The sequence below is a fragment of the Lactuca sativa genome, chromosome 2 (assembly GCF_002870075.4).
Source record: "Lactuca sativa cultivar Salinas chromosome 2, Lsat_Salinas_v11, whole genome shotgun sequence".
Classification (NCBI taxonomy): domain Eukaryota; kingdom Viridiplantae; phylum Streptophyta; class Magnoliopsida; order Asterales; family Asteraceae; genus Lactuca; species Lactuca sativa.
This window is the reverse complement of record NC_056624.2, coordinates 213,283,368-213,355,456: the sequence shown is the minus strand read 5'-3', so window position 1 is coordinate 213,355,456 and position 72,089 is coordinate 213,283,368. Positions and strand designations below refer to the sequence as shown.

Genomic DNA, 72,089 nt, shown 5'->3' with positions numbered 1-72,089 from the left:
CGCAAGTCATGATGAACCATTCCCCACCCGTCTACCCGACGGTTGGAGCATGGACTGGACTGACTATTCCCCCAAACAACAGCTTACAATAGCCGATAATGATCAACCTTGTTACATCCATGTACCCTTTCTCCACTAGCTATCCCCACCAGTTACGATTCCAGCCATATCCCTTTTATGGACCAAGTTCAGGCTACCTTACACCCCTACAACATGGAATGAGTTCTCAATACCAGCAAGGAACGTCGACTGCTCCAAACCAGGATGGTTTTTCCCGGAGCATAACATCTCCGTTTGTTAAAGAGCTGTTGGATTACGAAATACCAAAAACTGCAAAGCTCCCGACACTTAAAATGTACAATGGGACTACTGACCCAGATAGCCACATTGATACATATGAATGGACAATGACGTCGCTAAAGCTTAACGAGAAGTTTTGATGCACATATTTCCCGACGACGCTCGATGGCAACGCCGGCACATGGTTCAAAACGCTACAACCGGACAGCATTTCAAACTTCGCTCAGCTCAAGTACCTTTTCCTCACCAACTTCATGCAGCTACAAAAATACAAAGGCGATTCTCATTCAATTATAGGCTGTAAACAAAGGGAGGGGGAGACTATTCGAGAATACTTTACAACATTCATAAACGCTACGCTGGATGTACCGGGGCATGACGAATGGCTCCTTGCTGGTGCTTTCACATGGGGACTCCTTCCTGGGCCCCTCTCGCAAAAACTCATGGGAAAGAAGCCCCTAACACGAGCTGAGTTGAAAGAAAGAGTGGAGCGATACCTGCGGCAGGAAGATGGTGAAGCAGCTAATCAGTCCTACTTAAATGATATGGCGGCTAGGCGTCACCACCCGACCCACACGGATTTCCGAGGGGGAGGAAGACACTATGGCCAAGCAAGAAGACCACCGCCACGTTCCCGACCATTTATTAAAGACGACAGACGGGGTCGCCACCCAGAAGTATATGCAGTGTCTGAGAAACAGCAGCCAGCCAAGTCGCCTAAGAGTCGGTACTGTGAGTACCACAAAAGCAAAACACATGATACAGCTAGTTGTTCGGTACTAAAGAAGGAGATAGAGGAGAAACAACTTAAGGGAGATCTGTTGGAGGTAGCACGAAGCCTACGTGCCAAATTCGATGCTGAGAACGCCAAGGGTCCACCCTGCGAAGGAGTTCAGCCCAAGGAGATATTCATGATACGCAGCAAAAGAAGTAGGGAGGAACAACGAGGCGAACAAGTCATTGTTAAACCATCAGCACGCGCGCTCACTTTCTCCATACAGGATCCCCGGCCGGACGGCTGGAAAGGTGACAACCCTCTGATAATACAGGCATCCATCAAAGATGTGACTATCCTTAGGGTCTATGTCGACACCGGGAGTTCAGCAGACATCATCTATGAGCATTGTTTCCGGCTCCTCGCGGATCGCTGGAAAGATAATTTGCGACCTACGACGGGTAGGCTGGTGGGATTCACCGGCCACAGCCTGTGGCCGTTGGGCACGATCCACCTCCCCTTAACAATCACTAGCCACGACAAGCAGCGGAAGAAGACCGCCCTGATAAACTTTGTGGTCATTCGACACTCGGCGGAGCACAACATTATTTTAGGAAGGACTGCGCTCTTGAAGCTAGGGGTTGTACCCTCAACCATGCATGGGATAATGAAATTCGACACACCAAAAGGCGAAGCCACGATTTTGGCCACTCCGCCCAGAGAATTGCGATGCTATACAGTTATGAAGCCAGCGGAAATAACCAAAGGGCCCAAGAGGCCTAGGGGCAATCCTGCAAAGAGGAAGGAGGTAATCAATGAAGGATACCCCGACCAGCCGGTCAATGTTGGAAGCGACCTCCCAAGCCACACAAGAAGAGCACTGGTCGATCTACTCAAACGCTACAAACATGTATTTGCTTGGACCCCCACGGATATGGTGGGGGTAGAAAGGGAGGTCATTGAACATAAGCTAATGATCAAACCGGGGGTAAAAGAGGTTAAGCAGAAGAAGCGGGTACAAGGAGGAGACCGTAACAGGGCAATCAATGCATAAGTGTCTAAGCTGACGGAGGCTGGAATAGTAAGGGAGGCGATGTTCCCAACGTGGATTGCAAACCCAGTTATGGTCCGCACGCAGGATGGGCCGTGGCGCATGTGCATCGACTTTTCTGATCTAAACAAGGTAAGCCCTAAGGATTGCTACCCACTCCCGGAAATCGATCAAAAGGTAGAGTCGCTACAGGGATTTAAGCTAAAATGCTTCTTGGATGCATACAAAGGGTATCACCAGATATTGATGAGCAAAGAAGACGAAGAGAAAACAGCTTTCTATACAGACCATGGCACGTTCTGCTACACCAAGATGCCTTTCGGGTTAAAGAATGCAGGGGCGACATACCAGCGGCTAGTCGACTCGATATTCGCCAAGCAAATTGGAAGGAATATTAAGCTGTATGTAGATGATATGGTGATTAAGAGTCCAAATGAAGAGAAGATGCTGCAAGACATCGAAGAGACTTTCAAAACATTAGAGGTGGCCAAGATGAAACTAAACCCAGCCAAATGCACGTTTGGAGTAGAAGAGGGGCAATTCTTGGGCTACTATGTTACTAGACAAGGCGTCCAGCCCAGCCCGACCAAGGTCGATGAGTTCATTGAGACGCCAACCCCAAACTCTCTTAGAAATGCACAAGGTCTGAACGGGAAGCTCACAGCTCTAAGCAGGTTCATCTCGAAATCTGCCGACAAGGCTATGCCACTGTTCCACACCTTAAAGGGATGCATCGAGAAAAACAATTTCCAATGGACGAATGAAGCCGAGAAGGCGCTCCAGAGAATCAAGGAAGCACTGCACAAGTTGCCGACTCTGGCAACCCCTATCCCTGGAGAAACATTACAAGTGTATCTCTCAACATCAGGCGAAGCGATATCATCGGTATTGGCTATGGAAAGGGAAGGGGAGCAGAGACCGGTATACTTTGTTAGCAAAGCGCTGCAGGGACCAGAACTCAATTATCCCACGTTGGAAAGATTGGTGCCGGCACTCATCTACACTGCGAGACAATTAAGGCGATACTTCCAGGCACATCAAATCGAGGTACTCACAAGCTACCCCATTAAACAGATCTTGCTTAAGCCGGAGACATCGGGTCGGCTGGCCAAGTGGGCAATTGAACTAGGAGAGCACGATATAAACTACCGCCCAAGAACAAGTATCAAAGGGCAGGCGCTGGCTGATTTCTTACTAGAAATTCCTGACGGAGGGAACCCGACGAAAGAAAAGGTGTGGGTAGTTGAAGAGGCCCCTACCGGCGATGGTTCATGGACCCTGTACACGGACAGAGCGTCCAGCAGGGAAGGCTCAGGGGCAGGGCTGATCCTGACTAGCCCAGAAGGAGAAGAGGTAACCTACACCCTCTGTTTCGACTTCCATACATCGAACAACGAGGCGGAGTACGAGGCGCTGCTTGCAGGGTTGCGACTTACCAAACAGATGGGTGCGAAAGCTGTAATAGCACTAACCGACTCAAGGTTAGCAGCGAACCAGGTCAATAGGAGTTTCGAGGTAAGAGACCAAAGAATGGGAAAGTATGTAAAGATGGTAAAGCAACTGATAGGATCATTCGGCCAATTTACAATCAAGCAGATACCCAGAAGTGAGAACAAGAGGGCAGACGCTTTGAGCAAGCTAGCGTCCACTTGTTTTGACCACCTGTCAAAGAAAGTTTTAGTGGAGGTACTCCGGGAGAGAAGCATTGATGAACAGAAGGTGAACACCTTGACCCCCGCTGGACCCACATGGATGACACCGTTTCGGGAATACCTCCTCAGAGGAGTGTTGCCGGACGACCATGACGAGGCCAGAAAAATACGTATAAAGGCGCCCTCATATGAAATGGTGAACGGGGAATTGTACAAGAAAGGATTCATGTCTCCATGGCTAAAATGTGTAGATCAAGCCAGGGGGAGAGATATTGCAGGAAGCACACTCAGGGCAGGTAGGCGCACACGAAGGGGCGAGGGCGTTGACAGGAAAGGTGCTACGAATGGGGGTATACTGGCCGACGATACATCAAGACGTGGTAGAAGTAACCAAGAAATGTTGGGAGTGTCAGTCTTACGCCCCAGTCCAGGCGAAACCCCCGGCGCCGCTAAGCAACATATCTAACCCATGGCCTTTCTACCAGTGAGGCATAGACATAGTGGGTCCATTCCCAGAAGCACCGGGGAAGCTGAAGTATATGGTGGTAGTCGTGGATTACTTCACAAAGTGGATTGAAGCTGAGCCACTGGCATGCATATCTGGGAGGCACATGATAAAATTTGTGTGGAAAAACATCATGACAAGATTTGGAACACCTAAGGTTCTCATCAGCGACAATGGTTTGCAATTCACTAAGAACCCATTCAGAGAATGGTGCACTGCCAAAGGGATAAGCCAACGCTTCACATCGGTGGTACACCCTCAAGCGAACGGTCAAACGGAGGTGTCCAACCGAACCATTGTCAATGGGATCAAAAAGAGGTTGGGCAAAGCAAAAGGGAATTGGGCAGAGGAGATACCAATGGTGCTATGGTCATACAAGACTACACCACGGAAGAGCACAAAGGAAACCCCTTTCAGCTTGACATATGGGACCGAAGCCATGCTCCCCATGGAAGTGGCAGTAAATACGCTAAGGGTGGCCAACCAAGATGAGGAAAGCAACACACAAAACCTGAGGATAAACTTAGATATCCTAGAGGAGAAACGTGAAGAGTCGGAAGTACGCCAAGCTGCGTATAAACTTGCAACAGAAAGGTATTACAACCAAAGGGTAAAGGAGAAGGCCTTTAAAGTGGGCGAGTATGTCTTGAGGAAAAATGAGGCCAATCGGGCACAACCCCAGGGAAAGCTGGGCCCAACATGGGGGAAGGCCCATACAAGGTCACAGAGGCAAACAGGAACAGGGCATACATGTTAGAGACGATGGAAGGAAGGCCCATTCCAAGAACATGGAATGCTAAGAACCTAAAGAAATATTTTTTCTAAGGAAGAGGAAAGATGTAACCCTAGTTGGTTGATGTTCCATTGAGTATGTTGCACCCTAGAGTACTTAGAGTACGTCTATCCATGCTAAGTGACATGAGAATTGATACTCAGTGTATTTTTATGTTTAAAGACATGAGTTTAGTACTCGACATATATAGAATTTCATGCACAAGTGACATGAGCTTAATACTTAGTGTATTTAAAAACCCGCGGTTAAATAATAATGCAATTGCTGATCTCTCATACTTAGTGTAATAATCTCCAATGATTGAATGATGAGTGCTAAGTGCATTCAATGTGAACACTTAGTGTGTCAATGGTAACAAAAACAAAGCAAAATGTTTGGCACATCTTGAGCAATATGCAATAAGCAAATAAGTCAAGCACAAAACAAAAAGCAGATAGTAGATAGTACTTAGTGCATGTCAAACATATATATATATATATATATATATATATATATATATATATATATATATATATATAACAAAACATTGTTCTTAGCAACTTCAACCATTGTAAAGCAAAACACATAGACTAAACAAAACAAAGAAATATCATGGCTCCGAACCATCACCAACAACCCTATCACCAACCACAGCCTCCTCCGCAACATTATCCTCACCTACTTTCCCAGCCAACCTACCGGAAACTTCCCTACCATCCACCACTTCATCAACATCATCACCTCTAACACTTGCTCGCTCATCACCACTAGTACCACGATCTTTACCATTCCCTCCCACACCAATGTCATTCACAAGCACCATTTCACGACCTGCAACATCCTCAGGAGTGCCCTCTGAACCAAAAGAACACAACTCTCGCAAACCATCAATACCCATCTCCCCCAGACCCAACAGACCTGCATGATCCATGCTAGCGAAGGACAAGAGAGCATCACTTACGCTAACCACAGGCCCGACAGACAGCGAACCAGCACCCGCCTCCCCACCTTCACCACCACTTGAAGTTTTCTGGACAGATTCAACCCCAGCCATGTATGCAGCATGGCGGATAAGACTGATAGCATTGGTAAAGTCAGGATGCTCTATCAGCTTATCAACGATACGCACAACACCGATTTGCAACAGCCAATCCAAGTCTCGACGAGCAGCGCACACATCTGCTTGCAGCGACGACACAAGCTTGTCACGGTCAATTGCTTCACGCTTGAGACTTTCAACCTGGATCATTAAACCTTCATTCATTTGAGTTAGAGAATCAACCTTGGCCTCCAATGCAGCCCTAGCCTCATCGAGAACATTCTTCTCAGACGCCAGCAACTCACATTTCTTTTTAGCAGAGCGAAGATCGTCGCCAAGCTCACCCAAGCGGTGCTCTAGGCTTGCCACACGCGATCCACAGGTGTCATGAGCAGCTTCCATCAAGCCAAGGCTATGGATGTGCCGGGAACTTGCAACAAGATAGAACATCGTCTGCGCAGCAGCATAGGCCATGTTATGAGCAAGGGCAGGGCTACCCATCACATCCATATCCCCCACTGCAACTGGAGGGAAGGCATGACGCGAGAACTCCAAGGCATTGGCACGAACAGAAAGACGAGAATCGTTGCGAAGATCCCAAGATGGCACAAAAACCGTCGACCCATAAGCACCATCACTAGGACCACTATCTTTAGAGATTGTAACTGGCCAGTGGGGACCAAGGCCTTTTATGGGAGAAAGCTTGAAAGGGACAAACAGAACACTTGGAGAAGGGATTGAAGAAAAATCAGGAAAACCGGGCTGTTCAGTCGCCCTATTGACTCCCTCAGACTGTTGCACGTCATCATCGGGAATCACAACCACGCCAGCGGAATTGGAGCTCACTGGCGTGGAACTCATCGAGCTCAGCAAACGAGAAAAGTTGCGCCTAGTATGCACCCTCTTGGGGGCAGGAGAAGCACCAGTCACCGGCTCACCCATCGCCTGCACAGCTTTCCGTTTCGCCTGCATCCGCCGAACGTCAGCAATGATACCCTCTTTGTTGTCCTCACTGTCCTCTGGGGAAGGGGTAGGAGCACTGCCCATTGGCATAACAAAGGAAATTGGGCGGGCAAGCAACGGACCTCCCTCAGACGCCGACGAGCCCGCGGGAGGGACAGGAGGAGTAGGGGTGTTGAGATGATCTACCCGACGAGGAGGGGGAAGACGCTCGAACAGATCCACCTCACGAAACTCCAGTTTTCCTCAATAGCGTTTACGCAGCACCTCATCCATGGATAAGGAAGACTCAACACCTAAAGAAAAGTAGAATGGAATGTAAGCCACATGGAGGCGGTCAAGAGAAACACCAAAAAAGTAAAGTAAAGGGAGAAATAGGACGAATGTGATACTCACCATCAACGACGGAGTAGAACACCGCCATCTTGCTACGCCGCCTCCAAGAGGGGCTCATCCCTACCCCGGACAGAATCGCTTCGGAGTAATCTTCAACGGTTACCTGCATACTTTTCAGGTAATCGGCGACTTCTTGATTGTAAAGGAAAATCTTAGGGACAGTATCGGCGAAAGCATTGGCACGGTAATGACCACTCCCAACCAGTTCTTGATTCACCCACAACCAATTTTCTTGCCAATTCTTGGGGGTGCGCCCATCAGGAACTAGGGCATGTCCCCCTCGCCGGGCCGAAAAGGTACACTTATCTCCGGTAAGGCAGAACTGGAAGAAGAACTTGAAGACGAAGTAGTCGGGAACATACCCATTGGCTCCACAGATCATCTCAAAGGAAACCACTTTGTCGACAGCATTAGGGGTCAACATCTGAAGAATACAACCATCCTTCTGAAGAACCTCCTCTTGGAAATTTGTCAAAGGAAATCGTATGCCAGCATCTAGGGTTTTAAGGAAAACCCCGACTTTTCCAGGGGGGGAGAAGAGATGGAGGAGCCAGCAGAGGGACATTCCACACCTTCTAAAGGAGACAAGCCATAAGTGGCCTCCAACTGTTGATACTCGATGGCAGAAGGGACAATTCCGGGAAGATTAGCCATGAAAGGAGAGAAAAGACGAATACGCAGGGAAGAGAGGGAAGAAATGGTGAGAATCGTTCTCTGTAAATCCCCTTTGAAAGAAAAGGAAGAGGTGGGACATTCAAATGCCTGACATGCTGACGTAACCGTTAACAGTCAGGCGCGGTCACGTCGCCATAAAGAACGGAGTAATGGCGGACACGCGTCAATCAGTTAAGTCCAGAACGCTGTAACTAGCGCTGCAACGCTACGACTACTGGACTGGGGGACTTGAAGGTGTGCCTAGGGCAGCACAGCAGAACTGCGTCCAAGCCCTAGAGCCGGGCACACCAGCCAGGCTCAGCCCAGCAGGCTCAGCGCCCGCTGGCGCCCCCGGGAGCGGAACAGACAGGCGGAAGGCTCGCGCCCGCCAAGTAACGCTCCTTGCTCCAAGACAAAAGATGCGGTCAGTAGACAAAGGGCAGGATCAGAGCATCACCGTCAGAGCCAATGAGAGCGCTCTAGCAGTTAAGGGCGCACGGCCCTCCAATCAGCGCCTCTGACCTTGTCTCCTCCAAAAGTGATCCTGTCTGGTACTGACCAGGCAGGAGCACTAGGTATAAAAGAATGTGCACACAAGACCAGTGAGGTAAGCTCTCTAACCAATCATGAGAGAACAAACACAAACCCTAGAGTCATCCTAACTTGACCGTCGGAGCGTTCTCCCGGGAACCCCTCCCGGGAAGCGGATGACGGCCCTTGTTCTTTGTGATCTTGCAGTTATAATCAGGCAACCAAGAAGATCTCATCCCAGAGTCAAAAGCAAGGTCTCATCTGGGACAAGGTTCCATCACCCGGTAATCAATGCACATCTGGTGTGAACCATCCTTTTTCTTGAAAAAAAGGATCGGCGCTCCCCACGGCGAGTTACTCGGTCAAATAAACCCCTTCCCCAACAGCTCTTGAAGCTGCGAGGATAACTCTTGCATCTCTGGTGGCGCAAGGCGATAGGGTGCCTTGGCAATAGGCGCCGCTCCCGGGACTAAATCGATACGAAACTCCACCTGCCTCTCGGAAGGCACACCCGGCAACTCGACGGGGAAAACGTCCGGGAACTCTCGCACTATTAGTACATCACCAACCGAAACTCGACCTCTCTGCGGCCACTCGTGTGTCCATCACATAGGCCACAACCCACTACAGTCCTGCTGTAGACTCCGTCTCGCCCTAGCAACTGAACAAAACACTGACCCAGAACGGGTACCCTCGCCGTACACCGTAAGTACTCGCCCACTAGGGTCTCGTATGGTCACCATCTATCGCTCGCAGTCGATAACCGCTCCGAATCTGCTCAACCAGTCCATGCCTATGATGACACAGACATCCCCCATCGCAATCGGGACTAGATCTATCGGAAACTCAACACCGAAGATCTCGAGTACACATCCCCGAATCACTTTAGTAGCATATACCGCTCGCTCGTCAGCTATGGAAACTCGAAGAGGTTGACTCAACGCCTCTCGATGGATACTGATGTGCTGGCTAAACGCTAAAGACACGAAAGATCGACTTGCACCCGAGTCCAATAACACTAAAGCAGGTACATAACTCACAAGAAAAGTACCTACGCATATCATAATATAAGCACAATATCTCAAACTCAGAATAAATAATGAAAGAATACATACCTACCACGACATCGGGCGTTACGCGGACCTCCTCTGTTGTCAACTGAAAGGCTCTCCTGCGAGCCTTCGGTGCCTCGGCCTTCGCTGGCCGGATCTCGGTAGCTCTGGCAGCAGGTGCATATCCCCGTGTTGATCCCTGCAGCAGCTGTAGGCACTCAGCCTTCCGATGGCCAGTGTAACACCCCGAGATTCAAGTGCATTTCTTTCACCCTTATTCTTTGTCAATTGGTCATGATTAGTCCTTGAATGGAGGGAAACTAGCAAGTGATTACGTTGGGCGTACCAGAGGGGTACGTTGGGCGTACTCATGCGCTTAGTTTGGACGCGGAGTCGCCAAGGTACGCTGGGCGTACCCAGAGTTACGCCCGGCGTACCCGGCCCAGGAGCAAAAACCCTAATCCGCCTTGTGTACTATTTAAAGGGTGCTAAGGCTCATTTCTCAGCCTCCATATCAGTGAGTGAAACCCTAAGAGAGAGCCTCCCATCGTCCTTAGTGTGTGTGAGTGTTGTTGGAGCTAATTGTGTTTTAGTGACTTAGTGAAGAAGAAGGAAAGGAGCTCTTGGAAGCTAAAGCTTGAAGTGCCAATTTGGATCTGAGATCTACAGAGAAAGGGGCTACACTTAGAGGTATAAAGTTCAAAACTTTCCTCTTCTTTTGGTTGTTGTTACATGTGCCATTTCTAGGGTTAAAAACCCCAAAGGTGGAGACTTTATGAATGTAAGGTGCTCCATGGTCCGAGATCAGTCCCTTCTCAGTGATATTAGTGATTTAGAACCATAAAGTTTCCATCTTGGTTGTTAGTTTGAGGTCATGCTTGAGTAATAAGCCTTCTAGAGTTAGAGGATGGAATATTATGGGAGTTGGTGGCTTGTTCAGCCATGCAAAGGCTTAAAGTCATCAACTTTATGGATTAAGAGGTTTAGATGTTGTCAGATCTAGAAATTGGACGTGGGTCTTAACTGTTTAAGACCTCAAGAGCTAAGGGGCTGAAACTGGGGAGTACGCCGGGCATAATCCCAGTACGCGCCGCATACTGGGTGGTGTTCCCCGATTCTGAGAGGCAGCCGTGTACGCTCAGTGTACACATCTTGTACGTGCAGCGTAACCCGAAAAGTTGACTTTTGGTTGACTTTTAGGGTATGGTCTACTGAGGGGCCTTTTGAGTTATGAGAGGGGTAAAATAGTCTTTTACCCTTCTGAGAGTGTCATAAGAGGACATAGTCTAGCCTTTGAGAGTTATATTAAATAGGGTATTTATTTCATATGATTAGGCGGAGGCTAGGCCAGCATTTACCGAGACAAAGATTTACCGAGATACCAGAGGTGAGTCTTCTCACTATACTTTACCTAGCGTGGTAACAGAGTTATGTGACAGTGTATTTTAGAGTTATGTGCCAGTGTATTTGCATGTTATTTATGTGTTGTGGTTATTGTGATATGTGATATGCATGATTCAGAGTTTACAGAGTAGGACCAGTGGGTCCATAGAGTTAGGACCTTCGGGTCCATAGGGTTAGGGCCAGAGGGCCCACAGAGAGTTGGGGCTGGAGGGTCCCACTGAGACACATTGACTAGAGTGTCAACAGAGTTATAGCCTCGAGTGGCTAATACATGTTAGAATGGTATTTTGGGGAACTCACTAAGCTTTATGCTTATAGTGTTACGTGTTATGTGTTTCAGGTACCAGTGATGACCGCGTGAAGGCGCCGGCATGATTCGTACACACACATGGGTTTTTATATATTTCGATCTTGGGGGATGTTTTGTGAAACAAGGATATGATACAATGACATTTTGTTAATAAATGTGTTTGGAGAATGTGTTTTGAAAATGCGAAAAATTGTTTTAACTTTTACGGTGTTACAAGTTGGTATCAGAGCCTTGGTTTGAGGGATTCAGGTGCACCTTCGGGCGTATCTGAACTCAAACTGAGGATTAGAGGAAATTTTGATAATAAAATAGTTTTCAAAAGAATAAAAAGAGCTTTCGAGACAAAACAGAGCAGAGTCGTGTGTACGAACAGCCAGCGCCCGAACGGTGATTTCCCAAAATACCATTACAATAAGTGTTATGAGATATGATATGATATGATATGATATGATATGTGATGAGTTATATTATGCATGATAGAGTAGAGTAGGTATTCTTATTAGGACTAGAGTGGCCTGATATGTGATGCCTTAGTCTAAGAGTCTTGCTGCTAGGGATGCTTCAGAGTGTTTAGATAGCAGCGAGGAGGTTATGAGAGATCTGCTAGCGAGTATCATCTGATTAGAAAGAGTAGAGTGCTTGGGATTTGGACTCTAGGAGGAGGACTTGGGGTGAATGTTGATGTGGTGTGGACGGTAGTATTGGGCCCGTACTACTGAAGACACCGGGACAGTGCACAGTCCAAGTAAGAATCCTTAGAGTACCAAGAAACAAGTAGGGTGGAGTAGTAGAGTGTGAGTATACTCGAGCAAGTCCCTGATATGCTTTTATGTTGTATTTTAGAGAGAGGGGGGTCATGGTTGGGACACGCCACACACCAGAGAGCAGCGGTACGAGTGACGAGGAGATCCGTAGGATCATCCACGCGGAGGTGACTGCGGCCATCAGGGCAGAGATACCAGAGATATTCGGGTCTATCAAGACCACACTGATAGATACATTTGATAAGAGATACGCTGCTTTTTCTGAGGCTGTTGTTGATGCGGCCACTGCAGCTATAGCTGCGACTAGGCCGCAGGGTGGTGATGCGTTGTTGTTCCGAGAGTTCAGCAACACAAAACCACCAGAGTTTGACGGGACCTAGGACCCAATTGCAGCGCTGAGGTGGATTTCATACATAGAGGGGTGTTTCTTTACTTGCTCATCTCCAGAGCATTTGAGAGTCCGGTTCGCGTTGAACCAGCTCCGCTTGGGAGCGAAGGATTGGTGGAAGTTTGTGACGGCACACTATACGCCTGCTGAGCTTGCTGCAGTGACCTGGGAGAGGTTCACTGCTATGTTCCGAGATGAGTACGTTCCCCAGGTGGAGAGGGAGCGTTTGGCCCAGGAGTTTGGTACTGAGTCTGTTACAGTAATTACGAGGATGTTCCATGAGCGGGCGATGTTCTGCCCAGAGCACGTGTCCTCCAAGCAGACATGTATGAGCCGATATCTGAGCATTTTGAGGAGGGATATACGAGAGTTCGTGGCGAACTCGACGTACCGGACATTTGCCGAGCTTCAAGAAAATGCCCGGAAGAGGGAAATAGAGTTGGAGACCCAGGCTAGGGAAGAGGCTGTGTCTCAGGGCAGGGATCGGCGACCGGTACAGTCTCAGCCGGTAGCCAAGCGGGCCAAGCCCGCTGATTCGAGACCAGGGAGTCAGAGGGGCCGCACTTGTGGCAAGTGCAGCAAGAGCCACAATGGGGTGTGCAAAGCAGGGTCTTGCTACAAATGTGGCAAGGAGGGGCATATGGCCAAGGATTTCCCCAAGGGGTTTGCAGTATGTTTTCACAGCAACCAGACCAGACACCAGAAGGCAGAGTGTCCACAGCTGCGGGGATCAGCATAGGGAGCATCTCAGGGATCTGCCCCTGCTGCTATCAGAGCTACTGAGAGCCCGCCAGTGAAGGCCGAGGCACCGAAGGCACGAGGAAGAGCCTTTCAGTTGACCGTGGAGGAGGTCCGCATAGCGCCCGATGTTGTGGCTGGTAAGTATTCTTTCGTGTATTTATTTTGATGTTGATATATTGTGCTTATATTATGTTATGTGTAGGTACTTTTCTTGTGAGTTCTGTACCTTCCTTGGTGTTATTTGACTCGGGTGCGAATCGGTCTTTTGTATCTTTGGCTTTTATTCAGCACATCAGTGTTAGTCGTGAGGCGTTGAGTCGACCTCTGAGAGTTTCCATAGCTGACAAGAGGGCGTTGTATGCCACAGAGGTGATCCGGGGGTGTGTACTTGAGATTTTCGGTGTTGAATTCCCGATTGATTTAGTTCCTATTGCGATGGGGGATGTCTGTGTCATCGTGGGCAAGGACTGGTTGAACAGATTTGGAGTGGTTATCGACTGCGAGCGACAGCTGGTGACCATACAAGACCCTAGTGGGGGAGTTCTTACGGTGTACGGCGAGGGTACACGTTCTGGGTCAGCATTTTGTTCGGCCTCTAGAGCGAGACAGTGTATACAACAGGACTGTAGGGGCTTTGTAGCGTATGTGATAGATACGAGGGTTGATTCAAAGAGACCGAGGTCAGTTGATGAGGTTCCGATAGTGCGTGATTTCCCGGACGTATTTCCGGAGGAGTTGCCGGGTGTTCCTCCCGTGAGGCAGGTGGAGTTCAGTATCGATTTGGTTCCGGGGGCCGCACCTATCGCCAAGGTGACCTATCACCTTGCGCCTCCAGAGATGCAGGAGTTATCCTCGCAACTTCAGGAGTTGCTGGGGAAGGGGTTTATTCGGCCTAGCAGCTCACTGTGGGGAGCGCCTATCCTTTTTGTCAAGAAAAAGGATGGTTCACACCGGATGTGCATTGATTACCGGGAGTTGAACAAGCTGACGGTCAAGAACCGTTACCCGTTGTCGAGGATCGACGATTTGTTCGATCAGTTGCAGGGAGCATCTTGGTTCTCCAAGATCGATTTGAGGTCTGGGTATCATCAGGTGAGGGTGCGAGATGAGGACATCCAGAAGACAGCGTTCAGGACTCATTATGGGCATTTTGAGTTTGTGGTGATGCCTTTCGGACTCACCAATGCACCGGCGGTGTTCATGGATCTCATGAACAGAGTGTGCAGGCCGATGTTGGATCGCTCGGTGATCGTATTCATCGATGATATTTTGGTGTATTCGAGATCCAGAGAGCAGCATGAGAACCATTTGAGGGAGATCCTCAGAGTTCTGAGATCGGAGAGGCTTTATGCCAAATTCTCCAAGTGTGATTTCTGGTTGCGAGAGGTCTAGTTCCTAGGGCACCTCGTTGACCAGAAAGGGATATTGGTCGACCCGGCCAAGATTGAGGCAGTGATGAGTTGGGAGGTGCCGAGGTCACCCACCGAGATCAGGAGTTTCTTAGGGCTGGCAGGCTATTATCGGAGATTTATCAGGGATTTCTCTAAGATCGTCGTGCCATTCACTAGGTTGACCCAGAAGGGTGTTGCTTTTTCATGGGGCCCAGAGCAGCAGGTCTCCTTCGAGACACTTCGCCAGAGACCGTGCGAAGCCCCAATTTTAGCCCTTCCGAAGGGGGTGGGGGACTTTGTGGTGTATTGTGACGCGTTGATATCAGGGTTGGGAGCGGTACTGATGCAGAGAGGGCATGTGATAGCATACGCATCGAGGCAGTTGAAGCCTCATGAGACGAGGTATCCCACCCACGATCTAGAGTTGGGGGCAGTGGTGTTCGCCCTCTAGATCTGGCGTCATTATCTGTATGGGGTTCGGTGTACCATATTGTAACGACAGAAAAATTTCAACCAATTTAAACTTTTCAAAAACAACCCGATTTCATTAAATTATTACAAAAAGGTTTTTAATACAATTTATTTAGTGTATTCCCAGAATCACATCACAACATAAACATGAGGAGCGGTACGATCACGCCTTCGCCTTGCCACGGTCTCCTGAAGAACCTAAAAAACATTAAACCACAACTGTAAGCCCGAAAGCTTAGTGAGATATCCCCAAAATACCAACCACACATACGCCCTTCCAGGCTACGACCTTCCGGTCCAAATCATAATGCCTTCTGGCCCATAACATACTGCCTTCCGGCCCATATCATACATAGCATACATAACATAACAGAAAACAGAACAGCCATGCACTTCGGGTCTATTGTGAGACTGGTCCGCCGCACCGGCCAACAGTCCACCTGGTCCACCCTCCGAATCTAGCCATATACATCGAGTCTGCAGTGTGATTGGTCCGCCCGCACCGGGCCTTCAATCCACCTGGTCCACTCTCTGAGTCTACAGTACGACTGGTCCGCCCGCACCGGGCCTTCAGTTGGCCTGGTCCACTCTCCGAGCCTCGGCACGTCTGGTCCGCCCTCTTGGGGCCTACAGCCTATCCGGACCGCTCGTTGGGTCTTCGGGACAACCGGTCCGCCCTGGGTATCTTAGCCTACAGCACAAAGCAGGACCCGCCTCAACCCAACTCCAGTCCATACAACCATGTGCACATAAACATACAATCATATAAGCATTCATAGTTAACAAGCCGATCAAACAGATCACATAACATATCATCATCCTAACTAGGATACCGACCTAACCGGTCACTAGCATAGCATCACCCTACATATCAGGGAACCGACCTTAACCAGGTCTCTGACATATACCATCCTAGCTACCAGGATGCAAACATATCAAAGCAATAACATAACAACAAATACCCGGATCTCAATCCGATAAAGGGCCGGCCTTGGTGCCTTAGACCCTGTCGATATAGTGAGGATAACTCACCTCCCACTGCCGAAACTCTGAACTGAAGAAGCAGATTCTCGAATCATCGACTCACCGAAAATCCCAAACTAGCCAACATAGCACAAATAACCATTAGGCCAAGCACAATACTCTTCTAAGGGTAATTGACCATTTTACCCCTAACTCAATCTGACCCAACACTAGGTAAGCTCCCAAGCCCACCAATGGCCCAAAGTCCAGAAGTCCAAAACAAAGCCCATTATTGGCCCAATTTACTAAATTGGGCCCACCTCACCAAATGGGCCTACTCTCATGATCCATAACAACCAATGGGCCCACACTACTCTAACCATAATGTCCAATCACGGCCCAAAATCCAGCAGCCCAAATAACAGCCCAAACCCTAAGGCCCAAAATGAAAACCCAACAGAGGGAGTACGCTGGGCGTACCCTCCTTGGTACGCTGGGCGTACATGCTGATTCGCAACAGGGGATCGGGGCACTGACTCGCTACGCAGGGCGTACTCACATGTTACGCGGGGCGTAACTTCGCTACTCATTAAGTCCTTGTAAGTTCTTAATGGCTTAAGCTCTTAAGCCCAAACTTCAGATCCCTAGGCCAAATATGCCTAAGATTCATAAAGTCTCAAACTTTATCATTTGGGACGTCCATAAAGCTCTTAATCCATTAAGACCCACTTATCGCACACATAGAACAACCTCAGCCCTTGGGACCTCATTTTTCTCACTCAAGACCTCTCCTAAGGTCTGAAAGGACAGACAATCTTGACCAACTCGAAACATGCAACAAGATGAGGACTTTTGGGATAAGAATGGTGTCAAAACTTCACAACACATAGATCTACACCATATGAAAGTCAAGCAAGAAGCTTTATACCTCAAATAGGCTCCAAAGGATGATATCTCTTCAGATCTACAAGCTCCAATCGTTCTTTTCCTTCTTTGACAACTTCTCATTTCTTCTTCTAGCTTTTCTTTTGCCAAAATGAGCTTTCCAAGGCCAAACACACCCAACAATGTAGGGAATACGGGTTTCTAGGATTTCTGAGGTTAAGGGTGAGCTTAAGGAGGCTAGGGTATGCACTAACATGTTCCTTATATAGTGGCTGACCCTAAATTTAGGGTTTTAGAACTCTGAGAGTATGTTGGGCGTAGTCAGCCTTGCACTCGCATCACTTACCCCATTACGCTAGGCGTAATCGACGTGTCCCAAATTTTCATACTTGTCCTTCTTTTACCACTTTTCCCACAAGATGACCAAAATATCATTTCTCTTAAATCCCGGGGACTCACAATTAGGTACTCTTAGGAACGGGGCGTTACAATTCTCCCCCACTTAAATTAGGCTTCGCCTTCGAAGCCCTCGGCACCTCTACTCCAGAACTTCTTCCGCCACGCACTACCTGGCATTAACCCAACCAGGTTCCTCAAGACGCAACCATCGAAACCCGAAACTCACTTTCTCCTTTCTAGCGGTGTCCTGACTACCGCCTCAAGCTAGCCACCGGCTTCACCCTCTGATAACCACACCTATCAGGCTCCACACTTATCAACCGAGTACCACTCCATGGTACTTTCTCGATCCTGATCACAACAATCACTTGGCTCTTACGAGCTAGATATAACCTTGAACCATCGGGGTCCCAATCCGAGTCCAAATCTATCCACTCCATGCTGACAGAAGGACACATTCTTCAGTCTCCGAGCAACTCCCATGAGTTCTCCTCAAGCAATCGCATGCGCATGCTGCACTAGCTCTAACACCCTAGGGTTAGGAAAACCCGTCACACTGACGACACCACCAAACATCCCCCAGGATGAATCACCACCACATACACCATTCCTCGACCATAATCAAACTGGGAATCCAAGACTCCCTCCCAGCATCCTTTCCGATCCTCTTGGCTCTACCCTCGCGGAAATCCTTCCGCAACCTCAGCAGACATCCCATCCGGATGTGATTCCATACCACTGTCGCAATCATGCTGCTCAAAGACCCTAATTGGATCACTCCAATCACAACTCTGCGCTGCTGCTTTCACTTCCGTGAACTTACATTCCCTCTCGGAACTATATTCCTCTCTCTTTCCCTACCAAGGGAATCCACTTGGCCGCCTTGTCACTGCGACAAGTGCCACGGTACTCGCCCGATGCTACACCACTCCCTTATAGCATAACCGCTATCCATGCAACACACATGCTCTGAATCTGCTCGCAATGACTCTCAAGTCCATGAACCATCTCCACTAATCGAGATCAATACCCGGGGCCAGACCTTCCAATGCTAACATATCGCGACATACTCAATCCATTTCCTCGAACCGATCTAACAATACCTGCAGAGTCTTCAGCATGACTGGACTGCCTTACCAGGCCTTCAACCAATTTGGACCACTCTCAGAACCTTCAGCCAATCTGGGCTGCCCTCCAGGGCCTTCAGCCTGGCTGGACCGTTCTCCGAGCCTTCGGCCTGACTGGTATGCCTACCGGCCTTCAGTCTATCCGGTCCGCTCAACTAGCATCCATCATTTCAAGTTATCTCTCCGGGAAACCCTCCCATGCATACTGTTCTAGCCCTCTAGGGGTTCCAAACTCTATCTCCATCATACATACTAAATCTCGGCCTGATCTTAGGCCCTCCACAATCAAATGCCCTAGGTTTGTATCCCGCCCCGCATGCCTGTCACTTACTCTTACCAGCCTACGCTCTAGGGTGACAGAACACTGCTGAATCCCAAACAGCTAAACAACCTCACATGCTCATCGATCTTTCGGAGAATTTTCCAATTCTCCCCCACTTGTAGCACTGACTAACAATCACCGGTCGCCAACGTCGACCTAACTTAACAACCTTACACAACACAATCACTTACACGCGAACCGCGTCCCGCAAGCACAAACAACCTTCACAAAACACATAACAACGCTGATCGACCCGAGCTCAAAAGAACTTCAATCTGCAGCTAACCAACCCTCAGAATGCAGATGCTACCCGACATTCAGACCAACGCCAGATTTCCACTAATAGCCCTCATGAAAGATAACCAACAAAATTCCCAACACTGATCCATAACCAAACCATAACCCTCGAAGAACAACAAATACCACACCGAAAACCACACAATGAGACTAGTAGATAAACACTACTCCACAATTATCATAAGATAACAAGACATCAAGAAAGAAACATACCCGCAGCTGCATCTGGCACTGCTCTGACCTCCTCTGCTATAAGCTGAAAAGCACGGCCTTGAGCCCTTGGGGGCTTCGCTCCACCCGTGATCCTCAAAGTGGCCGGTGCTAGAGCCTGCACCGGTCCTGCATCAAGTTGTGGACAGTTGACCCTCAAATGTCCAACCTGATGACAATGATAACAAATCCTCAAATCCCGAACCGGCGCTGACTGCCGACAATCCCTCGCGTAGTGCCCCTCCTTTCCGCACTTGCGGCATGCACCACCGGACCTACAAACTACGGTGTGACTCCCCTCACACTTCCCACAAGTGTGGCTACTCAGATCTCCCACTCTAGAATCAACGGTCTTGGACCATTTTGGCGCCGGCTGTGACTGCATCGGAGCCCACCTCAGCTCACGCAACTGCAACTCAATCTCTAACTCACGCCGCCTGGCGGCCTCCTGCAACTCCAACAAAGTCTCGCACCTCTGCGTAGACACAAACTGTCTGATATCCCTCTTGAGCATGCTCAGATATCGAGACATCTGAGCCTGCTCCGAAGCGAACTCAGGGCAGAACATCGCCCTCTCAGTGAACACCCTGGTAATCTCAGTCACCGACTCCGAACCCTGCTTCAGCTCAAGGAACTCCTGAGCCAATCTCTCTCTCTCTCAACTCGCGGAACATAACGAGTACTGAACATCTCTCTGAACTAATCCCATGAAACCGCAACCCTCTGCGCATCCGAATATGACCTCGTGGTCAATCTCCACCAATCCTTCGCCCCAAGCCTCAACAGGTTTAGAGCACACCTCACCCTCTGATCAGCAGGGCATGAACACGTGAAGAAACACCCCTCCACGTCCGATAACCATCTCATAGCAACAATCGGGTCCTAAACTCCATCAAAGGTGGGAGGCTTCGTGTTATCGAAGTCCCGATACTGAAAACCCCGACCAGCTCCTCCCCCTGCCGTTGCTACAACCGCTGTAGCCGCCGCGGCAGCCGTCTCTGTGAGAGCTGCATAGCACTCATCAAAATACTCAACCATGGCGGTCTTGATCGACCCAAACAGTTCCGACAACTCAGCCCGGAACAACGCAGCAATCTCATCACGCAGGATCTCACGAATCCTCGCATCCAACTCGCATGTGCTCATCTGACCAATAACCTCGGGCGGTACTGACCCGCCCGGAACTCCCTCTCCTGCTTCCGATCCTGACCCGGATCCACTTCCAGCATGCCTCGGAATCTCCATACTGAAAACACCACAAAATCTCAGACACTTCCCACTAACCCGGGAACCAACTCTCAACCCAACCCTAGAGGTCATGGTTTCCCTAATACGCATATGCGTCCTGTGCTTTCAGTAGTACGGGCCCATACTACCTTCCACACCTACCCATATTTGTATGAAGTACTACCACAACACCCTAGTGAAAACATGCATAACAAACGCTCAACCCTCACTACTAGAGGAACACTGGAAGTCTCCCACAAGGAAACCCTAGGCTAACAGGCATCAAAAAAATCAGGCACCATTATCATGAAATCTTGAAGATCCCTAGCCTAGCACTAGCATGTTGTTCTATCAAAGCTCAAAAACAAATATCATGTATGGTATTTTGGGGTTACTTACTGACTTCGGCTGATCGTACCTCCGCGTCCTCCTTTACTCATTTTGAAAACCATTTTAAATTCTCTTTTGAAAACTCTCCTCGATTTGAGACTGGAGTCACACGAGTGTTCCTCCAATTCACTCAAACCAAGGCTCTGATACCAACTTGTAACGACCAAAAAATTTCAACCAATTTAAACTTTTCAAAAGCAACCCGATTTCATTAAATTATTACAAAAAGGTTTTCAATACAATTTATTTAGTGTATTCCCAGAATCACATCACAACATAAACATGAGGAGCGGTACGATCATGCCTTCGCCTTGCCACGGTCTCCTGAAGAACCTAAAAAACATTAAACCACAACTGTAAGCCCGAAAGCTTAGTGAGATATCCCCAAAATACCAACCACACATACGCCCTTCCAGGCTACGACCTTCCGGTCCAAATCATAATGCCTTCCGGCCCATAACATACTGCCTTCTGGCCCATATCATACATAGCATACATAACATAACAGAAAACAGACCAACCATGCACTTCGGGTCTACTGTGAGACTGGTCCACCGCACCGGCCAACAGTCCACCTAGTCCACCCTCCGAATCTAGCCATATACATCGAGTCTGCAGTGTGATTGGTCCGCCACCACCGGGCCTTCAATCCACCTGGTCCACTCTCTGAGTCTATAGTACGGCTGGTCCGCCCGCACCGGGCCTTCAGTCGGCCTAGTCCACTCTTCGAGCCTCGGCACGTCTGGTCCGCCCTCTTGGGGCCTACAGCCTATCCGGACCGCTTGTTGGGTCTTCGGGACAACCGGTCCGCCCTGAGTATCTTGGCCTACAGCACAAAGCAGGACCCGCCTCAACCTAACTCCAGTCCATACAACCATGTGCACATAAACATACAATCATATAAGCATTCATAGTTAAAAAGCCGATCAAACAGATCACATAACATATCATCATCCTAACCAGGATACCGACCTAACCGGTCACTAGCATAGCATCACCCTACATATTAGGGAACCGACCTTAACCAGGTCTCTAACATATACCATCCTAGCTACCAGGATGCAAACATATCAAAGCAATAACATAACAACAAATACCCGGATCTCAATCCGATAAAGGGCCGGCCTTGGTGCCTTAGACCCTGTCAATATAGTGAGGATAACTCACCTCGCACTGCCGAAACTCTGAACTGAAGAAGCAGATTCTCGAATCACCGACTCACCGAAAATCCCGAACTAGCCAACATAGCACAAATAACCATTAGGCCAAGCACAATACTCTTCTAAGGTTAATTGACCATTTTACCCCTAACTCAATCCGACCCAACACTAAGTAAGCTCCCAAGCCCACCAATGGCCCAAAGTCCAGAAGTCCAAAACAAAGCCCATTATTGGCCCAATTTACTAAATTGGGCCCACCTCACCAAATGGGCCTACACTCATGATCCATAACAACCAATGGGCCCACACTACTCTAACCAGAATGTCCAGTCACGACCCGAAATCTAGCAACCCAAACCCTAAGGCCCAAAATGAAAACCCAACAGAGGGAGTACGCTGGGCGTACCCTCCTTGGTACGCTGGGCGTACACGCTGATTCGTAATAGGGGATCGGGGAACTGACTCGATACACGGGGCGTACTCACATGTTACGCGAGGCGTAACTTCGCTACTCATTAAGTCCTTATAACTTCTTAATGGCTTAAGCTCTTAATGGCTTAAGCCCTAAGATTCATAAAGTGTCAAACTTTATCATTTGGGACGTCCATAAAGCTCTTAATCCAAGGTCTTAATCCATTAAGACCCACTTATCTCACACATAGAACAACCTCAGCCCTTGGGACCTCATTTTTCTCACTCAAGACCTCTCCTAAGGTCTAAAAGGATAGATAATCTTGACCAACTCGAAACATGCAACAAGATGAGGACTTTTGGGACAAGAATGGTGTCAAAACTTCACAACACATAGATCTACATCCATATGAAAGTCAAGCAAGAAGCTTTATACCTCAAATAGGCTCCAAAGGATGATATCTCTTCAGATCTACAAGCTCCAATCGTTCTTTTCCTTCTTTGAAAACTTCTCCTTTCTTCTTCTAGCTTTTCTTTTGCGAAAATGAGCTTTCCAAGGCCAAACACACCCAACAATGGAGGGAATACGGGTTTCTAGGGTTTCTGAGGTTAAGGGTGAGCTTAAGGAGGCTAGGGTGTGCACCAACATGTTCCTTATATAGTGGCTGACCCTAAATTTAGGGTTTTAGAACTCTGAGAGTACGTTGGGCATACCTCTAGTACGCTGGGCGTACTCAGCCTTGCACCCGCGTCACTTACCCCATTACGCTGGGTGTAATCCCAGCTTACGCTGGGCGTAATCGACGTGTCCCAAATTTTCATACTTGTCCCTCCTTTACCACTTTTCCCACAAGATGACCAAAATATCATTTCTCTTAAATCCCGGGGACTCACAATTAGGTACTCTTAGGAACGGGGCATTACACATATACACGGACCACAAGAGCTTGAAGTACTTGATGGATCAGCCAAACCTGAATATGCGACAGAGGAGATGGTTGGATGTGGTAAAGGATTATGACTGCAAGATCCTGTACCACCCGGGTAAGGCTAATGTTATAGTCGATGCACTGAGCCAAAGGGCGAACAGCGCCCCGATGCGAGAGGTTTGTTTGAGGTTGACAGTGATGACTCCGGTGTTGGACACCACTCGTGGGGCCCAGGTTGAGGCCATGAGATCAGTAAACCAGAAGAGAGAACGAGTTGTCGGGTTGGTATCGGAGTTCGTTACCGATAGCCGGGGGCTTATGACATTCCAGGGTCGTATCTGGGTATCGTTTGTGGGCGGGACGCGTACCATTTTGATGGAAGAGGCTCATCGATCGAAGTTCTCGATCCATCCTGGGGCCACTAAGATGTATTTGGACCTAAAGAGAGAGTATTGGTGGCCCTGTATGAAGAGGGATGTCGCGTGGTTCGTTGAGAGGTGCTTAACATGTCGTAAGGTTAAGGTCGAGCACCAGAGACCGCATGGTAAGTTGCAGCCGTTGGAGGTTCCCGAGTGGAAGTGGGAACAGATTACCATGGATTTTATCACCAAATTGCTGAGGACTGCTAGGGGAGTCGATGCAATTTAGGTGATTGTGGACAGGATGACAAAGAGCGCCCACTTCCTTGCTATCAGTGAGAGTTCTTCCGCTGAGAGGTTGGCAGAGTTGTACGTGAGAGAGGTGGTATCGCGGCATGGAGTACCGATCTCGATCGTCTCAGATCGAGATGTGCGTTTCACTTCCAAATTCTGGAAGAAATTTCATGAGGAATTGGGTACGAGGCTGCATTATAGTACCGCATACCACCCACAAACTAACGGGCAGAGCGAGCGGACGATTCAGACGCTCGAGGACATGCTTCGGGCATGTGTATTGGACTTCGGAGGTAGTTAGGACACGTACCTACCTTTGGCAGAATTTTCCTATAACAATAGCCATCATTCGAGCATCGGTATGCCGCCTTTTGAGCTGTTGTATGGGAGGAGGTGTCGGACTCCCATTTGTCGGGGAGAGGTAGGGCAACGTGTGATGGATAGTACGGAGATAGTACTTCAGACGACGGAGCAGATTTAGCAGGTCAGACAGAGGTTGTTGACTGCTCAGAGTCGCCAGAAGAGTTATTCGGATAGGCGTTGGTCCGAGCTTGAGTTTCAGGTCGGAGATTTTGTGCTCCTGAAGGTGTCTCCTTGGAAAGGATTGATCCGGTTCAGGAAGAGAGGCAAGCTAGGGCCCCGATATATTGGTCTGTTTAGAGTGATCACGAGGGTGGGCAGGGTAGCATATCGTTTGGAGCTACCTGGGGAGTTAGGGCAGATTCATGACACTTTCCACGTGTCACAGTTGCGGAAATGTATAGCCGATGAGTCGGCAGTGGTGCCATTGGAGGATATTCAGGTGGATGCGAGCCTGAATTATGCTGAGAGACCGGTGGCGTACCCAGACTTACGCCCGGCGTACCCAGCCCAGGAGCGAAAACCCTAATCCGTCTTGTGTACTATTTAAAGGGTACTAAGGCTCATTTCTCAGCCTCCATATCAGTGAGTGAAACCCTAAGAGAGAGCCTCCCATCGTCCTTAGTGTGTGTGAGTGTTGTTGGAGCTAATTGTGTTTTAGTGACTTAGTGAAGAAGAAGGAAAGGAGATCTTGGAAGCTAAAGCTTGAAGTGCCAATTTGGATCTGAGATCTACAGAGAAAGGGGCTACACTTAGAGGTATAAAGTTCAAAACTTTCCTCTTCTTTTGGTTGTTGTTGCATGTGCCATTTCTAGGGTTAAAAACCCCAAAGGTGGAGACTTTATGAGTGTAAGGTGCTCCATGGTCTGAGATCTGTCCCTTCTCAGTGATATTAGTGATTTAGAACCATAAAGTTTCCATCTTGGTTGTTAGTTTGAGGTCATGCTTGAGTAATAAGCCTTCTAGAGTTAGAGGATGGAATATTATGGGAGTTGGTGGCTTGTTCAGCCATGCAAAGGCTTAAAGTCATCAACTTTATGGATTAAGAGGTTTAGATGTGGTCAGATCTAGAAATTGGACGTGGGTCTTAACTGTTTAAGACCTCAAGAGCTAAGGGGCTGAAACTGGGGAGTACGTCGGGCGTAATCCCAGTACGCGCCGCATACTGGGTGGTGTTCCCCGATTCTGAGAGGCAGCCGTGTACGCTCAACGTACACATCTGGTACGTGCAGCGTAACCCGAAAAGTTGACTTTTGGTTGACTTTTAGGGTATGGTCTACTGAGGGGCCTTTTGAGTTATGAGAGGGGTAAAATGGTCTTTTACCCTTCTGAGAGTGTCATAAGAGGACATAGTCTAGCCTTTGAGAGTTATATTAAATAGGGTATTTATTTCATATGATTAGGTGGAGGCTAGGCCAACGTTTACCGAGACAGAGATTTACCGAGATACCAGAGGTGAGTCTTCTCACTATACTTTACCTAGCGTGGTAACAGAGTTATGTGACAGTGTATTTTAGAGTTATGTGCCAGTGTATTTGCATGTTATTTATGTGTTGTGGTTATTGTGATATGTGATATGCATGATTCAGAGTTTACAGAGTAGGACCAGTGGGTCCATAGAGTTAGGACCTTCGGGTCCATAGGGTTAGGGCCAGAGGGCCCACAGAGAGTTGGGGCTGGAGGGTCCCACTGAGACACATTGACCAGAAGGTCAACAGAGTTATAGCCTCGAGTGGCTAATACATGTTAGAATGGTATTTTGGGGAACTCACTAAGCTTTATGCTTACAGTGTTACGTGTTATGTGTTTCAGGTACCAGTGATGACCACGGGAAGGCGCCGACATGATTCGTACACACACATGAGATTTTATGTATTTCGATCTTGGGGGATGTTTTGTGAAACAAGGATATGATACAATGACATTTTGTTAATAAATGTGTTTTGAAAATGTGAAAAATTGTTTTAATTTTTACGGCGTTACAGCCAATCTGGTTGCAATGAAAGCAAACCGTAAATCCCTTGGGGCAATCCCTCGCATAATGTCCCTCCTTCCTGCACTTGTAACATACCCCAGCTCTGCACACCCCCTCATGGCTCTTGCCACAGTTCCCACAAGTACGGCCCTTTGGACCCCTAGATCTCGAATCAGCGGGCTTTACCCGCTTGGTTGCCGGTTGAGCCTATGTCGATCGCCTGTCCCTCCTCTGAGACTCGGCCTCCTCCCTGGCCTGAGTCTCCAACTCAATCTCTCTCTTCTGGGCATTCGCCTGGAGCTTAGCAAATGTCCGGTATGACGAGTTCGGCATGAACTCACGAATATCCCTCCTCAGTATACTCAAGTATCGGCTCATACATGCCTGCTCAGTAGACACGTGCTCAGGGCAAAACAACGCCCTCTCATGAAACATCCTTGTAATCACTGTCACAGACTCAGTTCATTGCTTGAGGGATAAGAACTCCTGGGTTAAACGTTTCCTCTCCACAGGGGGGAACATACTCATCTCGAAACATCACGGTGAACCTCTCCCAGGTCACCGCGGTAAGCACTGTCGTAGTGAAGTCCGCCGTCACAAACTTCCACTAGTCCTTCGCCCCCAAGCGAAGCTGGTTTAGTGCAAACCGAACCCTCAGATGCTCCGGACACGAGCAGGTGTAGAAGCATCCCTCGATATCAGAAATCCATCTCATCGCAGTAATCAGATCATGTGTCCCATCTAACTCCGGTGGCTTCGTGTTGCTGAACACCCGCTATAGCAATGAGTCACCCCCAAAGGTCTAGCAGCAGCCACATCCGCAGCCTCAGTAACCATTGTGTATCTCTCATCAAACGTCTCAATTAAGGTGGTCTTGATAGACCCAAACATCTCCGATATCTCTGCGCGGATAGCCGCAGCCACCTCATCGTGGATCATTTGATGAAGCTCCTCGTAACTCACGCCGCTCGTCTCTGGTCTGTGGCGTGTCCCAACCATGATGTCTCTAAAATACAAAATAAAAATATCATAGACTCTCTCGAGTGTACTCGCACTCGATAACTCAACCTTACTTGTTCCTTAGTAACCTAAGGATTCTTACTTGGACTGTGCACTGATCCGGTGTTTTTAGTAGTACCGGCCCTATACTACCTTCCATACCGCATCAGCATTCATTCCAAGTCCTCCTCCTAGAAATCCCAGATCACAAGTACTCTATATCTCACTAAGCATAGGCTACCCTTCGGTAGACTTCTCATAAGCTCCTCACTCCAACCTACTCACTCTCGAAGCATCTTATAGCAACAGTAATCTCCTAGGCTAAGGCATCACAAATCAGGCCACTCTAGTCCTAATAGGAATACCTAGCCTACTCTAGCATGCATAACATATCATATCACATATCATAACACATAATGTAATGGTATTTTGGGAAATCACCGTTCGGGCGCTGGCTGTTCGTACACACAGCTTCTTTCTGCTTTTCTCAAATTCTTTTATCCTTTTAGAAAAATTGTTCCTTTTTAAGAAAAACTTTCTCAAATCCTCAATTTGAGTTCAGATACGCCCGAAGGTGCATCCAAATCCCTCAAACCAAGGCTCTGATACCAACTTGTAACAACGTAAATTTTCAAAATAATTTTTCAGTTTTAAAACATAATTTCATTCATAAAGAAATCCCAAAATACAATGTTTCACATATTATCCGAATAAAACAAATCCAAAGATCTCAATACATAAAATCCCTTAGTGTGTACAACTCATGCCCGCGCCTTCCTGCGATCCTCGCTGGTACCTGAAACACATATCACATAAGACTGTAAGCATAAATGCTTAGTGAGCTCCCCAAAATACCACATACAACACATACGCCACTTGAGGATATATCTCGGTACGAACTTCTGATCAATGTGTCTCAGCGGGACCCTCCAGTCCCGTAACTCGTTGGACCCTCCGGTCCGGTCAATATCGTTGGACCCTTCGGTCTAGTCTATATCGTTGGACCCACCGGTCCGGTCTATATCGTTGGACCCTTCGGTCCGGTCTATACAACGCATAACATACACATATCACAATACAAATTCTCAAACATACACATACACATAAGACCCTCCGGTCTGCACATAGATACCACTCTAGGTAATGTATAGTGCGAATACTCACCTCGGGTAACTAGGATAAATCTCGCACTCGAATTACTGATCTAGCCTCCGCCTAACCACATAAACAATTTACTCAATTAAATAACGGCTCCTAAAGGCTAGGTTACTCTTTCTACAATCCCACAGAAGGGTAAAAGACCATTTTACCCCTCCTTGACCAAAAGTCCAAATGTTGACCAAAACCCTAAAAGTCAACAGCAAGCAGTATGCGGGGCGTACTCCGGCTAACCAGAATCGGGGGACTCGACCCCCTACGTGGCGCGTACTGGTATTACGCCCATCGTAAGTCCTAGTTTCCCATTCTCAAAGTTTTGGTCTGAATCAATTAAGACCACGGTTCATATCACATATCTAGGCACTCTACTGCCTCCTAAACCATAAAGTCGAAACCTTTAGGCCTTTGCATGGTCGAAAAGGTTGTAACTCCTTCCAACCTCTTATCCCTTTTTCTCATTAAGACCATAACTCATGCATGACTCCGTAATGACGACCAAGTTTGGATTTTTATGCATCTACAACACATCCAAAGCTGAAAGGGGGCAAATCACGGCTTATGGAGACCATTTACTCAAAAAGTCTCCATCTTGGGAAAAAACCCTAAGAAATTGGACCATGAAACACAAAACCAAAATGAAAGAGGAAAGTTCTGAGCTTTTTACCTCCAAGTGATGCTCCCACCCTTGCAAAGCTCAGATCCAAAGCTTGCACTCCAAGACTAGCTCCCACAATGATCCTCTCTTCTTTTTTCATAAACACACAAAGGAACTTCCAAGCTCAAAAGCACACACACAGGTTAAGAACGAAGGGTAGCTCTTTCTTAGGGTTTCACTCTCTGAAATGGTGGCTGAGGATGAGGCCATAACATTCCTTATAAAGGGCTCAAAACACAATTAGGGTTTTGCATCTGGGCCGGTTACGCCCGGCGTAACATTGGTACGCCCAGCGTACCCAACCGGGTCTGCGTCCAACTTAAGCGCATGAGTACGTGCAATGTACTCTTTAGTACGCCCAACGTACTCATTTGCCATAATCTACTTATAAGGGCTAAACTTGACAACTTAGAAGGGGAGAAGGGTTAAATCGATATACCTGAATTTCGGGATGCTACATAAGTGTAGACCTGAAATTCATAAAAGTTCAAAACGAATATCATAGTTAACTAAAATACAATATAAAACGCAACATTTCTTATAATACAATTTAGAATGGTACGGTCCTTTCATATATGGGGGTTGTTGAGAGAGGACAAAGTGAGAAGTTATAAACGGCCCAACTTTTTTTGGGGTCCAATATATATATATATATATATATATATATATATATATATATATATATATATATATATATATATATATATATAATAGCGATAAGGATCTTTTTTCTGGCTTGTCCAGGGCATTTGAAGATATTTAAATCTTCAGGACCGACCCTGCTTTCATAGATTTCTTTCATTTGTGTATTTAACCAAAAATTAAATGCTAAAAATAACAACTTATATCCATTTGTTACAAAGAAAGAACAACTTACTTTAATCTATTAGTGGATTATAACTTACTATTTTCATTGATTTCTATTTCAACATTGTACTTTTTAATGTATAGTGTTGTAGTAGTAAGAAATGGTAGAAGGATATAATAAACATACTAATGAAAGTAAATTGTTATTTCTTGTATTTAACCAAAACTATATGCTAAAAATAACAACTTACTTCCATTTGTTACCAAGAAATATCAAGTTGCTTTCATTTCTTCAGATAGCAACTTACTTCCATTTGTTACCAAGAAATATCAAGTTACTTTCATTTCTTCAGAGAGGTCAAGTACACCCTCGTATTTAACCTTAGTTCTTGAGACTGACTAGGGGTGTTCATTTGGATGGATCGGTTTGATCCGTTCCAATCAAGTGAATCCAAATTGATTTCGGTTTTCAAAACATGGATCCGAATAGTCCAAACTAAATTCAAATCCGATCCGATCCAATTACAATTCGGTTGGATCGGTTTTTATAATTCGGTTTTCAAAAACCGAAACATTTTAAAACAACATATAATTATAATATTACCCAATTTTACACAAGAAGCGAAAACAAATTATTTAATTGTGATTTTAAATTTATAAACAACTACTAAGAAGATGTATTATAGCTAAATATTTTATAGATAAAAAACTTTTGAGAGATAATACATATTGATGTTTTTTTATAGGGTGAAACGTTTTGAACCTATTTGAAAAAATAAATTACAAAATTAATAGATAACTATAGATATATATTATAAATAAATATATAATAAACGTTTATTCGGTTTTTTTGGATTATTCGGTTGTTATTTTATAAACCAAAACCAATCTGAAATCCAAAATAATAATTCGATTTAGTTAAAAATCAATCCAAAAATCCGAATATCTGAACTAAATAGTCCAATTGGACAATTTGATTTTATTCAAACAGTGAACAGCCTTAATACTGATCCGTCCGGTAGGAAAAACTAAGTAAATCCTCTAAAACTCGATCCTATTATCTGTGAGATGCTAGTAATAGTGCAACATGCAGGTAATTATTCAAATTATTCAGCCAAAATAACCTTTGACTTCATATTTATCCCCTTCCTCTAAAACGTCTTTTACCATATTCAACTTTATGATTATGCATTTGTTCCCAATTGAACCTTCGACATTCCATTTTATACCCTTGGCTCTAAAACATCTTGAACCATCTTCAACTTCCCGATTATGCCCCTTCCAAACCTTATTTAGATAACTTAATCAACAATATTATGTCAAACTCGAGCTCGACCCAAAAGTTTAATATAATTCAAATATATATACTAAATGAATAACTTTGAGTAATCTTAATTTTAGAGCATAAATAACTAAAATAATATATATATATATATATATATATATATATATATATATATATATATATATATATATATATATATATATATATATATATATATATATATATATATATATATATATATATATATATATATTATACTAATCTTTATCAATATAAGTCCAATTCAAGAACTTAATTTTGTATTCAAAACTTTGTAAAATTCATCTTAATCAAAACCAAAGTTTATTTATGCTAAAGAATTTTCACTTAAATGAAAGATATTAGAAAATATCGTATAAATAAAATAAATAATTAGAAAAACTAACTAAGAGAGATGAAAATAATTCCAAGATATCTACATTAAACATCGACTATGTTGATCAAAACATCGATTTGGCCAAAAGCCTCCCAAACCTTTTGCTGAGAGGATCAATGGTAGGACCAATATCAAGCTCAACTTCTTTTGAATTGATGTATGTACCTGATTTCACATTGGTTTTACCTTGGTTCGCATGAATATAAACACCATACCGAGGGTGAGGGAAGATGGGTGTGGGAAAAGAGTGACGGGAGTCTATCCCTCATTCTTTCTCCTCATGTGATGGTTAGTTTTTTTAATATTTATTAAAATATATATATATATATATATATATATATATATATATATATATATATATATATATATATATATATATATATATATATATATATATATGTTAAGAAATTATAAAAAAATATATCAAAATTCATGGTTTTTAATTCCCCCAAAAATGAGCATAATATTCTTATAATTTTTTTAAATGAAAATTAATAAAATATAGTGAAAGGTAGTGAAAGATGACTATTTTCCGCCTTTTAGTAAGAAAAATAAGAATAAGAGAAAGCTAACGTGACACTAAAAAAATTGAGAAAATTTTCATATATATATATATATATATATATATATATATATATATATATATATATATATATATATATATATATATATATATATATATATATATATATGTTAATTCGAAAACATAAATATGAAAATAAATTTTATCTTAAAAAAATCAAACACATGTATTTTAGGAATTAAATTTGTTAGCAATAAATTAAAGATAATAAGTTTAAGATGTTATGATAATATAGATTTAAAGGTGGTTTTAACAACCGTTTTTTTTTCTCCACATTCTTAACTACTGTTAAATTCAAGTTTTTATAATAAAAAAAAAGTCATAAAACATGTTTTGCTAATATAAAATAATTTCTCATATCATTAATTATTATAATATAGTTCAAAATTTAAATGAATTCTTATCCAAAATATAAGGTTGAAGTGGTACAACCTCATAGATTTTTCTTGTTTTCGCATTTTTACAATATATATATATATATATATATATATATATATATATATATATATATATATATATATATATATATATTATCTTCCTTATCTCAATAACTGAATCATTGCTATTAATAGGGTAAATTACACCAATCGTGCATATGTCAGAAAGCGTGTTTAGTCTCTATTTTCAAAAATTAACCCGGACAGTCCTTCGTTTGCTTAAAACTTACACGCTCCATCCCTCAAAGGTGATTTTATTGCGAACTTAGTCCGTTCCAGATTTGAAATGACGTTAATGCCCTTGTGTTTTTATTTTATAATTAATTTAATGTTTTTAACCTTATTATTATTATTATTATTATTATTATTATTATTATTATTATTATTATTTTAATCAAGCCCCTTCACTTTCCCCACACTTTTAATCGGAAATAAACACAAATTCGATGAGAGGGAAAGTAGAGACCAAAATTGTAGGCTACTATCATCGTCTCCACCTCCGGCGAACCTTTCTCCATATGGACCAAGACTCTCGGTAGTCCCCTCTCCGACTCCGTCGCACATGTCACCTTTCTTTGAATCCAAACCATTGATGGAGATGTTGTTGAAAAAAAAAGAGGAAACTTCAGATCAATGGCATCCTAGAGGGGGAGAGGTGGTTTCCGATGGGTTCTACATAGTGATGGAGACGTTGTGTAGCACATGGTTCTTAGTACGTATTCTTTTGTTAAATACTTTGCATTTTGGCCTTGGACTCGGCGAGTTGAATGTCCAACTCGCCGAGTAGAAGCGAGAAGGGACACGAAACTTAAGCGATGGACTCGGCGAGTCGGGTCCCGGACTCGGCGAGTAGACCCTGTTTGGGCAAAAACCCTAATCCAAGGGTTTGCACCCTATTTAAACACCTTAACTCGGCCTCCTTAGTCCCATTTGCTCCCAGAAGACCCCCATAGCAAACCCTAGACGTTATTGAAGCAATCTAAGGCATTTGGAGTGACTTTGGTGTTTTTGTGATCCAATGAGGGAAGGAAAAGCTTGAAGGAACAAGAGGAGGCTAAAGGGATCCGAGTTTGTGCACCATTTTCAGCTCATTGAAGGTAAAAATCCTATACCTTGCTCTTTCATTTGCTAAATCCCATTTTGTGAAGTTTTAGGGCTTTTCTAAGCCATTTTGATCACCAACCATGATTGCAAGCATGGTTTGGAGTTGATGTTTCGGATCTAGGCCCTTAGAGGGGTTACAAGGCAGAAAAGAGTGGCTCTTGCACTCAAAGAAGGCCCCATGCTTTTGAGAGGGCTTGTTTAAGGACCTTTTAAGCTCAAAGTCTCATGCAAGCACGTAAAGGTTGTAACTTTACGTGCTAGATCGATAGTAGAAGCATAGATCTATCTTTTGATCAAAGGTTGTACGTCAGAAATCGAAGATTCAGTGAGTGGTTGTGACCAACTCGACGAGTCCGTTCTTGGACTCGGCGAGTCCAAGGTTCTGTCCCATATCAGTTGAGGGTCATAAGGACCCAGTTGAGTGTGGAAAGGTTTTAAGGGGGTCCCAGGGAGTGACCCAACGTTCTGGACTAAGCCATTGTTATGGAAAATTATGGGACTCGGCGAGTGCATGAACAGACTCGGCGAGTCCAAGGCAATCTTCTTAAGGATGAAGATGAACTCGACGATTTGTTCATACAACTCGGCGAGTCAAGGCAAGGACAGGACCTGTGTATCAGTTGATGATGAACTCAACGAGTTGTTCATACAACTCGGCGAGTTGGATGAGGATTCAGTCGATGTTCATTTAGAAGGAAAACCCGTCGAGCCATCGCCTAACTCGACGAGTAGAGACGGGTATGAGGTCTAATGGAAGGATAGGGACTCGGCGAGTCAGGTCAACTAGAAGTTGACTTTGATCTTAACTTGGTCAGGGGTAAAATGGTCATTTTACCCTAAGAACAGTTAGCAGTGTATGACTAAGTGTTTTGTGGGAAGTTTAGCCGGAGGATTTTCGGAGCAGCAGCAACAACAATCAGAGGATTTATGCACAATTCAACAGCTACTACGAGGTGAGTTACCTTCCAGTAGCGGTGGGTCTACGGCCACAATGCCAGCCCACCAGTAGGGATTGTATTTTAGATGTTTGTCTTTGTGATATTCATTTGTGTTGCTACTACCTGATATGTTATATGCTAACGTGATAAGATATGTGATAGTGATAGAGTTCGGTTGTTAGGACCGAAGGGTAGGTTAGGCACCCAGATATGCTTAACAGTATGTTATGATATGTTTAGCTACTAGCATGATATGTTATATGAGATAGAGGTAGTAGGAGGGGGAAAAGTCCCCGATATTCGGTTGTTAGGACCGAAGGGTAGGTCGGACACCCCAGATATGTCTGACAATAGATTATGCTATGATATATGTGATAGTAGTAGTAGGGGGTGAAATAGTCCCCGAGGTTCGGTTGTTAGGACCGAAGGGTAGTCAGCACCCCAGAATAGCTCGGCATGGGTAGGTCAGCGCCCCAAAATGGCTTGACACGGGTAGGACGGCACCCCAGAATGGCCGCATGGGTAGGTCGGCACCCCAGAATGGTCGTACCAGGTAGGTCGGGCACCCCAGAAATGTCTGACAGTATGTATGTGATGTGATTGTATGGTATGTGGTACGATGGGGGAACTCACTAAGCTTCATGCTTACATTTTTCAGTTTTGGTTTCAGGTACCTCTTCAGCAAAGTGGAATGAGCTGGCGCGGTAGTGACGCATCATACACACGCTCTTTGTTTTCTGCACTATGAGATATTCTGGGATTTGTACTCTGACATTATTATGTTTTGCGATTCGGTTTTCAGATACGAGACATGTTTCTATTAAATGATATGATCAGTTGATATTTTGTTACAAATGTTTTGCAAATCACTTAATCAAAAATGAAATTTTTGGACGTGAAAATTGGGTTGTTACACGTTGCCACCTCCTAGGGTTTCTGATCGAGCTCCATCGCCTGTTTGGGGATCAGTAACACAAGAAATAAAGTATGCAAGATGAAGTTGTAGTTTTCGGAGGTCCGATTCTCCACATTTGTTGGTGGTTAGCATCATCGATCTGAGGTTCTTCGATAGCAACGGGATTTGGGGTGACCACCAATGCATTTGATTTTGAATCCTCTTTCTTATACTGCAACTCATGGGTTTCTATTTACATGTTTATAGTTTGATTTTCAGGTTTAGGGTTTAGTTAGATTTGATTTCAGCTTCTTGTTTCTTAAAGTTAGGGGGTCGCCGGATTTTTGGGAAGGAAAAATGTGAGACGTGTTCAATGGTGATCGGACATAAGGCATATCTTCCAAAATAGGTGGTGGGAGAGAAATATGAGTGAAAAGTGGCGGTTTCTAGTGGTGTTAAGTGGTGGTTGATGGTAGTCATCGGTGGTGGTAGCTGAAGTTGAGAAAGAACTGTGAAGAAATTTGACATTTAATCAATAGTTGCAAAGGTGTTTATATTTAATTAAACATTTTTAATAGATTAAATTAATTAATAATTAATAAACATATCAAAAAAGAAATAAGTAAGGGCAAAAGGGTCTTTTTATGTCCGGAGGGACGAAACGTGCAAGTTTTAAGCTAACAAGGGACTGTCCGAGTTAATTTTTGAAAATAAGGACTAAACACGTTTTCTAACATATACATGAGGGACGTTTGATGTAATTTACCCCTATTAATATATACTAATCCATTTTCTCGACCACTTAGTTCTTACTTTGCAATTACCTTTCTATAAACTAACATTTAACTTGACAACTATAAATTTCAAACACATTGCATAAACAAGATCCAAATAGCAAGTTTTTATTATCATTTTTAGGGAACAAAATATTAAGAAAAACACAACCATTTGTGTATTAGTATTCAAAACAAAATTTTATATTTTTTTATATGCTGGAAAAACTTTTATATTTTAAATTACCTTTCAGATTTACCAAAATATCAATTTTTTAAGAAGCTATCAAGTTGTTTTGTGACACGACATGCTATGCAGATTTACCGAGTGGGTTTCCAAAACTGATGAGGATCTCCGACCGTGACCTTAAATATGTGCTCCTAAAGGGACTTAAATGATCATGCTATGCATATTTATTTTATTTTGTAATGTTTATCTTGCCCTTAATGGTTACTTAGGCTTCCAATAAATATGTTCCTCAGGCATAGTAATAGGTTGAGAGTTTAAATCTTCTTAGAGACAAAACTAAATAATTTAGAAGTACGGTGTTTTCCGTTCTAAAAAAACATGAAGTTTTTTTTTTGGAAAATGTGTAAGGTTTCCCGAAATGTAGATACAACATAAATCAAGTAAATTTTGGGGAATCTTCATCAACAATTCGTGGAATAGTGTTAGAAAAAACAAGAAAAATAGTTATAGTATAGGGGGGGCCTATTTGTGGTCACAAAAATCTTTGTTTACAAAATACAATATTTTGTGAGTATCGGTTTTTGTAGTTTGTGATTAGCCCAAAACCAATGCCCACTTGAATGAAATGTGATTGGGTTATTCAGAAGTAAAGAGTAAGACATCACATGATCCTCCCGTGAACGTGGAAAAGACGGTGTTAGAGTATAACGGCGTGTATATCGGTCGTCAGATCAAACCCCGCGGTTTCAACTGGTGTAGGCCCCTTCTCGACTCACAGCGCCAAACCCACACACGGCACCGTTTCTTCTTCTCCGTTAACAAATCTACTCTTCCTTTCCTTCCCCTTCCCTTCCCTTCTCTTCTCTTTCTCTCTCTAGGTTTAATATCATAGCGTTCCCCTAAATCCTGTCTTTCGTTGGTGTCGGCGATCAAATGCGTTGTCTCCACAGGTATCGTTCGATCCTATCCCTAATTTCCTCTCAGTATCTTGATTTCTCTAGGGTTAGGGTTTCGTTGATCGTTCCTCTATAGTGAAACCGAGTGTATTAATCGATCGATTCTTGTGATAGCCAAATCGAATTTCTCGTTGATTGTTGAGAATTTCAATAATTTTTTCGTGGTTTTGTGAAATTAAAATGTATTTGAGGTGGTTCAGCTGTATTGGTTATGCTGTGGATTGATTTCGGTAAATTTCTGTATAAAAGGGGATCTCTTTTATTTGATTTAGTTTTAGGACGGATTATATGACGTTCTTCTCATGCTGTTGAGCGTTGATTGTGGTGGGACTAGGGATTCCACCGAAGAAGATAAAATTACGATAATGCCTGCGAAAAAAAAATTATGTGGAGATTTCACCTTATCCATGGACAACAATCATTTATCGACGATTCTTTCCATGGATTCAAGCTTATCCGCACATGATGAGATGGAGAGAGAGCTGAATCGGGCTGTGGATCTTAGCTTACCCCCAGATATCAATCTCCCACTTTCAGCCGAACCCAACCCTCCTCCTTTATCATGGCATGATCCTACTGATATGTTGGATGTCGGATTAGGCCCTCAACATTATGAGGTGGAAACTAATATTAACGTAACAAAAATTGGGAAAATGTGTGCAAAACGTCTTGATAGCGTCTGGGGAGCTTGGTTTTTCTTTAACTTCTACTTCAAACTAGCTTTGAATGAGAAATCAAAGAACAAAGTAACTAGAGACAACGGGTATGATAAATCAGATTTGAAGTTGGATGTGTTCTTGGTTCAACACGACATGGAGAACATGTACATGTGGACATTCAAAGAAAGACCAGAAAACGCATTGGGGAAGATGCAGCTGAGAAGTTACATGAATGGCCATTCTCGACAAGGTGAAAAACCATTCCCATTTAGTGCTGATAAAGGCTTTATTAGATCTCACAGAATGTAGAGAAAACAATACAGGGGTCTTTCAAATCCACAGTGTGTTCATGGAATCGAAGTTGTCTGATCACCGAATTTGATCGGATTAGATGAAGACGAAAGAAAAAAAATGGATGGAGCTCACTGGACGTGACTTAAACTTCTCCATCCCTCATGATGCTAGTGATTTCGGTTCTTGGAGGAATCTTCCCACTACAGATTTTGAAATCGAACGCCCCCCGGTTATCAGAAGCATCAATTCAGCAAATGGAAATCATCATCAACCAAAAAGATTGCTAAATGGATCAGGTTTGAATCTTTCAATTTTTTCCACTCAATTATCAGATCATGTAATAAACGACGAAGCAAACGGAAACGGAAACGGAAACGGAAATGCTATAGCTCTTATGTTGGGTTGCAACAGTAAACGAAGAAAAAACTTTTTCCCACATGGCAACGATGATGATAATTCAGATGGGGTTCATGATGGTGTTCTTGATGTCCAAGTCCACCCTCATGAGCCCCATTGGTTGACCGAGTTTTCAGGTGTTATGAGAAACACATATGGCCCTGTAACAGCCGCCAAGACTATTTATGAAGATGAAGAAGGATTCTTGATTGTTGTAAGCTTGCCATGTGCAGATCTTCAAAGGGTGAAAGTAACATGGAAGAACACGTTCTCACATGGGATTGTGAAAATCTTTTGAGTAAGCACCGGGTGTATGCCCGTTTTGAAAAGGAAAGACCGGACTTTTAAGTTGACGGACCTCGCACCGGAACATTGCCCACCCGGTGAATTTGTGCGGGAAATTCCACTTCCGACCCGTATTCCGGAAGATGCTAAATTAGAAGCTTATGGTGATGAAAGTGGGACCATGCTTGAGATTATTGTGCCTAAGCATCGTGAAGGACCCGAAGAACATGAGGTTCGTGTTTGCCTTCGTCCTTCTCCTTGGAATGAAAGACCGTATGTTGACTTGTCAGAAAATTTAATTTAAATATTTCTATTGGGTTGGGGTGATGTGATGTGATGATATTACAGAACAGAAAGAAAAAAAAAAGTTTAATTTATGAATTTGTGGGTAGGGGTGATGATTACATAAGAAGAAGAAGATTGGGGCTTCATTGTTTTTGCTAACCTTTACCATATATACTCACTCCATTTTGTGTCATAAAAGTTGTGGGTGATTTGTGATATCATGCAACTTTAGAAGAAACGGTAGAAATGTATGATGGATGGAGTAAGCCGTAGAAAGTCTAAAGTGGAATTGGGGTTATATAGATATCTTTTGCACTTTTTGTATTGGATCTTTGGTTGTTGGATTATTTATTTGAAATGTTGAAAAAAGAAAATTGTATAATTATGCTTGTTTTTTGTAGGACGATTTGGTAGTGATTTGTAATAGATGATGGTTGCTTTTTGTGCCATCGTTGATCTTGTCTTCTTTATGAATATATATTGTTTGTTTGCATCATTTAACCCAAAATGGTTTTTGATGCCACATTGGTTGGTGGAATTAATGGTGATTTGTACAGGATTGATGGATTGAGTATAATCTTCAGGGTACATTTTGTTTTTGTAATGAATACTTGGTATTTTTTTGTTTCTATTGTAAGTTGCACAGCATTATGAAATTGTATAAACTCTAGGGATCAAACTTGTCGTATACAAATATGCACTCTACATCTTAGGATTTGTATTAGATCATATTTTTGATCATCTTTCTAGTATAAGTTCCGATTACACTTAAAATGACAGATGATCTATAATCAGCATATCACCAACAGGTATGTGAGAAGCTAATTTGAGTCTCGCAACAAGAGTGCAACAAGAGTAGAAAAAGAAAGGTTTAGTAGATATGTCTAGTGTATGGACGTTGGAAGAAATGGAATGAGACAAACATTGTTGCCCATACTGGTGAATAATATTTATGAAAGTACAATGCATAAATACAGTTACTGAGTATCCATTTCAAAAATACCCACTAACCTTTGAATTTATAGTAAAAGCTTCTTTCATCTGTTATTCTCATAAGCTATATGACACTAACCTTTGGGAAGCCAATCAAATATATCAACTGTGGATCGTTTGAAGAAGCAAAAAGGTGAAGTTAAAGTATAAATACATTGATCAATTGAAGAACAACTAACAAGATGGATCAATTTGAGTAGTGCAATCCAAGAGTTGTTCTTGTTCCCCGATCACCAGGACCATTGGGGGTGAATTTTTTTAAAATGTTTGTGTATACAAGAGGTAATTTCAAATGTTTTTTTAGAATTTGCATATAAATAAAATGGCGTTTCTTTTTAGAAAAAGGAAACAATTGTTCATTTCTTTTCGTTTCTTTCGATATTTCCCCCCCCCCCCCTTCTTTTCTTTCCTTTACTAACACTCGGGAACCAATTGTAAAGAAAAGAAAGTTGGAGGTCGACTCTTATTTACCTTTTAAATTCATGGTTTGTTGCTTCTTCTATTTGGGAGCAAGTCGGTAGATTGTGGGATATTGATAATCCCATTTGTGTTTCGATTAAGGAGAGAATTATTTGGGTTGACACACCAGGTCTTAATAAGACTCAAAGATTGTATCTCAATGTGATGGTGGCATGGCTACTACCGTTTTAGTGATGTGGAATTTTCATAATCATTTTGTTTAGAGCTCAGAATATAATAAAAGATGATACTTTTTAGAGATTGTTTCACAATCTCTTTCTTGAATTTGTCATAGGAATTCTAAATTAAAAAATAATTGTGTTGTATAGTTACAAAACATCACTCTTTCTATTTCCTCTTCATAGTATATTTTTTTTTCTAGCACCTTGCTAGTTTCATAAAAGTCGACCGTTCAAAAAGAAATGATGGCTCTTATCATTGGTGGTATTCAAATTGCACAAATGCTGTTTAACATTAATTTAAAGCACATTTAAATCTATTGGACTCGGGAACAAGAAATTAGGTTAATTTTAATGGGGATCCTATCCATAAAAACTCTCTACCGAGAACGAAAGTGTTCACAAGAACATGACATTCAACAGCTTATGTACTTTAGAACGACATTTGAGATATCATCATCCCAACATCGGAAAAGCACATAAAGGTCAAGGGACAATAGGAAGAAAAGTGAAGAAAATGAAACACCATGACTTTAATGCAAGTGTGGCTTAGAAACCTAGTGAGCATTCCAAGGAGAAGCCATAAACCAGTCAACAACATTTACTACAAAACGAAGGCTAGGGCGGGTAACAACGAAATATACCAATCAACTCATAATCATGTAAAGTTGAACATATGTTATTCATCTCTAGAAGATGGCTTAATTTAGGTTCCAAAGGAGTCAAAGTTACCTTTTTGTTGGTAATATGTGTGTAACACCCCCCTCTGGCACGTATCACAATATTGTCCGCTTTGGGCCACTCGGCACGAGGACATCCCAGGGGGTCACCCATCCTGGTACTACTCCCGCCCGAGCACCCTTAACTGCAGAGTTCTTATGGGATCTGCTGCCCTCACGGCTTTAAAACGCGTTGTCATAGGGAAGGTATCCACACCCTTATAAGGAATGCTTAGTTCTCCTTCTCAGCCGACGTGGGATCAGATCTAGTTTTAGGAAAGTTTATAGACTGATTTGTAAAGTTTTAGTAATGTTTTAAAACGCGTTGTGATTGAAGGTGGGTTGTTGCACCTGATCCCACATCGGCTTGGAAGGAGAACGAAACATTTCCTTATAAGGGTTGTGGATACCTTCCTTGTCACAACGCGTTTTAAAGCCGTGAGGGCAGCAGATCCCATAAGAACTCTGCAGTTAAGTGTGCTCGGGCAGGAGTAGTACCAGGATGGGTGACCCCCTGGGAAGTCCTCGTGCCGAGTGGCCCAAAGTGGACAATATTGTGATATGTGCCAGAGGGGGGTGTTACAAATGGTATCAAAGCCAGGGCACGGGAGTGGGTTAGATCTGATCCCACGTCGACTGAGAAGGAGAACTAAGCATTCCTTATAAGGGGTGTGGATACCTTCCCTATCACAACGCGTTTTAAAGCCGTGAGGGCAGCAGATCCCATAAGAACTCTGCAGTTAAGCGTGCTCGGGCGGGAGTAGTACCAGGATGGGTGACCCCCTGGGAAGTCCTCGTGTCGAGTGGCCCAAAGCGGACAATATTGTGATACGTGCCAAAGGGGGATGTTACAAATGGTATCAGAGCTAGGGCACGGGTCGATGTGTTCGACAGGGACGTCGAACCCTATAATGGGGGGTGAAGGTGGGTTGTTGCACCTAATCCCACATCGGCTTGGAAGGAGAACGAAATATTTCCTTATAAGGGTTGTGGATACCTTCCTTGTCACAACGCGTTTTAAAGCCGTGAGGGCAGCAGATCCCATAAGAACTCTACAGTTAAGCGTGCTCGGACGGGAGTAGTACCAGGATGGGTGACCCCCTGGGAAGTCCTCGTGCCGAGTGGCCCAAAGCGGACAATATTGTGATACGTGCCAGAGGGGGGGTGTTACAATGTGTCCTTAGATGTATATTTTTCTTACTACATATAGATATATGTATCATCATGATGATGATGAAGAAACTCAAAAGGAAAGTGTGTGTTTTACCAATGGCACTACTCATCTACTCATGTGAAGGATTTAATGGTTCGGGAATTATGTTTGTAATATGTCGATAATTTTTGTAAAATTCAAATAGGTTATCAGGAACTAAGGTTTTTATAGATGAATGGTCAGCCATATTGAAATAGCAATTTGGTAGGGATGTTAAAAAAATCTGAAACATAAAAATCGACGTACTGTACCGATTTTTATGGCTGTCAAATCTGGCAGTCATGTCGTGTTTTTGTCTAACATGGCATGATATGATATCGTGTTTTTTTCACTAACATGAAAACGAACCAATTAAAACACAACAGCACGATACGACACAACAAAGATAACATTAATAACTATTAGTTTATTTAATTCATACTTAATCATATATAACACGACAAAAACGACAAACACATGCTCAATCGTGTCATATTCATGTCAATTTGTGAACACAAACACGACACAACACGACAAAATAACATTATATAAATATTAGTTTATTTAATTCATACTTAATCATATATAACACGACAAACACGAAAAACATGACAAATACATGCTCAATCGTGTCAGTTTCATGTCGATTTGTGAAAACGAACACAACATTGTGTTTTTTAAACTTGAAACGAACATGACACGGACACAAATTAAAATTTTGATTTCATCCCGATTTCCTTTCGTATCGTGTTATAAATTTCGGTTTTTCATTCGATTACGGTTCACATTTTTTGTCATGGCCGGTTAACCAAAAACTAGAAATTTTATCTTTTTATTTTATAATAAGATATTTTGTTTTGATTTATACTAGATAATTATTTAGGAATCACAACTTTCAATTAAAAATTTCCTTTATCGGTTAATACATTTTCAACTAATAGTTTCCATTATTATATCGTATTTATTTGTAACACCCGTTTTCAGGTATAAACTTCACATCTTTAATTCTTGAGTTTTTAGGCGGCCACAGTGTGGCGAAAGGATCACCACGACGTGGCAGGGTTGCATGAAACGCATGTTTCACTTGGCTGCCACGACGTGGAGACGGCCACAATGTAAACCCTAGATTGCCGGATTTTGTGCACTATTTAAGAGAGGTGATGAGTAGGGTTCCTTCCACCCTCAACCTCCATGACCTCCAAAGTGCCTTAGACAAAACCGTAACCTCCTTACAAGTTTTGAGCTCATCTTTGGTGTTTTGTGACATTGGAAGGAAGAACAAGGAGTCCCTTGTGAATGAATCCAGCTAGCAAGCAACCTCCATCCTTTTGTGCATCTTCTAGAGTATTTGTGAGTACTCAAGTTCCAATTTTTATGATTCCTTCTTTGTAGATCTAGATTTCTTAGCATGTTTTGATCCATATAAAAGTGTGAACGATGAAATGAGATAAAGTTTCCAACTTTATGGATCACCAAGGTCCCTTGAGTTTAATAACTTTTGATCTATAATTTGGATGAGATTTGTAAGTTTTCAATGAGTTTTAAGTCATTTTCTTTCCATTTGATCTAGTTTGAGTGACAGACAACATGGCTCATGCATGCCCATAAAGTACGAGACCTTTGAGTCCCTAAAAACCCTTTGTAAAGTTTGAGAAAATGATGTTTACCAGATTAAGAACTTAATAGAATAAGTGTTTCAGTCAAAAACCACATCGTGGCATGATGCCCGCCACGGCATGCATGGAGAAAGGGGATTTCGTGACTGTTTTGTTTAGATGTTGTCACGTACTATGTTAGTAAATTGTCTCATTTTTTTTTGGGATTTTAATTACAAAAAAAAAATACTTAATAAATTGTCTTTTTTTATATAGGTTTTTCTTGTCACATGCTATTTTAGTAAATTGTCTTTTTTTTGGATGAAAAAACTCAAGCTTTTCGTGTTTAATAGGTTAAGAAAGACCATTTAAATTGGTATTTGTGAATCACGTTCTAAACAGTAAGTTTTAAAAACAAGTTTTAAAAACAAGTTTTAAAAACAAGGCAATCAAGCGTTCGTATTATATCCAAAAATAACCCACAGTTACTTAATAGAGAAACATTATATTACCGAAATAAAAACTAAATAAAAGAAAACTTAATCGACTTCTTCAATCTTGGGACCTGCTCCACTTCCACTTCCAGCATCAGCACCCATTCCACCCATATCAGGAACACCACCACCACCACCTTGATACATCTTAGCAATTATCGGATTACAAACACCCTCCAACTCCTTCAACTTATCCTCCAATTCCTCCACCTCAGCAAGCTGATTCGAATCCAACCACTGCACAGCCTGCTCAACCGCATCCTCCACCTTCTTCTTCTCATCCGCCGGAATCTTCCCCCCAATTTGTTCATCCTTCATCGTATTTCTCATATTATACGCATAATTCTCAAGCGCATTTTTTGCCTCCACTTTCTTCTTATGCTCCTCATCTTCCGCCTTATACCTCTCAGCCTCCTGCACCATCTTCTCAATATCCTCCTTCGACAACCTCCCCTTATCATTCGTTATGGTAATCTTATTCTTCTGTCCACCAACTTTATCCTCAGCTGAAACATTCAAAATCCCATTCGCATCAATATCAAAACACACATTAATCTGAGGGACTCCCCTAGGCGCAGGTGGAATCCCAGACAACTCAAACTTCCCCAACAAATTGTTATCCCTCGTTCTTGTCCTTTCCCCTTCGAATACTTGAATCAAAACACCAGGTTGATTGTCAGAATAGGTCGAGAATATCTGCTCTTTTTTAGTTGGAATTGTAGTGTTTCTTGGAATCAACACAGTCATGACTCCACCAGCAGTTTCCAAACCAAGAGACAAAGGAGTGACATCCAATAGCAACAAGTCTTGCACCTTCTGGTTACCTTCACCTGTCAATATAGCAGCTTGAACAGCAGCACCATACGCAACAGCTTCATCAGGGTTGATACTCTTGCAAAGCTCCTTTCCGTTGAAAAAGTCTTGTAATAGTTGTTGCACTTTTGGGATTCTGGTTGATCCACCTACAAGAACGACTTCATCTACAGAGCTTTTGTCCATTTTAGCATCTCTTAAACATTTCTCCACTGGCTCCATACATTTTCTGAAGAGATCCATGTTGAGCTCTTCGAATCTCGCACGGGTGATGGTTGAGTAAAAATCGATACCTTCAAACAAAGAATCAATCTCGATTGTTGTCTGAGCAGTAGAAGAAAGCGTTCTTTTTGCTCTCTCGCATGCGGTTCTCAATCTTCGTAAAGCTCTAGGGTTTCCAGTAATGTCTTTCTTGTTCTTTCTCTTGAATTCCTGTACGAAATGGTTCACTAACCTGTTGTCGAAATCTTCACCTCCTAAATGTGTATCACCAGCAGTTGCTTTCACTTCGAAGATACCTTCTTCAATGGTGAGAAGCGAAACATCGAAAGTACCACCACCAAGGTCAAAAATAAGAACATTTTTCTCCCCTGAGGAGGATGCCTTTTTATCTAGACCATATGCGATAGCAGCAGCTGTTGGCTCGTTGATTATACGCATTACATTGAGGCCAGCAATTGAACCGGCGTCCTTTGTGGCTTGGCGTTGAGAGTCATTGAAGTAAGCAGGGACAGTGACGACAGCATTATTCACAGATGTGCCAAGGTATGCCTCTGCGATCTCTCTCATTTTTATGAGAACCATTGAAGAGATCTCTTCTGCTGCGAATTGTTTCTCTTCTCCTTTGTATGTCACCACAATCAGTGGTTTCTCGGCAGGGCCAGGAATGACCTTGAATGGCCATAGCTTTATGTCACTTTGGACAGAAGAGTCGGTAAACCTTCGGCCAATTAATCGTTTTGCATCTGCCATTATAACCAAGCTTATTGTGAGTATGAAATCTAGTAAGCAGATGTAAATAGTACCAGAAATTGTATTTGTTGAAATCATGAAACAAGGATTAATCAAACACTTTCAGGCGAGAAGAAAACAATAAAAACCGTACAGAACAGAGAGATCAACATACATACATACAATTGTTATAAAAACTATTTTAACAGAGAGATCCAATATGTCCAACCTCATTATCCTATTCTAGCGTACAGAGGTTAACATAATCTACATGAGCAGAGGTAACAAAGGTTGATTCAACCATACAACAGAACCAGTTGATACGATTTGAGCAAATATTCATTGCAAATTTATCATTGTGTGAGTTACGTGGGTTTCAAAAAAATTACGATGAGTTAAAGCACTTAAACATAATGGAAATCGATCTGGCTTAGCATCAATAAACAAGGAAACTATAACATCGAAAATAATATACGACATATAAGTACTTAAACAATGAACACAAAATCAAACTAAATCCACAAAAATCAATGTGAAAAAACGAACATCATGGACTCATGGCACTTCCACGTCTAACAAATCACTCAACAGGCGAAACAGAGTATAGCAAGGAAAGCTTACCAAAAACCGTATTAATGGGATTCATCGCCACTTGATTTTTAGCAGCATCACCGATAAGACGTTCGGTATCGGTGAAAGCCACATAGGACGGTGTTGTCCTGTTACCCTGATCGTTTGCGATAATCTCGACGCGGTCGTGTTGCCATACTCCGACGCACGAGTACGTCGTACCTAGATCAATACCGATTGCAGGTCCTTCACTTTTTCCAACCATATTGTCGACTAGATCACAAAAAGTAAGCACAGAGTTCGTAAAAAACAAATGCAAGGAGAATATGTGAGAATATTGAACAGTTTTCAGCGATTTGTGGAGGTTGATGATGGCAAGGGGTTTTATACAAATATGGTTTTTCTAGAAATTTCCTCCCCTTGATTTTGGGCCGTTAGATTAACACCAAAATATCGAATCCAACGGCTGAGAAATATGATATTTGCAAATCTTGACCTGCTTGACTCCGATTCGTCCCTTCTCGTTCCTTCTGGAGTCTCGTTTCCTGTCGCGAACTTGATATATGTTCTTTTGCCGACGTGGCTCCTATAATTTCAATTTGTCCCCTTATTTTTCATTAATGTTTTAAAAATATTTTTCATTAATGTTTTAAAAATCGTTTTTTTTAGTTAAACTGGTTTGACCGTTTAGTAAATCAGTTTCTATAATTTTTATATTTTTTTTGTATTTTCATACATATACATACACAAATCAAGAAGTTGATGTCCATAAGTTCAAACATTAGTTGTTATATTCTAAGTTTGGGTTTATTTAAGGCAATAAGACCTCAAAAGTTAGTTTATTAAGTCACTGCATACGTTGGGCATACCTGGATGTACGTTGAGCTTATGTTGCATGAGGGCCCAATGTAGATTGTGCGTACTCCCGACGTACGTGCCGAGTACGTTGGTACTCGATCTGGTTTGACTCGGCTGGTTTGTTAACTTTGACCATGATTTGACCAATCTTGACCAGAGGTACGTATGATGTTACGTGAATAAAACCTAAAGAAAACCAATAACAATTAAATGTTGTAACATCCCGAGTTCAGGAGTGCAAGTTCAGGGTTCAAAGTGAATATGTATAAGGGTAACTCGGCGAGTCCATGGTTGGACTCGGCGAGTAGAGTCGCGATCCTGGTCGCGTGTTAAGTGGCCAACTCGGCGAGTTGGCGGCTGGACTCGGCGAGTTGGTGCTGGGTGAAGGAAACCCTAATCTTCGGGGTTTGCACCCTATTTAAAGAATGATATGCCTTCTTTTCAGCCTCTATTTTCCCTAAGTGTTCCAGAGAAAACCCTAATCGCGAGAAACTCCATTATTGAGAGGATTGAAGCTTGGAAGAAGGGATTTGTGAAGAGAAATTGGAGGAACTCGAGGATAGCATCAAGAGGATTTGTGGATCTGAAGTCTACATCAGTTTAGGCTCATCTTTGGGGTAAGAATCCTCTGTCTTGAGCCCTTTTTCCCTTATTGTCATCCATGGTGGTTGTTTTGGGGTTTTTGGAGTATTTCATGAGTTATTTCGGGATTGGAAGATGGATCTGAGGATGCTACCTCAGATCTGGAGTAGTGATGATCCAAAATGCATAAAGTCCCTGTTCCTGAGTGATTGCTGAAGCTATCTTGTCCCAAACCCAAACCCTAGAGTGTAAATGCCTAGATCTACTTGGATTCACGTAAAGTTTGCCACTTTACGTGATGAATAGCTTAAGGAAGGATAGATCTATGGTTTAGAACATCTGCATGGCTTGGAAAGCCTCTGTATGGATTCAGATCTGGTAGTACTCGGCGAGTCACAAAGGTGTACTCGACGAGTTGCTTGAAGATGGTCTGGAACTCGGCAAGTTGGAAGAACAACTCGGCGAGTAGGTTGAAGATAGCCTTGGACTCGGCGAGTCTGTTCTTGGACTCGGCGAGTCTAGTCGTGAGGTTCAAGTTTCTTCTGGTTGAGCTGTGACTCGGTGATTCAAGGGATGACTCGGTGAGTCGAGTGAGAAAGGACTCAGAGTTGTTGGACTCGGCGAGTCTCAGGGTGACTCGACAAGTTGAGTCGCGGATTGGGGGAAGTTCTAAGCATGGGGACTCGGCGAGTCATCGGGTTGACTCGGCGAGTAGAGTCAGTCAGGGGTTGACTCTGACTTTGACTTTGACTTTGACCAAGGGTTGACCAGTTATTGTCCAGGGGCATTTTGGTAATTGTTGGATATTGTTTTGAGTTCAGTGTCATGGTGTTGGCCAGTGTTGGAGATCGTATCAGTGGTTGGAGTAGCTTGGGTTTATCTGTTCAGTCGGCAATTTCGAGGTGAGTTATCCTCACTATATCAACAGGGTCTAAGGCACCAAGGCCGGCCCCTTTATCGGATTGAGATCCGGGTATTTGTTGTTATGATATTGCTTGATATGTTGCATCCTGGTAGTTAGGGTGGTATATGTTAGAGACTTGGTTGAGGTCGGTATCTTGAGATGTAGGGTGATGCTATGCTAGTGACCGGTTAGGTCGGTATCCTGGTTAGGATGATGATATGTTATGTGATCTGTTTGATCAGTTTGTTGACTATGAATTGTTATATGATTATATGTTTATGTGCACATGGTTGTTTGGACTGGAGTTGGGCTGAGGCGGCTCCTGCTTTGTGCTGTAGGCCAAGATACCCAGGGCGGACCGGTTGTCCCGAAGGCCCAGCGAGCGGTCCGGATAGGCTGTAGGCCCCAAGAGGGCGGACCAGACGTGCCGAGGCTCGGAGAGTGGACCAGGCCGACTGAAGGCCCAGTGCGGGCGAACCAGTCATACTGTAGACTCGGAGAGTGGACCAGGTGGATTGAAGGCCCGGTGCGGGCGGACCAATCACACTGCAGACTCGATGTATATGGCTAGACTCGGAGGGTGGACCAGGTGGACTGTTGGCCGGTGCGGCGGACCAGTCACACAGTAGACCCGAAGTGCATGACTGTTCTGTGATCGGATATGATATGGCATGTTATGCGTGTATGGTATATGTGGTTGGTATTTTGGGGATATCTCACTAAGCTTTCGGGCTTACAGTTGTGGTTTTATGTTTTTCAGGTTCTTCAGGAGACCGTGGCAAGGCGAAGGCGTGATCGTACCGCTCCTCATGTTTATGTTATGATTCTGGGAATACTTTAATTTAATTGTATTGAAAACATTTTTGTAATGATTTAATGAAATCGGGCTGTTTTTGAAAAGTTTAAATTAGTTGGAATTTTTCGGTCGTCACAAATGTATACAAAAACAAATACCTATTTTGCAACAAAAAATATTAAGAATTAAATGTTTACAAACTGTGATTTAAACCCGGAGTAGCCGATCATAAGGAGTTAAAGACTGAATGTATATAAAAAAAACAAGTTAAAGGACTTATTTTACCCAAACAAAAAAAAAACAACAAGAACTAAATTTATCCTATTAAATAAAAATGATTTTGCCACATGTCCTTTTATTATTTATTTTGACAATTGTCATTTTCTAGATTTTTTGAATTATTTAATATCTACTTGTCATTTTTATAGAACTTTTTATTTTTAGTCAAATACCACATATTAAATGTCATCTCATATTAGTTAATTTTATTAGTATATTAATTAGTGTACATAATAACTTTCTATTTATGAATTCTTCTTTCTATTAATATATTAATTAATATATAACTATATTAATATAGTGTGAATTCATATTAATTAATTTTATTAGTATAGATTATTTAAGATTAAATTACATAAATGGTCTATCTAATTTACCAAAGGTCATAAACTCAGTTGTTACTTATTTTATTATAAACATGATCCTTGTTGTTATCAAAACTTGCATGAATAGTATTTTTTTTACTCACATCTTTTACTTTTGTACCTTTTAATAAACCTATATAATACACGGGTCACACATCTAGTATATACTAAGAACTATATCTTATATCTTATATCTTATATCTTATATCTTATACTATATATAAAACATATTAGTAATATCTTGAATTTTAAGAGGTACAAGATACAAAACTTTTTGTACAAATTAATTATGAATAACAAAACCATTAATACTTAGCAAAATTTTGAAGACTTGAATTAAGGAAAGTAATTAAAAATTAATTTGGACCAAAATAACAATTTTAAAATATAAAATTTATCAATATAAGTTAATTACATTTCTTAAACTAGATGCAAATTACATTTCTTAAACTAGATGCAGATAATAATTAATTTACATCAAATATATAAACATACAATATAAATATAAATTCTAAACATAAATATTTTAATTAAAAATGGTAATTTTTCTTATTATACATACTATTAATTCCCATAACATTGAGGAACAGTATAGTATTGTTGTTTCAGAAATTTGACACCATATTTTCAAAATTTGCCACTTCTGGTCCGTACTCTTTACTAAATTGGTATGTTGGCCCCATATTTTTGAGATTTGCCTATTCTGGTCCCTACACTTTATAACTTCCAACTTTGAAGGTATGTATGCAAATTTTCTTTATAAAAATTATAAAATGGTTGTGTTGGTAAACATTATTCCATACGTACACTAACCTCCCTTGCCCGCACTAAAGTGCAGAGCTTCTCCTAGTTATATAATAATTAATAACAAAATATAATAATTAATTTTCCCGTAAGAAAACTATTCGCCAAAAAAACTATTTATCGTCGTTGCTCTGTGCGGCCACACATCTAGTTACCGTTTTAATCATTTTTCCTATTAAGAATTTAGTTTTGAGATTCAAAAATTAAACACTTGAAAACAAGTCTCATAGAAATTAAAATTAAATTAAAATTATATAATAAATAACATTCCCGAATTTAGTTCATTAATAATCAATGTCGTGCTTTTTAATAAAAACTGAACGAAAAAAAAAAGCAAAAACGTAACGATTGTTTTTACAAATAACTAAAATGTATATTTTGGAGAATAATATATTTTAATCCGTGTATGAAATCTTAGTTATATGATTTTTAACGAGATTTGAATGAAAAGGAAAGGTAAATATATAATAAAGATTGTAAATGATTAAAAGTGGGTATTTTAAAATTATATCACAAGTTATCTAAACATGATCAACTCTTTAAATAACTTAGGGCAATGTTTGATATCTGAACATGATCAACTCTTTAAATAACTAAGGACAATGTTTAATAAAATATACGTATTTATTTTATTTTACTTTTTAATGTTTGTATTTTATTTTATTAATTAAAAAAAAAAATAATATAATTTTATTAAAAAGTTTTATATGAGTCAATTTAAGGTAATGATTTTTGAAAAATTAATACGATAAAGATAACCAATTATGTTTAACATAATAAAGATCATGATAATCATATAATCATTTCTTATAAAATTTCAATAAGTTTGTTTCGTTATCGCGTAATTCGGAATCGGCTTATATAACAACCACTTTATAATCTTCCCCTGTTTACGTATCAATCGAATGGACTGACACTAATCCCTTCCCCCTTCTACCCTTTTGTCTAGAACCTTCTGTCTCGCATCGCAGCTATGACATCTCCATCTCAGGCTAGTCTCCTTCTTCAGAAACAGCTCAAAGGTCTTACTTTTTTTAGTTCTAAGTTTTCCATTTGATATGATATTCTTGATTGTTTTAACTACTTAATAACACATCATTTATAGTTTTAAATTATTTGATGATGATCCGTATTTTGTTTTTTTACAGATCTTTGTAAAAATCCTATTGACGGATTCTGGGCCGGTCTTGTTGACGAAAGCAATATTTTCGAATGGAGCGTCACGATTATTGGGCCACCTGATACATTATAGTCAGTTTCTGTATCTCTGCTTTGTCATTAGATATTAGAAGATCGTTTTTTTTTTTTTTTTTTTTTTTCAAGTGGTAATTGTAACCTTAAATTCTGTAAAATTAATGTTGTTATGTTTCTCAGTAATTCGTGGTCAAATTTTTGTACTTGATTATTAGTTGTTTTATTTATGTTGCCATCTTGAGGTTTTAGGGTTTAAGATGTTATATGATTATCATATTGTTCTATATAAGGCTTAGAAGTTAATATGTTATGTTACAATTTATTTATTTCTCAATTCTGATTTGTGGATGTGTTTTGTAGTGCGGAGGGTTTCTTCAACGCTATAATGACATTTCCACAAAATTATCCAAATAGCCCTCCAACAATGAGATTTACCTCCGAGATTTGGCATCCGAATGGTTAGTATTAATTGTTCTCTTTTGCTTTGTTTGTTTCACCCAAAACCTTATTTCTTACAAGAAAGATGTCTCTTTCTTTGTTTGGTTTTGTCCAGTTTACTCGGATGGAAAAGTCTGTATATCAATCCTTCATCCCCCTGGAGACGATCCTCATGGCTATGAGCTTGCAAGTGAGCGCTGGACACCAGTCCATACGGTGTGTAATTGATTATTTTGAAAAATGCATAATAAACTCTACTTATTTTTAGCATACCAAATCCAAAATGTAATATTTTTTCAGGTGGAGAGCATAGTTTTAAGCATTATATCAATGCTTTCTAGCCCCAATGATGAATCTCCTGCAAATGTGGAAGCTGCGGTAACACCCACATTTTTTTTTTTTGAATGTTCCCTTTGCCTTTCATTGTGTACAAGTGTCCTTCAATCAAAATGAAATTCTGCAACATTTGAGTAAGTTCATAGATTTATGCTTTGTTTTGCCATTGATATGTTATTGCAGAAAGAATGGAGAGAACAAAGGGACGAGTTCAGGAAGAAGGTGGGTCGATGTGTAAGGAAATCACAAGAACTCTTGTAAAAAATCGCATGCATTTTAAGAAACCAGTTGCTAGTTACTAGTTTCGCTAGAATCACCATTCTATTTGTTTTTTTTGTTATGTATTCCGATCCTTTTTGTTCTTAGTTTGCTTGACTCGTTTTGTTTATATGAATGGTAAGTTATTCCAATAGGAAATTTCAGATGGTTTTGATCTTAGCATAAAATCTGATTGAGAGTTTTGGTCTTAAAGAGGTTAATCCTGTTTATTTATGTGCTAAATGTTTAATAATTGACGTGCCATTATGTATAAACTAAAAAAATAAGACATAATAAAATAATTTCAAAATCAAAATCTACGATAGTTTGTTACAAAATTATTTATAATCTATTTTAGAAGTTACATTAAACATTAAATTGCAATAAGAGCATCCACATGAAATTTTAATTTCCACATTCACCGCTCATAAGTCATAACCCTCCACTAGGACATAGTCTCCTATAAGACCATAAGCATTAACCATTTTATTATGGAAACAACTCTACAAATAAGGAAGTGTCATTTGATTCTAAAGTTACAAACAAAAAATCAGTACACATTTCATTACAAACACAGTTAAAACCGATTATCATATTTTTTAGCATGACACCCTTTCAAATTGACCATATGTATAAGTTTTATGTCCTTTCAAAACCAAAAGGTGAGTTTTATTCGTTGTTGTGAGGGTCTTTTTACAAAGACAAATTGTTTTTTCAATACATGAAGCCGATACAAATTATTATCGGTTGCATAGTCAATGAACCGAACATTGATTTTAACAAGACGACCCTACTCTTCCAGGTGTAGGTAAGTTTAAGAGCTTTTTTCTTTTCTTGTGAAATGTGAAGTACCTTATTAAAAATAACTAACCACTAAAATTGCTTCCTCCATGGTTTAATGTATGCCTAAAATTTCTTAGCAAAAATTTGAGTTTGCGACATTATTTTATAAAAAATCTAACAAAATTCATTCAAATCAAGTTTCTTTTGAATGCTAACACATATATCTAGATTTTCTAAGTTGTGAGTTTTAATAGATACAAAAACATGTTGGCACGGAAAGAGGGTCTAAAAAAAGATGATTCGTTTTTTTAACAAGTAAGCAACACTGTCTTAGAAAAAAAAATCATATAATCAAACTCATACATTATCGGTATGAAAATACTCAAACTTCTATAGAAATCTAAAATAATGCTCTACAACTTTTAAGTTTTAAGTTTTTGAAAATTAAGAATTATTGGAGGTCGAAATTAGGTTCTAACAGAATGCATAATAGATTATGAAAAGTACAACTATCATGTGTTAGAAAATTCATATAAAATTCATACATTATCGAAATTAACCGATTCAATCTTTTGTAGCAACCTAATGTATTGTTCTATAACTTACATTTTAAAGTTTTCCAAAATCCAAAACCACTAGGGATCGAAATTAGGTTATAATCAGTAAAAAACTATTTTAAAATGGATCATATATAAATGCAAAAAAAGTTTTTTTTGCCTGCTGTTAAAATCGAACAGAAATAAATAAAAAAATTGCCTTTTCCTCTTTTGTTAAACTTGAGAGATCACACCAAGGAAAAAAAATGTTTTCATTTCATAAAAAATGAATTTATTTTAATATTATTGGTAAATATGTTACGGTAATGTATAGAAACAAACAAGAAATTGTGTATTTAATATGATTTTGAAAACTGAAAAATAATCACTGTAAAACCGACAAATTAAGTTAGTCAATAACCACAAAACAAAGGCGCTGTATCAATTAGGCTAAAGGGTGTGGTGATGTTTTTGCTTATGAAAAAGTGTCAAATAGGCATTACTTAAGCTTTTATTATTTTTGTCACAATTTGCCTATAAGTGAGATGTGGGGATGTTTTTGCGTACCAACCTTTTCAAAAAAAATATTAAAAATACAACATTTACTATTAATATTAATTAAAATAACATAACTGCTAGATCAATATACCAAAATTTAGCTTCTATAGTAGAGAATGATAGAAAAGTTAAAATGTGTTCATAAAACTTAAGTTTTCATTAAATATTTAAGATTAAATCACTAAATGTTGATATTATTTTTTAAAGAAACCTTTATCTAAAACTATTTTTTGTTATGATTTAATGTTATTATCTGGAATTTAAAAAAGAAAACCTCAATAACTAGAAAATGGTAACAGGTGATAAATAAAAAAGAAATGTAATTGCTTTAAAATCTATAGAAAGAAGTAGGAAAAAGGAAAAGGCCATTAAAATCTAAATGATTCAACAGGTAGGAAAATGAGAAAGATAACGGTAAAGGTTCGCAGCTGAAATATGTCACCAGTAATAATTGTCATTACAGATTAATGTTTATCATTGGTAAAAGCCGCCACCTAAGCTTGCCAGTGAATCCTTGCTACGACACCGTTAAGCCTTATTTGCAACTTTTAAGTGTGTATTTAATGTGGTTTTAGAAATTGAAACTCTAATGATTTTTAAGTTTATCCAATTAGCTTGTTTTAACGATTAATCTTTTATTCATCTCAAGTCTATTTTGGACAATCAAAAAGAAATATCACAAAGAAAAATACAATTATATAACCATATATTTACCTTAAAGTTTAGGATTCAAATTTTGTATTAGAAAAGCTCATTTACAAGGTTGAATGGTGTGGTGTGAGCATCACACTTCACATAAGCTGATGGTGATATTTTTGTTGTTTTTAAACAAAAGCTAGGGTGTGGTATTTGTGTTTTACCATCGGTAAAAGAAGAAAGAGATGAGAGTGAATTTGATTTTTGTCATCGGTGAACATATACAAGGTTGAATGGTGTGGTGTGAGCACCACACTTCACATATGCTGATGGTGATATTTTTGTCGTTTTTAAACAAAAGCTAGGGTGTGGTATTTGTGTTTTACCATCGGTAAAAGAAGAAAGAGATGAGAGTGAATTTGATTTTTGTCATTGGTGAACATATACCGCCAGCGTATTACCATTGGTAAAAAAACCATCGTTGGGTAGTGGTTACCGCCAGTAAAAACTATCAACTCAACTTGTCAGCGGTAAAAAAGACTACCACATCCCAAAGCCTAAAAATTAGTTAAAAACAATTTTTTAACAAGTCTTTCTCTAGCTTAAAGTTTGGGGATGTTAAAGAGTATATTTATTATGGGATAATGACTTGAAAGGGTAACGAACTTTCGATTTTTTTCACATTTAGTCACTAAACTTTTTTTCGTTATCTATTTGTCATTGAACTATTGAAACTGTTCACATTTTACCCTTATGACCGGCTGTTACCGGTCATAAGGGTAAAATGTGAACAATTTCAATAGTTTAGTGGCAAATAGATAACGAAAAAAAGTTTAGTGACTAAATATGAACAACATCGAAAGTTTGTTTCCCTCTAAAAAGTTCAATGACTAAATGTGAACAAACTCCTCTTGTATTATGTTTTAGCAAATTATTTATTTTTGTTAAATTATAGCAACATTTGTTGATGAAGAAATCTATGAAATAAAAAAAAAACCCTGAAAATATATTTAAAAAAAACAAAAAACCGAAACTGATATAAAAAACCAATGGTTTGACATTTTCCAAAATAAAAAATCAAAATTTTCAATCTGATTTTGGTTTTACAAAAAAATGAACCATTCTCACTAATGTGAATTATGACCATTGGTTTGTGATATTTGCATAATTAGCCATATGTTTAGTATAGATTTTTATTCATTTTTAGCTAATTATGTGCATAATGTGGACAAAAGGTACTTAATAATGCTTAAATTGTGTTTTCAGTCCAGAAGACATGCTTGGAAGTAAAAAGGAATAAGGAGAAGCAATTAGAGACCAAAGAAAGAAGAAAAAGGAAAACACCCACATCTACTCGGCGAGTCCATGGATCTACTCGGCGAGTTCATGAGAAAGTTCCCGAAGAAAAGTCAAGAATCCTTGCCGTACACGGATTTTACACGTCTAATCGGCGAGTTGGGGACCTACTCGCCGAGTTGCCCCTATTTTGTGATAAGTATAAATAATGGGTCTTATTCCGAACTGGGGACTTTTTCTGGCTTCTTGGAGTTACACCTGCGATTGAAGAACCCTTTGGAGACCTGAAGAACCCTAACCTTTGATCTTTAGAAGACTCAAGGCGAATTAGGTTATATTTTCCACTTAATCTTAGGATTGAATCATGTCTAGCTTAGTTAAATTCGTTTTTGAGCTTGTTTCCACTGTAATCATGAGCTAAATTCGTATTGTTTCTATTTAGGAAAAACCAAGTTACTCATATGGTTTAATTATTACTTTTATTGATTGTTTATTGGTGATTTTATTAAATTAAGTTTGTTAAAAAAACTTATGCATTAACCACAACTATTTTCTGTTAATTGGAAGACAATTAAGCTGCATGAACATCTCTTAATTGTTAACCTCATATGTTTATGTGAACACTTTATCATATGCCTAGGAATAATGAACATGAAACTAGGATTAATTAGAGAATGGGTAAATTAATGTGTGAGCTTGTTTGAGAAACCAACAAACAAGAGGTTAATTGAATCACCAACTTGATTAACCAATTACAAATCTTATTTAATCCAAATAATTGAACTAGGGAATTAATTAGTTTAAACAATTGGCCACTGCTTGAATTGATTAATTGTCTAAGGGTTAGTAATAGTGAACATGAATCTAACCACTATAGTTGGTAACCAATAACAATTAATTTATCATATTATTATACAAATAACCATAGGAGTGAATTGGTTGGACCTAAACAGAAATTCTTTATCAAATTTGGTGAATTTTTACTTGTTTTAGTTGTTAGTTAATCACTTGTTAGGTGGTGTGTTTAAGTTTCTAGTCTTGTAAACCTAGAGAAAAACCTTTACTTTTATTACTTGTTTAGTTAAAATTAGTTATTAGTTTAATTTTCGTTCCCTGAGTTCGACACTCTACTTATCTTCGACACTCTACTTATCCAACTATACCACTAAAAGACAGGTTCACTGCCTTTGTGTGCTAAATTTATAATTTAAAAGTAGGAATAAAACCAGTGCATTTTACACACATTAGTTTTGCATGCAGAATTTGTGACATCCCTTGAATACATAGTTACAACATCGTCTGAACTCGTAATTCATAGTAAGGGGTTAGAGTATCATCACATGAATACGTAGTTACAACATCGTCTGAACTCGTAAATCATCACCTATAGGTTATGGGCCTGCTGGTGTTTCCACTGGGTTGTCTAGAATAGTCCTTGGTCGCCATCTATACTCTGGTAGATGACTACATCGCCACATTGCCGAGTAAGGTTATGGTATCTCCTTTCATCCTACATCACCTATTCATCATCATCTATTTACCTAATTATCATCACCTTTCTATCATCACTTATCTCTCATCATTTTATTTCATCACACACCAACTATTTCATCTACCCATGTTTCATCCGCAACATACTTGTAAATATAAAATAAATATACCGTTTAAATCTTTTAAAACATGTATAAAATCGTTCATCCAACATAGACAGCAAGTATTCAAATAATATGCACACATAACACGTAATTTATATAAAATACTTCATATCTATGTGTAAGATGAAAGTAACTATATATACCATAAAAATCCCATAAATTCTTCCTAACTTCAAACCCCAAGGTTTACTCTACTAAAGCTTCATATTCTCGGCTCTCTGGACCTAGAAGGGTCCAGATTCCTAACTTCAAACCCCAAGGTTTACTCTACTAAAGCTTCATATTCTCGGCTCTCTAGATCTAGAAGGGTCCAGATCTATAACACAAACTTGCAAGAGGGGTTTGAGGCATTCAAAACCCCAAAGATGAAGTGATTCAAGCCCTAACCCCAAAATGGAATCTACACAATAGAGAAGGAAAGGGGTTCATTTTTGTACCTCAGAATGAAGCTCCTTGCTTGAATAACTCAGAACAATAACCTTCCTTAGTCCCTCTTGCTGGAACTCTTCTCCTTTCTTGCAAAATCACACCAAAAAGCTCAAGATAGCTCTTCCTCTCACTCTACACACTCAAGCTCGTTAGGGTTCTCACTTATGGGAAAGGTAGTCGCAATTGAAGGCCATAAGTGCCTTTAAATATGGCTCAGGCTCAAAGGTTTAGGGTTTCTGCCAACAGCGCGGACTTGTCGAGTCGCCTCACCGACTCGTCGAGTCCATTCATTAATCCGAGTCATCAGTCACGATCTTACTCGACGAGTTGAGGCGTCAACTTGTCGAGTCTCTCTTCTTAACTCAAAAGAAAAATACTTAAATTATGATACCTGGAAATCCGGATGTTACATTTTGTTTTTTTATTTCATAGATTTCTTCATCAACAAATGTTGCTACAATTAAACAAAAATAAATAATTTGCTAAAACATAATACAATATGAAGTTTGTTCACATTTAGCTATTGAACTTTTTAGAGGGAAACGGACTTTCGATTTTGTTCACATTTAGTCACTAAACTTTTTTTCGTTATCTATTTGCCACTAAACTATTGAAACTGTTCACATTTTACCCTTATGACCGGTAACAGTTGGTCATAAGGGTAATAAGGGTAAAATGTGAACAGTTTCAATAGTTCAATGACAAATAGATAACGAAAAAAAGTTTAGTGACTAAATGTGAACAAAGTCGAAAGTTCGTTACCCTTTCAAGTCATTACCCCATTTATTATAGTAGCATATGTATTAACTTTGTATAGTCATCGACCCATCTATGTTGTAGGGCTATTCTCATTCTCTGTATATTGTTTTTATATACTGACATTCGAAATCACTAAGAAATAAGAATATTATATTATTCGATAATAGTTTCATAACATTCTTGGCTATCTTGCCCGACTAGTCTTTATTTCGACAAATCTCGTATTTTGCATTTCTTCATGGTTGTGTTGCTTGTAGGCCGATCCAAACACATATTGGACCCGAAAAAAAAGAGTCCCCACTGTCAAATATCTCAATGCCAAATATAATAAAAAAAATTTTAAAAACATTTATAATAATAATCAATAATATCATCCAAACCGAAAATATAGTCATAATATTTACAAAAGCACCACCAATATTTACAAAAGACAATAAATTTCTTACTCTATTTTATAGGAAACTAACAAGATCAATTTAATTTAACATTTCTTTCTCTGTACATAATATTGTCAATATCTTTACCTATACATGTATACATACATTCAAAGAAAACTTTTCTTTATATATGCCTATTCCCCTTAGTTAATCTTTAGCTTTTAAAAACTTCTAACATCTTTAAACTTCTCTCTATAGTTGTAGAGATGCATCTACAAATGCAAGTTAAAACAAAACCACTAGGTAACAAAAGTCAAAATGATAACTAAAATAAAATAAAAAATTTGATAAACATCAGTTCAAATTACACTATTAGCTTGTTAAGTGAGATATATGATGTTATGAAGTGGAACTCTGAAAGAATAAAGTCAAGAGAAAAATAGTAGAAAAATTAGAACAAAAAACTTCTTATTATATAATTATACTAGGCGAATGCTCGCGCGTTGCGCAGAAAGACCTATGTAGTTGAAATCTTTACAAATATATGTTTTTTTATTAAATATAACAATAACATTGTTATTAAATTTGATATACTAATTTGCATACTAAATTGATATAATATATTGACTATTTTGAATTATATGATAATATATACATCTATTATAACCGCATAATCTTAATTGTTTGAATGACTTCTACGTACGAGTTACTCATGAATAAAATTAAATATAATATATGGTTTAATGTTATTTATAGTTGTTGTTATATTTAATTAATTTTTTAAAATTTATTTGTTTAATGTTTTAATTTCTATCACTATAATTATTTAAAACATCAAACACTGTATTTTGTTTTTAAAGGTAACAATAAAAGCATTTATATAGAGTTATTTTTAACTATTGTTATTATAAGTTATTTTAAGTTGCTTATTTGAAAACTTTTAACGATTGTAAAAATATTTTTAGGAAATATTTTAGTTAAATTGATATTACAATTTAGTTTTTTGCATTTACCACTACAATTTATCACTTTTAACTACAAATTTTTTATTGGGTTTTTCAAGTGGAACTGAAACTTATGTTTAAGTTAACACCGCAATGTTATATTTAAATTAACAATTTAAGTATTTTATTCAAACTGTTCAAAAGTTTTAGCTTTAAACTGATAATGGTTTACATACAATAACATATTAAATGTAATAAATTAAGTATAATATGTTAAAAGTTAAAGTCATAACTTTATAAGTAGAAGTAAAAATATTATTTTAATATTGAACTTTAGTTTATTTATGGTTACACTTTAGGTTTGATATTTATTTAACCTTATTAACCAAAGTATAATCATTATTAGAAAGACATTACAATTTATCACTTTTAATTATTTACAAAATATGTTAAAAGTTATATAGTCATAACTTTATATGTAGAAGTAAATATATTTTTTAATATTGAAATTTAGTTTATATATGATTACACTTTAGGTTTGATATTTATTTAACCTTATTATAATCATTATTAGAAAGAAATTGAAAAATCATGGGACTTTCAAATGAATGTGGTGAAAGGAAAAATGCATGGGAGTTTCAAATGAATATGGTGAAAGGAAAAATGTTTCATTTATAGTATAGTATGATACGAATATTTAGAAACATAATACCTAAGTGAGTGAAAATTCTTAAACCTAGAACATTGATCATCAATTTTTTCTAAATAAATCGGCTTCGGAAATCTGAGAAACAAAAATCTAATATAACATAGAATGAGAAGAAAAATTCAGAAAAAAAAATCTGATACACAAACCTATAAGCTTTTAGAAACGAAAAATCTAAAAGAAAAAACATACCTTCTTGAGTTCTTATCTGATATCCGCAAGTCACGAGGATTCAAAATCAGCATAGAGAATCAAGAGTGCGAATCATAATGAAAATGCGAGTGTCTGATTGAAATATGGATTAGAAGTGGGGAAGTCGATTGTGACTGTAAAAGAGAGCAGAGCAATTTGGAAAGTTGTGTACGATTCATTTGATTAATTCTTGAATGTGTTATCACGCAAGTCATAGGAATTCGAAATCATAATAGAGAATCGAGAGTGTGAATCATAATGAAAATGCGAGAGTTTGAGAGAAATAGGGGTTAGAAGTGGCGAAGTCAATTGTGACCGTAAGAGAGAGTAGAGTGATTTGGAAAGTTGCATACGATTCATTTGATTAATTCTTAAATGTATTACCACGCGAGTCCTAAGGATTCGAAATTGTAACGCCCGCAAATTCGGGCTAGTCAATATAGAGACAATAAGCATCAAAAATGACTGCAAGATTATTTAGAATGAATAATCTTAACCAAGTTATAGTATATGTCACTTGGGTTCTGTACATATAAAGAGCGTTGAAATCCGAGTTATAACGAAGAAGTTTTTGCGACAAAACCGACACAACGTTGTGTGACGTAAAAAATGAGTTTGCGATAAAATACTTTTTAGCCTTAGAGATCTAAATAAAAGTCGTAGTATATGTTAAACCAAGACCGTGTATAAAAAGAATGTCAAAATCTGACTTCTTATGAGGAAGTTATATTTTTCTAAAATTTGGCATAGCAGTGCACAACCCGGAAATTGAATTTTAGATCGATCGATTTTTAGCCGACACAACCTAAATGAGAATTGAAGATCTCATTAATAGGAGCTCAATTATATAAAGACACTCGAAATGGGCGTCATATGAAAATGTTATTAATTTTTAATGGATTTTAACTGTCTAAGTATGTTAAAATATAACTTTAAAAATAAAGTCAAAATTAGACGAAGAGTCTAAACGAAAGTTGTAGATCCCATATATACCTACGCATGGATATAAAGAACGTTAAAAACGGAGCTCGTATGCAAATGTTACGGATTTTAGAAGATAATTAGTTTTTGGAGTAACCAGCGAGCGACACATGGCGCAATCTGAGCCATTGCTTCCTCACCACGGTTTGCCACCAGATGATGACACCTGACCACAAACGCCCATTGTTCATCAAGGGAATTCCCCGCGTTTGAACCGGACTCATCCTATAAATAGAGGCGCAAATCACCCCAAAAACTCACACATTTCCCATTCTTTCTCTCTCAAACATCTCTCTAAACCCCTCCCAATCCTTAGTACTTCCCAAGTGCTAAGAGGCGAAGCCCGAAGCCCCAAAAGGCTCCGAGAAGAAGAACTTTTGGCTCGGAAGTTTTGCCCTCGCAGAGCCCGGTTCCTAGTCAAACCTCCTAGTAAATGAGTTATGTTTAACCTACTTTAAGTATAGCTTATATTTAAGTTCAATATCATTATTATAAACTTATAAACAATATATATATATATATATATATATATATATATATATATATATATATATATATATATATACATATATATATATATATATATATTAAAAAATATAATATACAAGTTGTTATTATAATATCTTTTAACTACTCGCGCTACGGGGAATATGGTTTCAAGGGTAGCATAGGGTTATTGGATTTCAGAAGTGCTATAATGCCAAAATGGTCCTGCCCTTCGGTGTTTCATGTATGGCCCTGTTTTTACATAGTACTTGAAAAGTATTGTTTAACACTTATAAAACAATATCGCTCGTAAATAGTCGCAATAAATATTTGACTAAAATCTAGCGGTGATAAAACTAGGTTTCGTCGAAGGAAAATATAATTGTTAGAAACAAAGCACTGGCCGAGTTTGTAATCATCACTTTAACAAGTGAGTGCATAATTACTTTCATCTTACACATAGATATGAAGTATTTAATATAAATTGCGTGCTATGTGTGCATATTATCTGTGTTCTTGATACATATGTCCGATGAACAAAATATACATGTTTTATTCGATTTGAACTGTATACATATTTTATACCTATAATTATGATGGGTAAATGTAACGCCCGGTTTCGGGGCTAAGCATTTTTAGACAATGTAATAGTCTAGGTCAACTATTGTAAATCTTTTTGAAGTAATAAAGATGAAATATTTAAATTCTATGTGAATTATGTGTATTTGTGTGCTTATTACTTAATTATAAATATATAATTAATAAAGGATAAAAATAAGCGTCAAAATTAAAGTGTGAGATAAGCCCGATATCTTTACATAAAGTTGTAGTGGTCGAAACAAGGATTCTGGGGATATAAAGAACGTCGAAATCCGAGTTATAACGAAGAAGTTATGACCCGTCGAAGTTTCGCGACGGAACTGACACGATACCGGGAAGCGTAAATAGTGAATTTACGATAAAGCGAGTTTTAGCCTTAGCGATCTAAACAAAATTTGTAGAAAACGCTAAACCGAGAGCGTCCATAAAAAGAACGCCCAAATCTGACTTCGTATGAGGAAGTTATGATTTTTCGAAGTTTCGCCTTAGCAGTGTACAGCCCGAAGTTCGAATATTAGATCGAGCGGTTTTTAGCCGACACAACCTAAACGAGAATCGAAGATCTCATTAATAGTAGTACAACGATAAAAAGACAGACTAAAACGGACGTCGGATGAAGAAGTTACGAATTTTTAACGAACCAATCCTGTCCCGGCCTGTTAATAATATAACTTTTAAAATAAAGTCAAAAATTAGCAGACGAAGTCTAAACGAAAGTTGTAGAGTACGTTCCCGCCTACGCGTGGATATAAAGAACGTCGAAAACGGAGCTTGTATGCGAAAGTTATGATTTTTAGAAGTCGGAAAAGAAAATTGCGAAATTTGCAAGGAGGTGGTGACGTGGCCAAATCTCAGTCGTTGCTTGCTGAGCACAGCCTCGCATCCGATGATCGCCATGAAGCCTCGCATACGCACCGCGTCCGAGACTGGTACGATCAGCGTACCTTCACATTCTTATCCACTCCGAGATCAGGCCACGTGCGAGACAGCTGGTCTTTTTATCCGAGACTACGCCCCGCGTAGCTGCTGAACGCCCAACGTTCCGAGAGGGCTCGCGGGCTATAAAAGGGGGCGAGGGTTTCCGGATTTTTCACACCAAATCTCATTCTCTCTCTAGTTTCTTTCTCTCTCTAGCTCCCCAAACCACTCCTAAACCCTAGATAAAACCCCTAGCACCCAAAGGAAGCCCCGAGGCTCCCGGAGTCCCGAGAAAAAGGGTCTTTCGGTTTCGAAACGCTGCTCCGAGCAAAGCCCGGTTTTCTTTAAAATCCGTTGTAAGTGAGCTACGCTTACGCAATTTTTAATATAACTTTCAAATAATTATAGTAATGTTATTAGGTCCTTAAAATAATTATTTGGGTTATTATTATGAGTTATATAAGTATCGTTTAACGCTTATATAATAGTAATAATAGTCAGACTATTAATTTGTCACGGTTATCGTTAGACTAAACCTTAGTGGTATTGATACTAGGTTTATCGAAGGAAAATTGTTTTGAGAGTATCGAAGCACTCTCCGATTGCTGAGTCACGACCTTTCAGGTGAGTGCATAGTTACTTTCAGCTTACACATAGATATGAAGTATTTATATAAATTACGTGTTGTGTGTGCATATTATCTGTATACTTGCTATCTATGTTTGATGAACAATTTTATACATGTTTTAAATGATTTAAACTGTATACGTATTTTATATCTACAAAATGTGTTGGGTAAAACATGGCTAGATGTAATAATTGTTGTGTGACAAAATTAAATGATGAAAGGCCTCGTTATAGATGTTATTGATGATCCAGTCATCTAGCGGAGTATAGATGACGACCACAGACTATTCTAGACAGTCCAGTGGAACGCTAGCAAGCTCGCAACTTATAGGTGTTTATTTGAAATGTGTGCTCACCAGGTGTACTCCATCCCCCACATGGTTGCCTTAAAGACATTTATTGCTGAGGAATCCCCTTAGCAGTAGAGTCCATCCCGATGAAAGTCCTTAGACTAGGTCCCTTGTGTTAGATGTTTTAGGGACGTAAAGTGAGGATAACGGGAATGAGTAATCGGGTTTGTTTGGTTTGACAAAGTTAATAAACTTATTTATTATGGGTTGAAAACCCTATGTGCTCACTAGGATCCCAAGCATGACCCACTCAGTTTCTTGTATTACAGGTAGTGGCGCATGAGCATAGATGTGATGTCTTGGGATGAGAGATTAAGGGATTTTAGGCTTGTAAATACGGAATAATGTAGTAAGGCCTATGTTGTATTGTTTATGCTTATGATCTGTATCGAATATGACATCCCGAGTCTTTTTTTAATGAAACACATTTCTATGGAAATGCTTTTGATAAATCTTTATCATATTTTGTTCTGGGACAAATTCCGCAACACTTTTATTTAAAATGTTACTCTGATTTTTAAACAAAGCATAAACAAAATCGGTCTTTTCTGGCCGTGAAAATGGGGATGTCAGATTAAAAATGGGTAGATGAAAGATGAGATGAGAGATGAAATATGAGATGAGATGAGAGATGAAAGATGAGATGAATGACGAGAGATGAAAGATGAAAGATGATATAGATGATGAAAGGTGAAAGATGATGAGAAGCGATGACCCAAGCGATGGCCTAGTCGTCTAGCAGAGTACATATGACAACCACAAACTATTTTAGACAGTCCAGTGGAACACTAGCAGACTCGCAACCCGTAGGTGTTGTGAACGATGTGTTCACCAGATGTACTCTAAAAACCCATTGACATGTATTGTAGGTGGACTCCCTGAAATAATACTGTCAATAAAGGAGATAAACCCTGGCAACTATGGATTTAGTGCCCTATAGACGAACATCGGCAGCTATGGACTTAGTTTCTGTTAAATAAACCCTTGCAGCGATGGAATTCGTGCCTATTCCTTAGGACAATCCTTGGGAATGAATGAGTGAATGATAGATGATTTTTAGCGTGGATCCTTAAGAAATAAAAAAGATAATGGGGACGGGTAATTGGGTTAATTGTTTGATGATGAAACATAATAACTTTATTATTGTGGGTTGAAAACCCTATGTACTCACCAGGTTTCCCAACCTGACTCACTCAGTTTATTTGTATCACATGTCGATACGAAGCTACATTACATAAAGAGATTAAAGAATATGTAGACCATTAGTGTAAATGAATGTAAGGTCTATTTATGTTCATGTTTTTGTATTGACGATGACATCTCAAAGTTTTAATATAAACAAAATACATTTATTTGGAAATGATTTGATAGTATCTTTATCATGTTTTCTGTAAATAAATTCCACAATAACATTCTTTAAAATGGATACTCTGATTTTTAAATAAACATAAATAAAAATGACTGTGAATTTGGGGATGTCACAGAAATCAATAAAGAGAATTGAGAGTGCGAATCATAATGAAAATGCCAGAGTTTGAGAGAAATAGGGATTATAAGTGGAGAAGTCGATTGCGACTGTAAGAGAGAGCAAAGCGAGTTGGAAAGTTGTGTATGATTCATTTGATTAATTCTTGAATGAGTTATCATGCAATTTACAAGGATTCAAAATCAGCATAGAGAATCGAGAGTGCAAATCATAGTGAAAATGTGAGAGTTTGAGAGAAATAGGGGTTGGAAGTGGGGAAGCCTATTGCGACAAGCAGAACAAGTTGGAAAGCTGCGTACGATTCATTATCAGAGGTATATCAATTCACGAGGTCGAGGTGGAGATTTCAATTTAGTTATCAAGGATGTCGATCGATTCCATTAATGATTCATAAGGCACTCTAATTGGCTAATTCCCGCCTCCTACTTTTGGTGATTCCCATTCCCCCAACTACAGACGTATTCAAATAGAAACATTTCAATTTGTTTTTTAGGCTAAATTGAGTTGGGACCAACATTGGGCCCTAATATATATATATATATATATATATATATATATATATATATATATATATATATATATATATATATATATATATATACACACACACACACACAAAATGCACAAATGGTCCGTGTTGTTAGCTGAAAATTGTCATTTTGGTCCAAAAAGGTTTTGACTAGCAACAGAAATCCAAACTTTTCATTTTGTTGCGAGTTTGGTCCACTTTTCTATAAACTTTTTCATAATGACTATTTTACCCTTATTTTTTCTTTTTCAAAATTTAATTATTTAAATACTTTTTTGATTAAAAGAAAAAAGAAAATTTGCATTTTCTATTTTACTTTTATAAAATTTTCATAACAAAATAAAAAAAAATAAAAAATGAAAAATCTTTCTCTCTCTCTCTCTCTAAGAGAACGTCACCACCCTTACTCCCTCACCCAAGCTTTGCTCTCGCCGGAAATCGTGAACACCACCGGCAGAAAAAGATGAACACCGCCGACAGAAAAGATGAACGCCACCAGATTGAAGCTCTGGCAGCGAAACCGCAACCCTAAAAGTTCTCGGTTATGACATATAGATCGAAGCTAGGGATTGAAGCGAAGGAAACCTCTGAAAACCCTAGGGTTTTAGGAAATGAGAATGGTGGCAGCATCTGAAGCTGAAGCTCACTTGAGGGTCGTTTAATGGAGCCAGGAGGGTCGAGAGACGACGTGGACGGTGCTAGGGCTTGTGTTCTATTCATCTTGAAATCGCCATTGTCTTCTTTCTTCTTCTGATCCAATCGATCAGTAACACACTAAGGAGGAATAAGTACTTCAGTCCTCTGCCTTTGTCTGATCGAGAAAAAGGACCCGATTCGAAGCAACAACAGATTGAGAGGGATGTTTGTGGGTGGTGATCGTCCGCAGAAAAAGGATGAGGAGGAGGGTTGGGAGTGGGTTTCCCCGGTCCTTGTCTGATCGGGGAAGAAAGAACTTGAAAGAAAGCAGAAAAGAAAAATGAGGGCAAAAAAGAAACTTGGTCCTATGGTGGTTCATTTGTAGTGGTTACACAGTCACAAGGAGGGGTGCCAGCAGAAGGTTATCCCCGAAGCCTTCATTCCCTTTCTTTTGTGATCGGCAACAAAACGTAAAAGAGGATGGAGGTCTCCGATCCTCTAATGATCCGAGATGAAGGAAGCATTAACGGATGCATCAGTTGGTTGCGAGGGAGGTGTTGGTGGTGGCGATGACAGCCCATTGGCTCGCCGGTGGAGTTGTTTTTGATGGTCACCGGAAATGCATCCACCTCTTGTGGTGTTTTTACCATAAAAATGAAGAAGAAAAGGAAGAAATAAGAGAGAGAGAGAGAGAGAGAGAAATTTAATTTAATTTTTTATTTTTTTACTTTCTAAATCTGAAAATCAGGAAAACAATTAACAAAAAAGAGAAAATCATATTAACAAGGGTAAATCCGTCATTTTGAAAAAAAAAATTAGAATAAATTGGACCAAACAAGCAACAAAATGAAAACTTTGGACGTCTGGTACTAGTCCAAACTTTTTTAGACCAAAGTGACAATTTTGAGCAAACCATAGGGACCATTTGTGCAATTAAGTCATATATATATATATATATATATATATATATATATATATATATATATATATATGTTTTTACATTTATTGTGTGCTAGAATGCACCAATGGGAGTTTAGTAAAATTAAATAATTATTTAATTAAATAAAGATAAATATTAAATGATTTCCATAATTGTATGTATATTAAATGATATTCATAATTATAATTCTCTTTTTATGAAACTAATTAAATTCGTCATTAATGTCAGCAATAACATTCTTTCAAAATGAATTCATACCTAAGTTTTTATGTATGTGTTTGTTGTTTTTTTAGGACTCACTCACTTAAAATACAATAAAGTTGTATTGAATATGAAGAACGAGAGTGTATTATACTAGGATACACTCTCATTCTTCTACATACGAATTCATTCTGAAAGAATATTATTATTGACATTAATGACGATTTTAATTAATTTCAATAAAAATGAATTATAAATATGAATATCATTTAATATACTTATAAATTTTACTAAATTCTTATTGGTGGATTCTAGCACACAATAGATGTGAGAAACATTTGAACTTACATCTATCTCTTTCGCACTTAGAATTTTGGGGCCCTAGAGGCGTGGGTCATAGGCAGTCGCCCACCGTCCGAGTCGGCCATGGTGGCTTGTAGTACATTATTTTCGAGCTAAATGATTTTATATTCAACCAATTAATAACTAATTAATGACTATTTAAACTTAAAAGTCTTATTTTTAACCACTTTTTAGAGCTGATAAATCATAACCTTACTATTGAGATTTTGTTTTTCTCCTCGTCTAATTGAAATTTTCTCTTACTAGTTTGTTCTATGCTAATGATTCATTGTATTATTTTTTTAACATAAAAACTAAAATAATGAAATTAATAACCTAGACTTATGCGATCAATAATGGTTTTATTTAAATAATATCGTGATGCTTTTATAAGTCCTGCTTCGTCAAAATACAGAACAAGATTGTCAACTCACCTACACTTACAATTGTGTGGTTATATAAACAAACAAAGTGATTTGTGAAAAATATACTTACATTAACAATAAACTATAGATTATATTATATTGTAACTAAATTAGGTAGCTTTAATCATTAATAACTTGTAACACGTGAACAAGGTAAAGAAAAATCTAGCATCTCAACCATCAATATAATTTATTTTATACGACTTAATAATTGAAATAGAAAAAAATAGCGTAGTTAGTATGGTTATTAATTAATACTATCCAATAGTTCGTATGGTTATTAATTAATACTATCCAATAGTGGTAGAGTCAGAACAAAAGTTTAGGGATAGCACAACTTTTTTGCCCTGTTTTATATAATATGATTTTTTTTGTATTCAGACTAAACGAGTTCGGTTTT

General features: G+C 40.0%; 3 protein-coding genes and 2 pseudogenes across 3 annotated transcripts; 4 read left to right on the top strand and 1 right to left on the bottom strand.

Annotated features, from left to right (window-relative positions):
• Positions 1 to 554: 554 nt before the first annotated feature.
• LOC111912213 (uncharacterized) lies at positions 555 to 2,069 on the top strand. Its single transcript, XM_023907936.1, has one exon. The coding sequence runs from the start codon at positions 555 to 557 to the stop codon at positions 2,067 to 2,069; it is 1,515 nt and encodes a 504-aa protein (XP_023763704.1).
• A 35,412-nt stretch (positions 2,070 to 37,481) lies between these two features.
• Positions 37,482 to 39,924, top strand: LOC111912196 (uncharacterized; annotated as a pseudogene).
• A 2,634-nt stretch (positions 39,925 to 42,558) lies between these two features.
• LOC128132517 (5S ribosomal RNA) lies at positions 42,559 to 42,676 on the top strand (annotated as a pseudogene).
• A 2,411-nt stretch (positions 42,677 to 45,087) lies between these two features.
• Positions 45,088 to 47,850, bottom strand: LOC111912265 (heat shock cognate 70 kDa protein 2). The gene is made up of 2 exons (XM_023907990.2): positions 47,535 to 47,850; positions 45,088 to 46,927 (listed from the first exon to the last, which is right to left on the bottom strand). Exons 1-2 carry the CDS (start codon positions 47,746 to 47,748, stop codon positions 45,195 to 45,197), a joined length of 1,947 nt encoding a protein of 648 aa, XP_023763758.1. The 5' UTR covers positions 47,749 to 47,850; the 3' UTR covers positions 45,088 to 45,194.
• Positions 47,851 to 52,987: 5,137 nt separating this feature from the next.
• LOC111912195 (ubiquitin-conjugating enzyme E2 7) lies at positions 52,988 to 54,456 on the top strand. Its single transcript, XM_023907921.3, has 6 exons — positions 52,988 to 53,093; positions 53,220 to 53,322; positions 53,626 to 53,723; positions 53,819 to 53,919; positions 54,004 to 54,081; positions 54,223 to 54,456. Exons 1-6 carry the CDS (start codon positions 53,045 to 53,047, stop codon positions 54,298 to 54,300), a joined length of 507 nt encoding a protein of 168 aa, XP_023763689.1. The 5' UTR covers positions 52,988 to 53,044; the 3' UTR covers positions 54,301 to 54,456.
• The last annotated feature ends 17,633 nt before the right edge of the window (positions 54,457 to 72,089 follow it).

Bases quoted from the DNA above. Each gene is read 5' to 3' on its own strand.
- LOC111912195 (XM_023907921.3), top strand. From the start codon at position 53,045: ATGACATCTCCATCTCAGGCTAGTCTCCTTCTTCAGAAACAGCTCAAA. The intron at 53,724-53,818 runs GTTAGTATTAAT...GGTTTTGTCCAG, and splicing joins CGAGATTTGGCATCCGAATG to TTTACTCGGATGGAAAAGTC. The intron at 54,082-54,222 runs GTAACACCCACA...ATGTTATTGCAG, and splicing joins CTGCAAATGTGGAAGCTGCG to AAAGAATGGAGAGAACAAAG.
- LOC111912265 (XM_023907990.2), bottom strand. From the start codon at position 47,748: ATGGTTGGAAAAAGTGAAGGACCTGCAATCGGTATTGATCTAGGTACG. The intron at 46,928-47,534 runs GTAAGCTTTCCT...TTATAATGGCAG, and splicing joins TCCCATTAATACGGTTTTTG to ATGCAAAACGATTAATTGGC.
- LOC111912213 (XM_023907936.1), top strand. From the start codon at position 555: ATGCAGCTACAAAAATACAAAGGCGATTCTCATTCAATTATAGGCTGT.